A 61,349-nucleotide genomic window follows, 5' to 3' on the forward strand; every position below is an offset into this window, starting at 1 on the left:
GAAACTGTACTGGTTAAGAACATTGTCAACACTGATTTAAACACGCATGGAAATAGTTCTATCTCTTCGGAAACAAATGCAACTCGGAGTTTCCAAGCCATCACTCCAATGACAAAAGACAATACTGAAATTGAAAATGATGATATCTCAATAACATTACCGGAAGACTCAATTTACCATGGTTATGAAGAAAAAGTTTCAAGTTCATTTGATTCTTTTGCCAGAGATACTTCTTCAGAAACACCGGTGACTAAGTCATTAAATTTAGTTAGTGAAATGCCAGAAGAAAATGTTGAATTTTTGACTACAGGGAATATTGATTCTCAGAATTACACTGAACTTGAAGAAACTTCTTTTAAAGGCGTCTTTCCAAAGGTCCCTTTCACTTCAACAATTACTGAAGACACATTAAATGGAAACAATTTTGGGAAAGAAATTTCCGCCGAAAAAATAGAATTAGTTGAGTTAAATATAACTGAAATATATGAAAATGAAACCTCAAAGTATTTTGATACTTCCATTTCGAATATCTTCGAAACATTTTCAACTATACCAGATAAAAATATTGCAACAGCTACGGAAACTGCTGCTCTTGCAACAAAACCAACTACTGAAGATGAAAATAAAGACTTCTCAACAGCAGTCACAAAAGCAGCGGATTATCTTCAGATGGGAGAAACAGGATCATCTTTGTTTGATTCTTTTACTGAGGAAACCGAAGTAGAGTTATCAGGGACTGAGTTGCTCGATACAGTAAATAAAGTAGAAGACCACAATATCGAACCTCAGAGTACAAGCGATATTTATTACCAAGCTTTCACCGAAATGATGGAACCTTATTTTGAATCTTCTTACAAAGAAACCTTTCCAGATCTCTCTTTGTCTTCCAGAACTAATGAAAGTTTCTTTAATACTAACATTGATGCCGAAACCACAGTAGAAACAACGGACATATTCGATTTAAATGCCACTGAAATGTATACGAGTGATAGCCCAAAGCACAATTATAACTCAGAACCACCCATTTTTTCTTATAAAACCTTTTCAGATATTTTAGAAACAAATCCTATGACAGTAACTCAAAGCTTCTCCCCAATGATAAAAATAGTAGATGACAAAAAAAGAGCAGACTTTTCTTGGGCAACTACACTAAATGCAGATTACCATGAATCAAAAGAAACAGACAAACAATTATTGGATTCTTTCACGGAAGACACTTCGACTGAAATGTCAATCACATCCTCTCTCAATTTTCTGACTGAAATAATAGAAAAAAATGATAATCTTCGCACTACAAACGATAATAGAATCCTAGAATCTTCTAGAAAAACTGGAAATTCTTACCTTTCTTCCAACGAAACGTCGTCGGAGTTTCCTTTGCCCGAGAAAAATACTGATATGGAGTTTAAAAAGTTCACTTTTATAAATTCAGGACCTACTAATTTTGATGAATCTATAGAAACTACCGCAGTTCCTCCGGAGCTTTTCACGATTACAGTGAATGAAAAAGATGAAATTTTTAAAGCCATGAAAACAGAATCCCCTTACATTTCTACAACAGAGCAATCCGTCTTGGAAGAATCGATTGAAGAAAAGTCTTTTGAGACTCCTGTGTCTGTTCCAAAAACTTTTATTAACCAAACTGATGGTTTCAGCCTAAAAGTACTGACGGAGACAACACAAACGGCAGATCATCATGCTGCAATAGGAACACAAATCAACTTTTCGGGAACCACTGCAGCAGAAAATGTTTCAACTACTGTGTCTGATCAACCTCTATTAATTACAAAAGATGGAGAAGAGGACTATTCTGAAACCATGGGAGGTGCAGATCATACTGAAAATAAAGCATATATTAACCTTGAAACGAGTTTCAATGAAACTGCTTCTGATATGCCTCCTATTTCAGCTTTACATACAAGTGCAGAATTTGGGGTTGAAGAACAGAAAACTGATTCCTCAGAAACTGTAAATTATCCTGATTTTTCGAAAACCGAAACAGAGCCCATTACGAATATTACGGCGGAAACCTTTGCTGATGTTATCGATACTACACTATTGGAATCAGCAACTGAAATTTCGGAAAAAGAATCGGAAAACGCTGTTGCTAGTATGTCTAAAACAACATCAATTTATTCAGATAAAGAACATTCAAAATCATTTTCAGAAAATCCTATCAGTTTGACTTCCGATTTGATTGACGAAGCAATAAATGAAAAATTACAAGAGATGCCTTTAGACTATCGCTACACTACGGAAAGTATAACAGTTTCTCCAGACATTACTGCTAAAGACATTTCTGTAATTAGTATCGAGAAATCACATTCACAGAAATATACTGATATGAAAGTGGAAAATTTTGAAAGAGTGACTTCCAAACCGGATCTAGATTATGAGGAGAACTTTAAAAGTACTTCTGAAAATCATGATTCTGAATCAGAATTTTTAGATTATCATACACACCTCGTCCAAACAGTAACCGAGGAAAATGGCAATAAGACATCGAAGGTTATAATAGAGTACGAAACATTTTCAGAAACAGCAGAGACTACCGATGAATCTTTTCTCCCAGAAACTACTTCTGAAATCTTAACACCATCACATCCCGAAATTACTACTGAAATTAAAAATGAAAAACTATCATATTTTACTTCAGATATTATTTATTCAAATGACTCCGCAAAAAGAGTATCGCCTCTTCCTAAACATTTCACTAGTGAAATAAATTCAGACATTTTGATGGCAACTTCAACAGAGCTCATTAGTGAAACGAAACATACAAATTTCGAACCTATGACAGCTACTGATTACAGTGATACTAATGAAGCGAAAGCGCTATTCTTTGTAACTGCTTCTGATGAGTTCTCTTCAGGAGTTCATACGATTCAGCCAATCAAAGTAATTGATGAAGTCGATAGAGCTGAAAAGAAAGTAAGTTTGGTTCAAAATGTAGAAAATCGCGATTCTGGGCAATCTGCAACTGTATCTACCACATTTATCAATGAAGAAACTTCTGAAATTCATGCAACAGATGTAACAGAAAGAACTTCACAAATTAAAGATAAACAGTTTGAAATCTTGACTGAAGGTAGCCACCATGAATCTACTGAATTAACAACAGAGCGATTTGATGTATTCGCCGAACAAACTGTTTCTGACGTTCCGCCAACACTTTTAGAAATAGCTACCGAAATTGAAACCGGAAAACTGGAAATTAACGCTGCACAAATTACAGACCATCAAGGTTTTATTCAGTCTGCAACAATTCCTTCAACGGTAATCAATGCAGAAAATTCCAAGAGCATCATAACTAGTGTCAAACTTCCTTTGGAATCTGAAACCACAGAAACTACTTTAAATATTTCTGCGACTACAATACCAGAAGTAATAACTGAATCAAGAGATGGAAACATGAGAATAAAAACGAGCATATATGACCAGGAATCTTTAAAAACGTTCACATTTCCAATTGCAGCTGAAGAAAAATCTTCGGAAACGCCAATAAGTACATTTGCAACAATCAGTGCTGCACAAGCTATCACAGCTTTTGATGAAGAAACTTTTTCTGAGATTCCTACCACAAAACTAACTTTTCCTTCTGAATCCCGAAAGGTGGGTACGACTTCAAATTCTATTTTGACTACCCTACCGGAAGAAATAACTCAAACGATAGGTATACCTTTTGAAACCACCACGACTACCGACTCCAGCGAGGCTGTAGAAGTTCAAACAGCAGCATTTCAACCTGTGTATGAGGAAACATCTTCAACTGCTTCGAAAACTTCATCATTAGATGCATATTCCGCGGCAGATATAGAGCTTGAAGTTGGTACAACACAGTTGATAGATGAGCATGTTTTTTCACAGCATACAATAGTTCCTCCTATAGTTATAGACACAGCATCTACATTTGAGGAAATCTATGAGGAAAATTCTTCAGTTACTATAGTAGGAAATATTAATAACGAAACAAAACAGGAAAAAGCTGATCTTTCATTTGACCAGGTTGCAAACAACACGGACATTTTTGCAGTATTAACAAATGCTTATGATTCTTTAGAAACTGTAACAGTTCCATTCGAAATAATTAATAGTGACATTTCATCAGAAATGTTTCCAACTTCAGTGCCTAGTTTAAGTACTAAAATCGAGCGAGAAGAATTAGGTCAAATAAACTCGGAATCAGCGAGCTATGTAGGTACTACAGATCAACTTCCTTTTCAAAATTCTAATCAAATAACTGATATAGATTACCAAACGGAAACTGATTTTACGGAGGTATCTACACCAACTTCAAACATTGCACAGAGAACTCAAATCAATATGACTGAAGAATATGACGTTACAGATCAAATTGTTCCCACAATTACTTCAACATTACTTTCATTCACTTGGGAACAATTGCAAGAAACTACCACAGTGACGCCTGAGACATCTTCACACTCATCTGATTCATCTGCAACTGCAAATCATTTCAGAAAATCACATCCAAACAAAGACGAACAAACGCCGAAATCTTTATGTAGTGTTATGAATGGAGTTTATAAAGAAGTAAGTCTTTGAATACATTTTTATAAATATTTCTATAACTTTTAGCCTATTAAAATATTTGCAACTAAATTTGCACTAAAACTTTACTTCTGGCTTTCATTTTTATCATCTTTATCATTTTAATTATTTCTCGGTAAATTTAAGCTAGAAGCAAGTATGCAACAGAGTTATCTTAAAATATATTTATGTTATTTTTGTCAAATTTTTGTCGAGATAAATATGGCAATAAATTTTGTTTAGTAACGTAATTCAAAACAAAACAAAAAATGGAAATTAGGTGTTTGTTTTGGAGAAAACTGAAAAGAAAAAAACACCAACAACCATAAATAAAATGTACGGATGACCTTTATGCACCTCAACAGTAAAACTTAATTTTTAAAGCATAGTTCACTTCTAAAGCGCGGCTGTGAAATGAAATTCCCGACTCAAAAAATAATTGGGTTTTTCATTGATATGATTTTGATTAATGATTCTGATCATTAATGATTCTGAGCTATTTCTTGCAATTAAGTGAATATTTTTATTTTGCAATCCACATCATACTTTGTTTGAACACTCTTTTAAGAACATTTTTTGATGTAAAAGGATTGTATTCAATATGTTTATGTTAGCTTGATCAGAAAACGGAATACATTTGTATTGTCATACATCTTCTATAAAAATGTTCTCAGAGTTTTTACATTTTGTTATTAAACTTAATATTATTAAGTCATTTGAAGCAAGAAAGACGAACGTGGAATGTAAATAAAAACTTTGTTACTTAAGGTAAACATGTTCACGTTAGTATTGTAGACATTTCCATTTTTCAAACGTATACATCTAATTTTAAACAGTGTTAAAATTGCAATTTTAAAACAGTTTGTTTCATTTTGTAAATGTTTTAGGAATGAAAAATAAACCTCGAATGAAACGCATGAACTATTGAGCTGATCTAGTTCTGTTTAAGTATCAGTACTTTCCAAAGAAAAATATTGATGCAAATGGTTGAATATTCCAGTTAATAGTTTTGTATTTATTATTTGAGATACATTAATTGATTTGAAAAAGTAACTAAAACTTAACTTTGTATAAAAACTGATTTTTCTATACCAATTCAGTATTTCATTCAGTTTCTGATCCGCTATTTTCCACGCATGCTGACTTTGAGTAAATATAATTTAAATTTATTTCTTTTTGGTACATTAATTTGACGATTAAGTACCGCGACGAGTGATGCTCAGCCTTCTCGGTTGTTACGGCAGTAACCCGAGAAGCGAACCGCGACTTCCACAATGTGTACCTTATCGGAAAGTTGACGCCAGATCGCAATTGAATGTTATTTATGTTTGCCAAAATACAGCGACGGTTCATTAAAAAAAAAAAAAAGTAACCTTGTTTCACCAACGCTTGAACCATATGCTTCTCTTGCTTCCAACTGATTTTGAAGTGAGCTCGTACGAGAACAAGTGCCAACAATCATGAGGCGCACTGTATATGTTTTTGTACTCTTTATTATTGCTGTTTCTTTCCATATCCTAAATACATCACTGAATCCCATTACACCGCTTTTTTTTTTTTTGTAGAGATTATGCTTCTACGTCTGTAAAACTGACGGAAATAGAAGGACAGCTTTCTATGGATTCAAACAAGACGGAGAGCCTTGTGTGTATCCTGATAGCAAGACTGGGGTATGTATTTTTTTTTCTAACTTTAGGGCAGTTCCCTTATCGGCCTACCAACCCGTCCATCCCGTTTTTTGACGTGACGGACTGCCGACGAAAACAGAGTAGCATTCACATACGGTCGCCGCACATCAATCACGTGGTTGAAATCACCCACCAGACAGAGGAGCGCGCTGCTTGGCGGAAACCAATGAAATGCTGGCATACTTTTGACGGCCGTCAGATATCAAGGTTCTTCTGATCGAAACCGGTCCCGTCCAAGATGTCTTGCTGCCATGGCAACCTGCAAAGAAAACCTGTTTCGGGTGGAAAAAATCGGGATGGAAGGGACGAACGGCCGTTAAGTGAACAGTCCTTTAAGCAGTACAAACAGTACTATCATTACTGATATTTTGTTGGAAAATAAGGGTTACAAGTTCTCTCGAGGATTGAAAACTTTTTCCACGAGCAAAATAAAATTTTACAATAATATCGCAGGATAAAATGACTGACTTGAGCTTCGCTTATGCTGTGGTAAAGAAGACGGTGTTGCATGTTACTATCCTTTGAAATTTCAATCAAGTAAAGGATATATTCCATAGAGGTTACCTCCGTACCCCGTGGGCAATTTCAAATTTCAGTGTTTAAAATTCACAGGTAGCACAAATTAAAATTTGTTATTTCTTTGTAAATAGTTTATTATTTTTGAATAAATATCCGTTTAATCCAGTTTTCCCACACATGCCGCATATAATCAGGTTCCTTTCTTCAGTGAGCACTAAAAAACAGGACTCGAGACAAACTATGAAGGTTACAAATGTAATACTTTGGATTTTTTAAGTACAGTCGAACTCGCTTATAACGAGCCCTGATTTAACGAGAACTCAGATTTAGTGAGAAAATCAAATAGATTTGGTTGGTACAATGTTAAGTCTATGGGAACATAACTCGCTTTAAACGAGCAAACCCCGCTTAAAGCGAGGAAAGTTTTTACATTTCATAACATTTCTGCTGATTTCCACCTCCGAAAATATAATCCTATTTCTAGAAAATTTTATGAACATTTTGAATTCGGCCAAAAGTTATAAATAAGACATAATTCCTGAGAATAGCAATCCTCGACATACTCAATGTCTTCTAAAGTGCAGAAAAACTTCAAACTATTTTGAAGTCACAGACGCAAATTACAATGTTTTTCGGGCTACACGTTCCTCGAAAACAACAAAAAAAATAAGACGGTTCAAAGCAAATAACCAACTTCTTCGGTACTGTACAGAAATATAAAAATGACTATGATTTTTTTTTCACGAACCCGTTTTTTACGGGCACTCGTTAATAACGAACAAATATCGTGGTCCGTTCGCGCTCGTTTTAAGCGAGTTCGACCGTGGCCACGGTTCGACTGATTCGAAAAGTTACCAAAACGTAAGTTAGATGTGTGTCGAGTTACAAAAGGCACCCACATCGAACATTTGAGAGTGAAATAAACTTGGACAGTTTATTTTATTTGAATGTATCATTTATAGTGCTAAGTGTAATAGTTTATGAAATATAAATTTTTATGCTAAATATGTACATATCCGTTCTTTCAAATTGGAAAAAAAGCGAATTAACAAGCGCCATAAATTTTTCTATTTCGTGCACATACCCGAAAGATTTATCCTTCACAAAGAGTGAAATTCTCCTTTTTTTTCTGCTGTAGGTGTGTCAATATAGTGGATGCTACGTGGAAAGTAACTGATGTTTATTTAGATGTTAAGTATGTTTATTTATTTTGTAATATTTTCTATTTATATTGTTTATAAAATTAAAACATTAAAAAGTTGTAATTATTTTTTGACAAACTATTACTAACGCCATGAAATTCCAAACTTGATTTTTGATTTGCGGCTTTCTTTATGAATATAAAATTTCCATTGAAACATTTGCATAAACAAACTGTTAAACATTTTAATATGAGAGCGTTAACATTCATTTTTTTTAATGATTATTTAATTAGTGACGTTTCAAAACTAGTCTTATCCATTTTAACGAATTTTACAGCAATAAAAAAAAAAAAAAAACACGGATTTTTTACTTTTTTGTTAATATACAAGGTCTATTCCGAAAATAATGCCATTGAACTTCCCGGGCCGCTTGCGCTTTTATTGGTCGGAGTGCAATCTAACTACTTGGGTTAGGTAGGAGGGAACTTAAGTTTTTCCGGAAAACCGATTTCAGTGTTTTCCGAGCTGTGGAAGTAGCAGGACGTCAGTTAATGTTAACCTCGCGCGCCGACCGTGTCACGGAAGAAATGCAACGCGATTGAGTTTTGTTGCTAAACCAACAAAATCTCTTGAGGAGACTAACAAATCGATTGGTGAGGCTTACGGGGACTCTTCTCTGTTCTACTGACAAGTTTTGAGGTGGTTGAAGACCTGTAAAGAGGGTCGGGAAAAGGTTCAAGACGAACAACGCTCTGGGCGGCCGTCAACCAGCAAAACCGATAACAATGTGGCTTGTGTTCGTCAATTGTTGGACTTTGACCGTTGATTGACCACCATGAGAGTTGCCTATGAACTGAACATGTCGTCTACTGCTGTGTTTCGCACTGTTACTCAAGATTTAGCGATGAGGAAGGTTCGTGCCAAAGCGCCTTGCCACAACGCGCTGCGAGTCCGCGAGTTCCTGGCTAAACATCAGGTGAAAACGCTGTCTTGACCCTCCTATAGTCCTGACGTCGCCCCGGCAGACTTCTTTTTGTTCCCTCGGATTAAGGCAAACCTGAAGGAACCCGTATTTCATCCATAGAAGAGATCCAATCACCCGTGACGAAGACCTTGGGAGAGGTTCCCAAAAACGCCTTTCAGGGCGCTTATCAGTTACGGTAGAGACACTGCAAAAAATGTGTAGAGACCCAAGGACATAACTTTGAAGAATTTTAAGTGTTTGTGCAAATCTGTTCAATAAATTACTTAAAAAAATAATTGCATTACTTTTGGAATGGACCTTGTAATTTTATAAAATAATTGTTATTTCAAATTAAATTTAAGCTAAAAATTATTTAATAAATAGATTAATAAATTTGCAACATATATTTTATCAGAAAAGGCAGTTTAAGTTTGAAAATAGCAAGTTTTGTTACGGCACCTTAGATTAGACGAGTTTCGTTTCTGTTAAAATGGTAAAATAACCGAAACAAACTCGTCTGGTTATTTGCCAAAAGTTGATACGTCAAATTTTGACCATTTTATACTTTACCGATCACGACATGCGCTGAGATGGGTATTTTGCTATGCTAGAGTTCGATAGGTCTGAATATAAAGTTAAGCGGAAAAAATATGAACTACCAAACATAATAAAAACTTTCATATAATTCTTCACCAAAATTGATAACTATTTATCATAGCAGTAAGACATAAACCTATTGATCAGGTATTTAATTCTACATATTTTAATGAAGCACATAATTATTTTTAAGCAATTTAAAAAATAAAAAAATAAAAACATGAACGAAAATTAGTTTTTAAATGAAATTAGTAAAATTATGGTTAAGTTTATACCATTAAACTGAAAGTTTATAAAAGTACTTATAAAGTTTATACTGGAATAAAAAGATTGGTGATTTGCAGGACACGATGGACACTTTACAATGTCTCACCAACTTTTTTGACAGTTCCAAAATCTCCAATGAAGTCCAAATTGGTTTCTGTTTTATTTGTCTCTTAATATTTCCGAAAATTCTATCAGTAGGTAAAAACGAGTGTTTATCAGGAATAATAAAATACGTCTTTTTAACGTCTAGTGCTCTAGGTCACGTGCGTTTAAAAAAGTAATTTTATATTGGTTGATTAGGGTTGACAAGTTTCGTTTCGGCGTCTGAATCTCTGAATAGACAGTTTTACTCTGGAAATCGGTTTTCAATGACTTATAATTTGTTTTGAAGTGAATGGGTGCTCTCTTTTAAGAACTTGTCAAAAACTTTCAAGAGCCTTGCTTAAGTTAAATTTAGTAAAATATGGATAAGACGAGTTTTGAAACGTCACTAACTCATTTTTACGGATACAATAAGTATTTGGGTAGTTTGTCACTTCATATACGAATGCACATACTCATTCGTTCTGATTTGAATGCAGAGGCTACCGGAAAATTTTCGAAGTTATAGCTCCAAAAACTCATTGTTAGACTATTTTAAAATGATCTTCTACGATATTTGCGGGAGGGGTATTGATGAATTCCCCATAAAATTTTCAGAACTAGAGTCGTAAATGCGCATGTGTAAGCTAAATTTAGAAACACTGCGAGAAGGGGTGGTAAAGTGTTAGAGAGAGAAGAGGTTCGGGGGCTCTCCCGGAGAAGTTTTGCAAAGTTGTAGGACCAAAACTGCAGCTTTAAACGGTTTTTGGTGGTGGTCAGGGAAGGAGAGATTCGGAGTCTTTACACAAATTAAAGGTGAATGGAGGGGGGGGGGGGGCGCTTTCCCTGCCATTTTTCGAAATAGATACTTTAGAAGTGCTATTTTTAGATCACTAACCTCTTAAAACGCAGTTTTAGTCTATTTTCGACAATAATAATGAGAGCAAAAACCCGATGCCCCCCCCTTGGGAAGTTTTTAATTTGGAGCCTTAAAAATGCATTCTAGATGACCTTCGGTAATGTTAGAGAGTGAAAACGTTCAGGGGTACTCCCCAGGACATTTTTCGAAATTGAAATCTAAAAATAGGATTGTCTTTCTTGATAACGTCAAGAAGACCGACAATTTTTCAAAACTGAAGTTTAAAAAACTTTATTTTAGTCGACTTTCAATGACGTGAAGGGGAGGAGTTTCCGGGAGATCTCCTCAAAAAAATTTCCGAAATTGAAGCCCATAAAACAAAATTTAAAACAACCTTTAATGATGCTGGCGAGCATGTTGAGGACGCTCCAATGAAAATTCTTCAGATTTAACTTTTAAAATGCAGTTTTCAAGCAATCTTTGGTAATGTTAAATAGTTGTTTGGATTTTCCATAGTGGAATTTTCAATTTCCAGCCTAATGTTTGTTCTTGTTTGAATTTAAAGCGTTTGGGATTCATTAAAATAATCTTTTAACGTTTTGGACTGATGTGGTACTTTTCAGTGACAACGTAGGTCTTCTTTTCCCAACTTTGTTTTACTTTAAATATCATTCCTCCAGAATCTCTGGATAAAGTTTTGGTTTATTTTCGTTTTGTACACTCAAAAACATAGAACTACTGGTGTAATACAAACTACATGCAATAGTATAGCAGGCAGCCTGGTGATCACGTCCAGAGACTGCATTTTCGTTCTTGTTAGAACTCATCAGCCTGGAATAGTGAATACCTGAGTAGAAGGCCGACGTCATTTCATTAAAGCAGAGAGCGCCAACTAACTGGTAGATAAAGTAAATTTATCTCACCAGCGAGTGTCCGCAGCATGGTGTGGTACAACTCGCTAATTGAAGCCAAAGCTTGTAAATGAAGGTTAGTTCGGTTATTCGCTATTCCAGACCAGGGCCCGACTAACTAAAAGTGAGGCCTAAGGCCCACAATAATTTGGAGGCTCCCTGAAGGCTATTATTTTAAAAATGTGTGTATTTTTTGTATAGTTGTAATGCTATGCATAATTCCTTTAAGTAATTTGGGGTCCCTTAGGAAGAGGGGGCCCCAGGCCCAGGCCTAGTAGGCCTATGCGGTAATCAGGACCTGTTCCAGACTGATGTGTTCTAACGAGAGCAAACAGCAGTCTCTGGATGTGTTAACTAGGCTGTCTGGTAATTGCATGTTGTTCTGGCCTTAGAACTGGTTTAAGGTCGGTAATTTACTGCTAAACTCTGGTGTTACTATTCCTTACAATATTTTAAATCTCCCTTACTGCATTTAAACTTTTTTCTATTTAAAACATTCTTCAACGGCCCCTACGAAACTGATTATTATCTACGATAATTTATCTATTCATTTCTTATTGTATTCAGCTGAAGTTTGTCATGTGTTTTTACTATGTACTGAATACTTTTTTTCGTTAAAAAAATGTTCAAATATGCATTTCAACGGCCTTCAGTTAAGTAAATTATAATGAAGGATCGTAGATGTTCCTAATTGATATATTCAAAGGTTTAATTGCTTAACTTTCAACCGTCGCATTTTCTTCTAAAATAAAAAAAATACATTTGTCGCTGGAACTCCAAGAGTTATTTTTTAATATTTCAATTTTTTACCACTGAGAACGTTTTTCCCCCTTTGTTTATCACTAAATTAAAATTGGCAACCTCGGTTCTTCAGCCTCCCAGGCGACGACCCTACTTTGACGTGTTCATTGTCCCCTACGCACGAGAGGCAGCTGTTCCTTTGAAGGTCCTGGGCAGTTATGCAACAAAATTATCTTATGGGCCGATGAATTTACCGACATGCAGAAAAATATCTTATTACTCACAATATGAGTCTAGCGTTTTTTTTTTCCAATTTGTAGCCATTAGTTTTCTTGCAGCGATTTTCTTGTAAGTCGTTGAGAAATGTACCGGAATATTATGATATTGTCATAGATATATAAATATTTAAAAAAAAAAAAAAGAAAGAAAGAAAAGAAAAAAATATTTTTTTTTGTGCCATTCAGTTGTAAAATTCAATGCGGCTCAAACAGAGGCGGCCCACTGGGCAAATGCCCGGCCGGTCCCATCCGCCTCTGGTCAGCACGAAACAGGTTTTGTAATCACGTGACCGATAAGCTCCGCGGAGGAGAATAGGATGTATTTCTACGAAGGAGAACTATCGTTTTAAGATAAAATAGTCTCTTATTGCAGTGCAGTTGGATGTAAGAAAAAATCGGTCAGAGGATTAATAAACAATAGATATTAACAGGAGGCTAATTGGCTACTCCAATAAACTATAGGAGGCGCTGCAGCCACTGTCTAATGGCGGATGAAAAAGGTAAAACAAACACATGCCGTAATTTATAACTTGCTTGGACGCTTTGTGAATGACAGTAATTTTTCATCGTGTTTTTGGGAAGCTTTCTTTTCTATTCTTCTAAAATTACATTACAACACAAACTGTCTGAAGCTTGTACACTGCTCGACATTGAAATCGCAACACCAAGAAAGAGTGTTCAGAAATTTATGCAAATTTTAGAGTAGACGTACATGACTGAGTTATGTAAATGATGTGAAATACCAACGATACTTGGATAGTGTGCTGCGGCCGGTGGTAATCCCTTACCTTCAAGGGCTACCTAATGCAATTTTTCAGCAGGATAACGCCCGACCACAGTGCTTGCATCTGCCAACATGCTCTCCAAGGCACACAGATGCTTCTCTGGCCACGATACTCTCCTGACCGGTCACCAATCGAACATGTGTGGGATGTGATTGGACGCCGTTTGCAGACTCTGTCCCAGCCTTGTTCAGAAGACAAACTGTGGCAAATGGCTGAAAGGGAATGGAGAGTCATCCCTCTGGGCACCATCCGCACCCTTATTGACTCTATGCCTAGACGTGTTTCTTCGTGTATCACTGTTCGCGGTGGTCCTACATCCTACTGAGCCGACGCCGTTCTTGCTCTGTATTCTGCCTATCATTTTGAAATTAAGATCATTTATTATTCCTTGCTGTCTCTGTCTTTTTTTCCGAATTTCATCACTTTCTGACCACTCCTTCTTGGTGTTGTATTTTTAATGCCGAGCAGTGTAATTTACCCCGAAGAAAACACGCGGAATGGTATGTTTTACCTTTTCCTTTAGTATTGTTAATCACCGTAAGGTAGCGTATTCGAGCTCTGGAGTTGCGAATAACATTCTAAGTATATACATACTTTAATAATATCTCTTATTTCCAAATTTATTGATTTTATAGCTAAAACTAGAGACAGAAAGAAATTTATCGCTGTTTTGGTTAAAAACATTTCATGTTACCAAAATAAACAATTTTAACTGAGCGTTTGCATTATCTTTAATTTCATAAAAATATTCAGCAAATAAATTCATATCTTCAACAGTGCAAACCTGTGTCCTCAATAAGTTCTTTTCCATTTCCTTTCTTTCAAGACATTTTTCGTTGTTATTAAATAAAATGTACCAATCATGTAAATTTTGAAAGTTTAAACAGGTATCTTGCTGATGTTATGTCCTATATAGCCGGTTTTGTTGCTAGAAAGTTGAAAAAAAATCTGAAATGTTTAGAAAGAGAGAGAGAGTGAAATAACTAAAAACTCTTACATTTAATTTTAAGAATAAATAGCAAGGGGGGAGAGACTTCTAGTGCCAGGTAAGAACGTAGTTATCTTGGGCAGAGTAGCCAAAAAAAGCTTAGGACAAGCACAAGCTGAAAGAAAACTGCGCAAATAAAATACTATGTCATCCCTTTTGTCATACTCTTTCCTGGAAATCTATACTAATATTTTTTCTCAACTTTTGAAACATACAGTAAATTAAGCCCTACTTGAATATTATCAAATATTTTTCGAATCTATCTTATTGGAATATTTAAAAATTAGGTTACATCATTGCGGGAAACAAATAACTGAAAACTCTAGGATAGGAGAATTATAAGTAAAAACACAAAAGAAATACCATTTAAGGGTCAGTAAAACTTCCAAGATAAAACTTTATGAATTATCATTATGTGATTCGAGGTGCTCATGGGGGAGGGGGAGGGGATGTTTTGTGAGTGCATGTTCGTTTTTTATAATTAAACACATCTTATTATTTTATTGTACTATTTGCATAAGACATTATGAATGCTTTAAGGTAAATTCATATGCATGCGATGCTACATTTTTCTTCTCAAACTTTTAGAAACTAATGTGGAACAAGTTGATATTGTCATTTATCATTCATGGATTATGCCTGTAGCAGACTATATACATTGCTAGTAATCCTAAAAAAGATTCACAGACAAAGATTTCGAGCAGCGAAAAGAATCAAATTGCTTACCTACCGTTTGAAAACGCTCGCCAATAAATTTAGAGCGCCAAGGAGTAATTCTTGCTGATCTCATGACTTGTTAATGCGAAATTTTCCTCCCAGTTTCAAAGCTTAGAGCAGGAATTTGAAAAGAGATTAAATTATATTTACTATATTTCAAAGTGGAATACTATCTCTATCCATTTGTACTCTTAGGTTAGAAGTGATAATATGGACTAAAGCTAAGGATTACCCTCCACCCGCTGAGCCCCTGACTTATTTATTATAAATTGACTGTTCTAATAAAAAATATGAAACTCAAAATCAAATTAGGAATCGCTCGTACAACACATTTTGCATAGAAACTGATGTGAACAAGTTGCTTTCAGAAACTAAAAGATTAAATACATTGTTTACTAAAATATATATTTTTTAAATTTAACTTAATCCTTTTGAGATGCAGAACTTAAAAGATTTGAACGGAAAGTAGTTGGCTGGAATTTTTTTAAAAAAAAGGCTAGGAGGACTCAAAAGTCCTGTTGCTTCAAAGGCTAACACATTTTAAAAATGTTAAAATATTTTTTCTCATCTCAAACTTAGGTGCAATTTGTTTTAAAAGCAAAAATCAGGTTTTAGAAAAATGAACAAGGACACATATTCTCTTTCGTTGTAAACAGAAAAAGTGGTTCACATGTAAAAATAATAGTAAAAGATTAATAACAACGACACATGAAAAAAAAAAAAAAATAGCAATCAGTGAAATTTTTTCATCAAACCAAAAAGATGTTTCTTAAAGGTACTTACCAATAAATTGGTCGAAACTACAATAACTTTCAATATTTTGAAATACATTACTCAAAATGGAATTGAATGTCATGTTTTTAAAACAAACTAAAACTGAAAAGTTGCATAACTTTATTAAAATTTTTGCCAGATCAAAAAGAAACAGTAAAGCAAATTTAAAAATTTTAATATTACATATATACACATCTATATCTTCAAAATTACATAGGATCAACAGCGATATAAACTATAAGTAACATTTATCAGAACTTGCAACAAAATTCAATGACCCATTCATCTAAAATTGCTCCAATATCGAAGTTATATACAAAGCATTGTATAACATTATTTTATGAAGTGAAAGATTTCAAATTTTATGGTTTTAATGTTTTGTTTGAATTGTGAAAATGTAATTTAATGTCAACAATTTTTCTAAAAATAAGTTTTAACAAAAAGTGAAAAATAATTGTTTTATTTATAAAGCTCTTTTTATATATTATTAAAGCATGCTTTCAAGATGATAAATGGATCTTAATATATATGGCCATTTCAAATCCATGCATGGAGATATTAAAATTAAAAGCATGTATTATCTAGTGGTTGTTAAAAATAAAACTTAATAAGACAAAACACTTCTGATGATAAAATGAAGAATTATAATTTTGCATACCCTGAGTAAAGTTACAACTTTCAAATGTTAACACTATATGAGACTCTGTCCTTAAAAAGACCCTGACATGATATCACTTTTGGTGTGCCACATAAAATATGCAAATTCGATGAATAATTGATTATGAATTTTGAAAAAGTTCTTTCATCATCTAAAAAACTATTGAATGCATACTTTAAATTTTAAAAATTCAATGTATATTTTTATATAACTTACAAGAAACTAGCCTTCACAATCAACTGAAAATGCATTTCAAAATGAGTACATGCAATAGTGCATACCTCACAAGTTTTATCTCAGAACAGTAAAATATAACATGAAAAAAGATATGTATATCAAATACATAAAGAAGTAAAACCCGATTTTAAATTATTCTTAGCAAGGAGTTTAAATATATTGATGTCGCAATGGTTTCTCTAAAAGCAATTATGCTGGTTAAGATATTCACTAATGTCATAATGCTTAGTTAAACTTACAAAAAGTAAGATTTGAGAGTTATGAATATGGTAGTTAACTTACTTTAGTTAACATGACAAAGAGTGTTGACACCCAGTTCATATTTTTAGGAGCTCATTTTTTTTCAATAAAGGAAATTTAACACTCCATAGTAAACATAAGATGAAGCTCAATAGTTTTCCACTGAAGTCAGTTTATGTAAAATAGCAATAGCAGACTGTCAGTTATGCAGTTTGAATTTATATAATTACTGAAATTAAAAAAGAATGTAATTTTAAAAAATCTATCATTTGGAGATAATACTTTGATTACTATTTTATATTCATGAAATATATATATGTAATCTAATATTAAATATATAACATAATTATTTATATTTATACTGCATGGTTGTTTGACAATTAATTTATTAAAGAACAAAAATGGAAAATCTCAGAATAACAAGCTTGGCATGGAATAAGTATTGTTCTAAATACTCTTCACAATTAAAATTGAGATAGGGAGTTTCTATAAACATGAAAGCAATATAGAAAGTAAAAAAAAAAAAAAATATTTACATTTTTAAAAAGCTTAAACTTTTAAAATGAAGAGTATTCAAAGATGTCAACATATTTCAACAGAACTATGATTGTTTTTGTTACATAATTGTTCATGCAAGATTTTGCAGATTTAAAAAGCTGAATACCAAATCATGAGTAGGAATGATCAAAAAAAAAATCTGTTATATGAAAACCATATATGTTAAAATTAATAAAAACCTCCCCAGAACTCATTTGCATTGGTTACAATTTTATATTTCTTAGTTTTGTTAAGGCGAAATACACACACATATATATAAAATAAATATATATAAATGTGAAATATACCAAATTACAGCACTTTACCAACTGTACTGTAATTTGGTGCAAAGTCAGAGGTAACCATTCACAACACAACACCTTCACACAAAGAAAGCACAAGGACAGGAGAGAGAAAGTACGTCCATGGCCAACCTGGGATTTGAACCCGGACTTTCCTGCTGCAGTCAGACTTCTCTGGCCACAAGACAAGGCAGGGGGCAGGTCCTGTAATGTTTGCTTTTATTGAATATGCAAATCCCTTTTTTTAATAAGCTGTATATTCCTCTCTCCAATTCTTCATTATTTTATTCCTAATAAACTTTCAATATTCATTCCAGAAATTAACTTCTTAATAATTTAAGTATCAAGTTAAGAATATATTTTTTATTTAGCAGTAGGTATTCTTCAAGTTCATTTGCAGCCATTCTTTTTGATGCTTTTTTCACAATTTATTGCTACCCCTCCCCCCAAATAGTATTCTACTCGAAGCTTTCTAAAATAGTGTATCAAGTTGTACCGAATCAGAAAACGACATCTCACATGGCTCTTAGATGTCTTGGATAAGAATATTATCAAATCAGCTATGAAAAGACTGTGCTAAGATTTGTCATTGCAAGGTAACAGGAGTTTTCCTATCTTTTAAATATGAATATAAAGGCTAACCACATACTTTCCTTTAAATTGCCACTATGAAACTATTCATTTCTTTACAGCTGAAGTAATCTCAAGCTGGACCCCAATGTTTTCATTCTTAAACTGTAATGCAGCATTAAAATTGACAGAATGTTCCAGTAACATGTATCTAAAGCTCCATTGAGTCAGTCAAGGCTTCAAGTAAAAATGAGTTAAATAACCTGCCATTTGCAATCATGGAGATGAGGTACAGACAAACAAGGGTAAATGATAATGAAGAATAAATTGGAGTAAATGAATCAGAAAATGGATTTGGTAGCTTAAAACTACCAAAATTTGATAAAAGTTAATTTATGAATTAATTTTCTTCATTAAGATGGTCGAATACAGAATGGAAGCAGAGTCCAAAATTAGAAAAGGTTTGCTCTCATATAGTTACCCACAGTTTTTGAACTGTGCTTCAGTACACACTAACTAAGAAAAGAATTATAAAGCTATTAAGCAGTATTTGCTCGATTTTGTTCAAATTAAATTTGAGTATGAGTATCTTTCGCAAAGTTTTTTTTCCTGTGGGAAGAAGTTAAAAGTTAAATTACGAAATAATAGTTGATGAACTAACAGATAGGATGTCAAATTTGTTTTTTGTACTATTTGAATATACAGACTTTTAAAGTACATCTGTTTGGATTTGTGCAGCCAGATAGTAGCGAGTTTGAGAGGTTAGGGAATAATGAAACATAGCAGAAGCAGTAAGATTTCAGACAGAGAACACAGAAGAATATATCATCGCCTCACAGCAACAGTAAGATGTCTAAGTCTGGAAACAACAGTAAGATATCCTACTGTTGCTTTGAGGCGACAATATTCCATTGCACGACATGCCAGTTGAATAAAAAGAACAATGTCAATATATTTAGTTTGATGGAAGCAGTGCTATTCACTTCAGAAACAATTACATATAGAAGTTAGCAATGTAAATAAATATTATTGGCATTTAACACTGAAGCTCTAATTCAATAGTGGGAAAAGACTAGATTATAACTCCTTCTTTAAAAATAATTTTGCATAAGTTAAGGCATAAAATTCCCACAATCAATTTTGATAAAAAACAAAGTACTTTTAAAATTATAACTGTTTACAATCACAGCTTGGAGAAATATGCTTGACATAAATGTGCCCATAACATGCATATGAAAAATTGGATTTTCTCTCTCTTAGTTAAAAAATGCAGAAATGACATAAAACACACATACACAAAATAATTAAATCAGAAAAGAAAATTAGGAGCATGCTCCAATAAATTAATTTACAAAATATATACAAAAAATAAGAGAGAGAAAGTTTCATAGCCAGTCCATATGTTAATTCACTTTAATACCTTTAAATGACAAACATAGCTGTAGTGCAACTCAAAAAACATGAAATAAGAATTGAAAATTGTATAAAAAATGAAAGTTTTATAATGAAATGATGATAGAGGAACCTCTTCAATATGGCCCTATTTTTCTTTCCTAATTTTAAATAAGGTATGAGTCACAACATGAATCAGAGTATTTGTGGAGTAACAAGGAGTAAAGAACATTTCAACAAAATAAAAATCCTGAGCAGTACCATTCTTTTTAAATGAGTGTGCCTAAATTCCTCCATTCATGATGGTACATTTCAGAATCAGAGAGGCATATGATATTTGTTTTTAAATACAGCACTTAATGCAATAACAAAAAATAGCATTCCTTTTTTTCAGTCATAAATGCAGTAAACTCTAAGACTTAATCAATTGGAATCAATAATAATAGTTTTAAAAAAAAGTTACAATCATGCTTTGTAATGAACCGAACATTAAAGGTTTCCACTTTTTGCCTGATACAACATCCAACCCTAACAGAATTTACTGGCATTGATTAGTTAGTAATTCGGCTTTGACAAAAACTTAGATAACGATAAATTCAAATTTTTATTTTTTACAATTGCTTGAAATTCGACAACTGAATCAAAACCAGATAGTAAGTGTTTACCTTTAAAAGCAAATGTCTGATCAGTACGTATAATCTACTTGAAATTCTAGAATGTCACAAGCAAATCTTTTCCAACGTGCACTGTTCCTGAAAAAAAAAACTTGAAATTTCAAATGCAGTAGCTCTATAACTTAGAATTCACCATCATACAAATTTTTGAACAGATTTTAATGAAATAGGATTGAAAAATTTTGTAAATAAGTTTTTTTAAGAAGAAAACTGTCAATACAAACTGCCGCCATTAACTATTTTTCCTTTTATAGACTTGGTTTCAAAAGTATGAGTCTAATGTACATTATTAGGGAAAATACAGAAATTTGTTTAGTTACTTAGTTTTTGCGCAAAGAGCTAAATCATTATGCTTACATTGGAATGATTAAACTTTAGATCAAAATTTACAATTTTCTAATATTTTTATCTTTAAATGCATTAAAATTTTGATCACAGAAAGTTATTAATAACATGTAAATAAGATCATGACACTTAAAAATGCTTTTGGCACATCAAAGAATTTTAAACACTTTCTCATAGCTTAATAATACAAATAATTACAAAGAATTAAATATATATCTAGTACTTCAAACAAACATCATATGCCTTGCATGAAACATGTCGTTCAAAATTATTGTATGTCATACCCATGGGGCATTACTGCATCATACATAGAAACAAATGTTCTATGCTCTTTTTTGCTTTAAAATACTTCAACTCAAACATATAAAAATCATGACACTATACACTACAATTGCAAAGGTTAACTTCTATAAGCCTCAGCCTACTACATAACAAAATAGCAAAGTGCGCAGACAATTTTTCTTAAAATAAATATGGAAAGCTATAGCAACCTTCCCCCCCTCTCAAACAGTTTAACATAGTGAGAGAGAGACCAATATGTTTTCAATATGAAATAAACTTAATTTTAATATACAAACTATTAAGAGCTAACCTTTGCACATTTGATTTGACATTTATTCATCACATTAAAACAAGTAATATTTATTTACAGAAATAGTAACATAAAACATTTGTGTTTTATAACCTTTTTTGTTTAGGATATAGCACACAAAATTTAGTAACATTAAAAACAAAAATGGCACAAATGTTTAAAATGCTAAAAATGCTTCTTCATCCAACATTTTAACAAAGCAAAATGCATGACATATTGAATGAGATATTATGAAGATCTGAATATCAAGATGAGTACTGGCAGAAACTAAAAATTAATGCCATTATTAATGTAACAGTCCATATGTTTAAGACAGTATCGTATTAAACTGTACTTCAAAACAGTATTACAAATGAAATGCAGAAAATGTCAGTTGAATTTTTCAGGCATGATACTTGTCAGTCATAAAAAAGGGAGAACAGATCCAGCTGTACATAACTAAAACATTGACACAACATGCTACAGGAACTCCAACAGCAACAGGACAGATATGAAAGACACCATCAAACAATGAAAGTCATTTGGGGATGCATAGTGGCCCAAAAACCATTAGTGCCTAATATGATCACAATCAGGAATGATGTTTGGCAATTAGTTTTGTGCTAGAATTTTGACCCTTCAGCTAGCAGGGGAAGACAGTTCTTGACCTGTTGAATTCAAACCACTGGAAGCTCCACATGGAGGTAACAAAAGCACAGATGAACTAGGTTCCTCAGATAAAGACAAATGAGCATGGCTATTTGATGTTTTTACTTTGTTAGGAATTTTCCTGTGGAAGAATTAATAATATTGTAATCAAAGCAATTAAGAACACTTCCATCAAGAATTTAATTTGAATACTAGAAGCTTTTGCATATATGGGCAATGCAATGCATGCAAGCTACTGCTTTGCAAAAAAAATACAATTTCATTACATCTTTTTTGAATAAATTTAAAAAATATATATGATAAACATGCAGAAATATTCAATTCAATTGCTAAAAATAAAGGCTGAATGAGAAAAATTAAATTTATGATATGTTTTGTATACAACCTCTAACCTTTAAATTAAGTTTGAAAAATCCTAACAACTTTCCTCCTGTTGCAAAAATTCTCAAAACAGAATTCTTTTTACATAAAAAAGGAGGAGTGAGGGTGGCAAATCTAGTTTTTAAGCAGACAAAAGGATAGAGAAAATGTTAAAAATATTCTTGTGGAATCTAACAGTTCCTCAATAAAATGAATCAACAGAATAGTTATAAGTTAGTCGGTTTGATGTTCAATTTTTATTTATTTATTGAAATTGAATTATTTATTATAAGTCGTATTGAAATACTTAGAGTAAGTTATTTGTTTTTCTTTCAGAGGAAGCAAAACTTAAGACAAAAAAGACAAACATAGTATCCTAACATGCAACATTTACTAACTTTGCACAGTGGCTGTGTACTACTTCTAAGTGTTCTATCTCATTATCTTTCAATAGAATATCGACAGATTCTATGTTGCCCATTTTTTTCTAGATACAGAGCATGATGGGTTGATTTAGCTAATGAGTACTAATCTACAACAAAATCAGAATGTCTAGTCCATGTCTGTTAAGGTGCAAGACAGGATCTGATCATGACATGGGGCCCAAGCAGACATTTCAGTGCCTTTATACATCAACAGAAAAAAGTGAAAGAAATGCACAAAACAAACTTATTAAAATGTTACGCCTATATTTAGACTAAAGTATGAAAACATTACAGCATTTAAGTAATGACTAGAAAATAAACTTATTTTTTTCAGAATCAATTAGTAAACTATTTTCTAAAGTGTTAAATTAGAAAAATAACCTAATTGTGATCAGTGCATCTTACTAGATTTTAGATTCTTACTTTTTTTTAAACACAAAAGAAGTTATTAAGCAGAATTTAAAATTGGGGCCCCTTCCAGCTGAGATCCCTGGGCAAGTTCCCCGCATTGCCATAGTTATCAGGCACTGCTACTGAGATGTTACCAATCATTAGTTAAAAGGAAGGACAAATCCCAGCGAATAGAGATGAAGGCACACAATGTAAATTAGGTTAGGATATCTTTGGCACACGGGCCACATTCGGCCTGCCGACAGATTTTGGTCTGCCTGCAAGAGGCTTACCTAACTAAAAAAACATTTTTCTTTTTCATAATATACCTTGAGTAAAAAAGGTTGGAGACCCCTGCTATAAATAAATCAATCTCTGTTTCAACAAAATGCTCAGTTGAATAACAACTATTTATGTAGCTAAAGATAACTATTTTAGCCAGACAAATTTCTTCTTGTATATTATACTATTAAGACCTACTAATAAATCAAATATCTCCCCTTCCAATATTCTGTATGTGTAAATTTAATATAATTCAGACAATTGCTTTCTGCTGAAATAGAAATTTTAAGGGTTCTTAAAGAGGATCCTTCTTTAAAAAAAATAATAAAATTAACATGGGAAATTAGAATCTGTAGTTAACTATTTAAACAATACATCAGCTGAAGGAAGATTATAGCCATTTCAGCTGTAATCATTTTTGCAAATCTGATAAGGTAGGCCACCTAGTGAATGAACACTTCCAGCACTATATTCAGTAAATTACCGCCCATTAGCCAGGGCTAAAGCAGAAATACATGAAATACGGTGTATTTCATGTACTTCCAGCTCTATTTCCTTTTTAAAAATTCATAACTTGAAAAGTTAGCATGTGGCACATGACAGTGAAAACATTTTAATTGATCTATTTATTTAATTTTTAAAAATCATAAAACAGTTCTGAGCCTCTTTTTTCAGGGGTGAATTAGAAAAAGGGCAGCAATTCAGAAAATGAACACCCTCAAGCAGTGGACAAACACAGTATTTTTTAGTTTTCTTTTTGAAATGTATAGAAAGAACTTACTACTGCTAATTCAACTAATAAAATTTTTTTTGAAAAACCTTTAAAAAAAATAAATAAAATAAAATAAAGAAGTTTAAAAAAAAATGTTACTTCCACAGGTTTTTTTTTTGTTATAAATTATATCTACTGCTAAAGAAAATCATAATGTGAGAGCAGTTTCTATATATTTTTTTCCTATAAATACTGCTGAGTTTATCATGCATTCTTCTCAAACTATAGCACCGAAAATTGACCTGAAATTTCTGAATGGAATTCTATTCTGAATGGAATTTTTAATATTTATGGCATTAAAAGAGTTTCAGTCTTTTTCTACACTTAACTACTACTCTCTCCATTACTTAAAAAGCATTTCTTGGCATTTAGGAACTTGCACAGAAGAAACTTTTGTACTTATACAAAATGAGAAAAACTTTTTTGTGTAGCTTTTTTCCCTTGGAACTGCACTTTAAACAACCATGCCTTCCTCCGAGGAAGTATACTTTGCATAGGTCTTTGCAAGGCAAAAATAAGATCATTTCTCTGGAATTAGAATACAAAATTTTAGGGTTCGTTTTTTTTTTTTTTTTTTTAGGTCTGAGGAAACACTGTTAAAGGAATGAATAGAAAGAATATCAAGAATCTTATCTAGAATAATGAATAGAGGAAGAAATAGTACTCTCTAGAACTGAAACTTCAAGAAAGAAAATTGATAAGAGGAATGATATGAATTTCAGTTAGAATGTCTATCGAACAAATCTTTGGAATTTAATCAAGACTAGTTATGTTCCTAATTTCAATAAATTAACAAATTTTTATCATTTGTCTAAATAGGTATCTAAAAAAGGTAAATAACTTATCACACCAGAAGAAGCTTAACAAAACTTCAAGTTGCTTAAGTATCAGGCTGAATGTAAAATATTGTATTCATTGCTGAGCTGAAAATCTAATTAGCACTTTGAATTAATAAATTTTTTTAATTCCATTTATAAAATATAAAATATTAAGGAGAAACATGTATAACTAGAATCATTGCTCGTAGTTTTGGTTGTGGTCCGTTGCAGAAAACTGAAAATAATTAATAAATAGCAAGGTTGAGAAAAGTTGCTGAGCATGGGTTCAGATGATGATTTAAAAAAAAAAAAAGCATGCAATGCTTAGGAAAAAGAACTGCTCTGGAGAACCGCTTAGGAAACTTATAACTTCTCTCAACTCATGGAAAAATGTTTTTTTTTTCTTTGAAGCTAATCTTTAAACCAAAATTCATCTACACCATATACAATGAGCTCAAAAATTAAAGTAACCAATCAAAATTATTTTTTTTAAAACAATATAACATGCATTAGTGCAACTTCTTATTCATACAAAACAAACTATGCTCTTTTATTAATCATGCTCCTTACTACATTTTAAAAGAAGTAGGTTTAATTTATGCACATTGAAAAAGTATTCTAATTTTTTAAGTGCAGTAGTATAAAAGTTAAGATTAATATGCAGAAACAAAACATAACATTTTGTTTGTTTGAATTAAAAAGGAAGATGAATTTGTACATAAAATGATTTGATTTGACAACCTATAGCACAAGAAAACAAAATTTGATGAAGCTGAACACTTAAAGTTTAAAATGTAATCACAAAAGAAATTATAATATTAAAATGGAAAAAATGAGCACTAAGTGTATTTACCAAAAAATATACAATTAAAAAATCATAAAATGCTTTGAAAAATAAGGCTCTATGGAAAAGCAATTATTCTAGGAAGAATGAAGAGCTCATTTAATTTTGAGACAATGCTTAAAAAAGGGCTGCATGTAGTAATGATCTTTGAAGCTTACATAGGAGGTTAGAGGGCCATCTTGATTGGACATGGAGCCTCCTTTCCAATGGAAAAAATTTCAACAACAAAAATTCCTGGAAAAAAAGATAAGCATAATAACTTCTTGAAAAATCTGTCTAATTTCCACATGTAAGATATTCCACAGAGCCATATTTTTCCTTTAAAACAGTCAAAGAAATATTATCTGATTTAATTAAGCATGTTTAATACAAAAATAATGTTTTGTAGTTCAAAACAAAACTAGCTGCATTAAAACAAAAATAAGCATTAGAAATTACAGTGCAATAATAATAATAATATAATCAAATGAGTGCATTTAATGACATAAAACATGTATGAATTCTACTTTAGATGTAGGCCTCATATATCACCAATACAAATTCTGTAGCTAAATAACATCAGTTAGAAAATACTGAAGATAGCTTTATCAATTATTCCTATTTTGAGAAAACCTGTAAGTTGGGTTCAATGGGTAAGATTAAGCAGACTTTATTTCCTTGTTCCCATACACTTGTCCCATGATTTAGAAGGAACTTGTTTTACCCAATTTGTGAGCATGAATTTGACAGATCAAAAAAAAAAAAAAAAAAAAAACTGGCTGGTAAAAAAAATGCTGCATACAGATGTATGAATATATCAAAAGCCATTTTTAAATCTCACTCCTGTGTATTATTTTCTCTTACAACACATCCATTTAGAAAAAGAGTTAAAATAAGATTTTAAAAGTTTAAGAATAAAAATGTGAGTAAATAGGCTGTTGAAATGTTTCTTGTTAAAAGAAGCCCCCACATGAAATCATACTTTTGTAGCTTTTCCAGCAGAAAGTGCTTGGCAACCATTTCGTGCCAAGCACTTTCGTATGGAAACATTTGAGCAGAATTTCAGAAATTCGAACTAATATAATCTCCCAAGTGCAAAAATTAAAGCTCTTCTGATATTTGTTGTTGAATAATTTAATGGGAGTATGGTTACTTTTTGAATTGTTTTCACTTTGTTTGCGTAGTCATTTATGTTAAGTCTTTAAAGGAGCAAAAAATGTGAGTGGAGGGGGGGGGAGGGGTGTCACACAAATTTAGATTATAGAAATTTACGCTAGTTTAAACTAGTATTTTTTTATATTAATAATAAACTACAATAAAGACTGTGCAAAAGACAAGAAAACAGCACCAACAGCACATAATTTCCAAGTCTTCCTTTTAAAGTGAATCTACACCATTGCTTGTTTAGAGACTCAGAAGATAAGTACATAAGGTAGCTCAGAGTTTCCCAAATTGTGGTCCGCGGTCTCGTAAGTAAACACACTACACATTAATAAATTTTGTGTACATGACGAAGTTCATATTGTAACAAAATCATATTAAGTAAAATGCAAACATTGAGGCACATTTTTACAGCTGGGATATTATACTTAAAAATAAAATTTTTGTTCCAAAATTTTCAAGGCTAAATTTTGTAGTCAACATTTAAAATTTCAAGCAAAAGCTGAGCTGAAATAGATCAAATGCTATAGTTTGCAGTCGATTTTAATAATTATGGAGTACCACTATTCGTCAAGGCCTAAAATATTTGGTGCTCAGAATATACTGATTTTATTAGCATACTTCATACTATATTAGACCCACACCTGCTGGACTCTGTTGATGTAGTTAATATGTGGTGAACAGATAAACAAGAGAGGTGAGCAAGGTTGTATCACTGGTGCAAGTGGAATTAGTTGATGTTTTTTTCTGTATCAACAGTAAGCATACTTTTTTATTATCAATTAAGCGTTAATAATGCATTAATTGATGAAATTGCTTGAAGTTTTTTGGGACTTGTGACCAATAACGAGCAGAGAGCGGTGGCTCCCTATAATTGAGTCAAACTTAAGCAGGCAGCATTGTAAAGGCTACAAAAATCCTAATCACAGCATTACAAAGCTGCCAGGGTTGGTTTCCCTGAACCACATTAAAATCCTAATATGCCATAAAAATACAACTCATATGAAAAATTAACACACTTAAACTAGGCTAACAGTATTTTGTTCATCAACTTCCAAAGTTCATTTTTATCAGTGCGAAATTTGTTGCAGAAATTTGGTGACAATATTTTTATCCCTAATTGAATTTCAAACAAAATTTCACTTCCAGAACTCAAAATAATAATGCGAGAAATGAAAACCAGACAAAAGCTCTGAAAAATATACAGAACAATGAAGAAATAAATTTGAACGAAAAAAAGCATAAAAATATATTAGGAAAAAATAGATTTAACTGTGTCAAACCATTTTTTTTCGCATGCGCTCAGGAGGGGGGGGGGGGGCGTAATTTTTCTGGAGGAGGTCCGTGGAGGTTTGAAGCTTGGGAACTTCTGAGGTAGCTTATAGCAGAATTTTTCATCCTGATTAAGCACTGCAATAAACATTATCCTTTATATGAACTGACACGTGCATTTGATTCAAAATGACTTGTGGAGTTTAATATTCAGCAGATGTAGCTCTCACACCAAGACATTTTTTCAGAAATTAATAACCAAAAGCATGAATTTATAACTAAATTAAGTTTTCAAAAAAAATAAATATATAAAACATACCAATTTTTTGTTTTTTTCCGGAAAGGAAAACAACCAGAAGGCTCAACTGGAGGGGGTTGATCAATCATTAAATCTGGACTTGGAGTTCCATCTGGACCATAAACATTCAATTCAGAGAAACATTCTGTTTCAATCATCTTCAAGAGTAGCGTTAAATGGGAAAAAATAATAAATTAAAAAATTATATTAATTGCTAGAAATATCAACATACATGTTAATCCAAAATGTACAATACTAAAAACACACATAACCAATTATGAATGAATTTTTCTTCCTACATGGTGCAGCAAAAAGTGATTACCATCACTTTTAATCACACGTTAAATTTTACCATGATTTATTTGAAGTCAAAATACTATACACAAAAAGTCGCATAGCATTTTTTCCCCTTCCGGTCTGAAAGTTCATAATATGCTATCTCAGAGATAAGGTACTTGGTCTGCCTTACAAATAATGGCAGTTAAATAAGTAACAATGATATTCAAGCAGCAAAGATGAAGGTATTCATGAAAGTTTCCCATCACTCCGTATAAGTAACTGATACAAGACTGTGGCAGTGATTGAACGTGGATTGATATTGTGCAGATGTGAAAATAGCAGAAATTCAAAAGACTGCATTTCTTAAAATAGAAAGGGGGGGGGGTCTCAAAATTAGTTTTCAAGTAAGTAAAAGAACTGAGTTTCCTCACTTAATGCTTAAAAACTAAAACCTGTTTCCTAGGAAACACATTCAAAAACAGAAAATATTAACAAACACACTGAAGAATTATCATGACATTTTAAGAAATAAAATTATACCAATTTACTTTTCATCATTAGATAACAAGTAACAATTTCTCTTGAATATGATCAAAAAATACAAATTAAATTTAAAAAAAAAGAATCTCAACTTGAGATTTAACTCATTCACTGATTATGTACTACTTTTCAAAAATTTCATGTTGTTTCGTCTCACTCCTCTTCAAAGTTTAAAAAAAGATGGAAATCCGTCAAAAGACTGACAACTTTTGCCACTGATATTGTGAAATATTGAGAACCTATTTAAAACTCAAACTGGAATAAATGGGCAATATGAACAACAAGCTGTACGTAACCACTTCAAGTCGACCTAACTTTAACGAGAGGACATCTGCCTCCTGCTCATTTCATGTCTATTCCCAACTGATGATCCCCATTGAGGGTGAAGGTGCATCTTCTAGTATCATAATAGCAGTGTTAATATATGCCTGAAATATGGACAAAGTTTGATTTCAACAGGACAGGATGGAGCAAGAGCTCACACTGCCTACAGCGACTTTTTGAAGGATGTTCCCCTCAGACACTTAAATTCAAATGAGATAACTAGCAATTGTAACTAAAATAAGCATTTTATGAAGTTAAAAAAAATGTATATTCAAGAGAACCTCAATTCATTGTTCTTCATTGGCTGTATGGAAAAAACGTGTTCAAGAAAAAACATACAAAAAGGGAAGTTTATGAAGTATTACACACAGGTTATACAACATATATACTAAAACTAGTCACCAGGGTGGCTAGATTAGCCGCCTTGGATGGCCGCCTCAACCTATTTGCAACTGCAGAGAAGTATACCACTACCTACGTGACAGTGAACACAGAACAATATGTAGTATTTTACCAAAAAGCAATTAGAGAACTTCAAAGGACAAGAAAATAATAGCCAAATAATTTTTAACTAGGGCTATATTAAAATGTTATATCAGTTGGAAAAATTATACTTAGTGTGATAGGCACATTTTAACAGACAAGACACTCCTGTGCTGGTTCAACATAAAAACTGACCATATTTATCACCTGTCAACTGCTAGGATAGGGATGATGCAAATACTGTTTTCTTCAAGCACTAAAAAGGGAAAACCACCACAACAATATATTGAAAAGACTGGTGGAAGGGGCACAATAATTAATACCAACCATATGGCACATAGCGACTGATTCAGAGACTTAACACAATATTTGTTTCTAAGTTATCATGTAGTGCAACATTATCTTGCAGCAAAATGAGATGGGTATCTTTCTTTAAACTAACACCTGACACTTGTACAGCACAATACTATAAACAATTTCTGATCCTATATTTCAAAAAAGACCAACAAATTGTAGTTGATGATGGCACAAAAATGTTTCTATGTTTTGAAGATTCGAAATAACAAACTCGATCTTTTAAGTTCCCACAAAGGACCTATAGCCATGCATAGAGGCCTATAAATAATTTTCTTTATATTTAGCATTTTTAGTACCTATATAATGTGAAATTCTGGATTTTTAAGTTGCAAATCCCAATAACATACTCCACAACCGCATTATATGTTTTGCATGTTAAATGCTCTGTTAGCAAGGTTTGACTTACTGAGCTTTTCTGGTTTGACCGAATAATGCTTTCTATTATTTTATGGTTCACAAGTAACATATCTCAACACTGTTTTCCAAATTTGAGATGTTGAGCCAGCAAAGTACTCTTCAGAAAGTGTGATGTAGAAATATATGTAACCAGCAGCGCGTGTATGTGTGTGTGCATCAAAGCTCTCATATATTCTAACATAATGAGCATTTATTCTTGATAATGCTGCTAAGTTCAATAACAACACTTTTAATGAATATTTAGGAAAAAGCAAACATTTCAAGCAAACAGGAAATGCAAAAACATGCCTTCTGATTTACTCATTATACACTCTGAGTAAAAACTCTAAGGTCAGTAAATTTTTTTGTGAAAACAGGGAAATGAAATTAAAGGGATTTCAATAGCATTGTATTATTAATTATTAATGTTCATTGGCAAGAAATAACGGAACAGACAGGATTTGTTAAGTATGCAATTGCCAGAAAAACGGCAGGATATTAAAAGTTAGTATTTCAGACTAAGTAAAAGTTTTAAGACCATTAGCATCCCACTTGGAGGGAAAAATAACATCCTGTAATAAAGTAAAAATGGTCAAATTATGTTCGCAAATTTTTGGTAGCCTATTTTAAGAGTTGTTTAATGAAATTGGTTTTCAGACTGTAGACTTGGCTGCTCAAGATAACTGATTTAAATGTTTATTGCCAAACTTTGCCAAACAAAAAAATTTTAAATTCTGAAACATTCAAGTATTTTAAAAAATCCTCATCCATAGAAAATGTTTTATACTTGTTGCTTATCTGTTTTGCATTGTTATTTAATATTGAGTATTTGCATTGTTATATTATGTTTACCATTTTGAACTTCATTTGTAGTACAGTAATTTTGCAGTTAAGTGTTTTATCAATGAGAAAGTGTAAGTAATTTTTTGGTACGAAAATATTTAGAGTTTATTGTAAAGCGGACCAATGTTGTTGTTTGAGGACAAGTACATATTCACGTTGACTGGTCCGAAGGACCAGTAGGATTTCTTACTGATTTCTAACGCTGCGCTCTAACAGTGCAAAAAATTGGTTCCAAGTCAACAATGTTGAAACTTTGAAATGACAGAGTCTCCAGATCTTAATCCAATAAAAAAACTTATGGGGTGACGTAGCAAGAGGAGTTAATGTAAATGGGAGACATTTTACTTCATCAATAGAGCTGCAATCTATTATCAAAGATGAATGGTAAAATAGATCCCGAACTTTGTCAAAAACTAGTTTCATATGTGAAAACAAGAATATTTGAAGTAATTTGAAGAAATTGCTCCCACAATAAGCTTATTATTGTTTGTATTTATGTGTCCATATGCTTTTTTTCTATGTTCTCTTTAAAGATTTTACTGAGGTTCAAATATTGATCTGTAATATTTTCCAACAATGAAATACTTACAAATGAATTTTTTCATCTTTTTTACTTGTATTTAAGGTTAATAACTATAACTCGAATGATTTTTTGATCCTAAGTTTAAGATGTGTCCAATTTCCTAAAAACTTACTAAAATAATCGATAAATCCAACAAGGTACTATTAATTTATTTTTTAAAAGCTTATAACTTTTAACCCTTGTGACTGAGTTAATATATAAAAAAAGCATTTAATGGATATAAAATGCCACTGGAAATCATGAGGAGGAAAAAATCAAACTCTATTTTTTTCCCTTTTTATGAGCCTAATATGAAGATCAATATACAACAGTACACTATGGGCTAGTGGGCTTTTGGCTTTTGTCAAGAGGACCTAGTCTCAACTCTTGGCACTAGATCATTGAAACAAACCCAACACCTTGCCCGTGCTGTATGGCCATAATAAAGCTTCATGCTAAAAGGTAGGGAGATGGTAAAGAAATGACTTGATAGATCATTTTTCAATATTTATGGACATTGTTCCTATAAATATGGAAAAATGAAATGTTCAATTGCTTTAAATAAATCTAATTCATTAAGCAGTTCATTTAATGAGCTAATATTTCTGCTCAAACAAATAGTGCCAATTGGTTAACAATAAGATATTGGCATCTGTGGCAACATTTAAGCATGATTTTTGTTGTCAATTCAAGGCCTCATTAGTGTTTCAGATATTGTTTCATTTAAATTTTCATATGAAGGTCAGACTGATGAGCTGGCTGAAAACTTCACTGAGAAGATGCACAAACACCTGATGCAGTGCTTACAATAGATAGTGAGTTTTGTTTCATTTCTATTAAGAAATAATGGGAGTAAATCCAGAGACTTTAAATGCAACACAGAACGATGAGTGTAATGCTGTCAAATTTTAATGACTTACTTTTGCCTTTAAAAGATACACCCCTCATGGTTACATGTACTAAAACTATGTCTTAGTAAATCAGAAACCAATATTTATAGTAAAAATTATCAAAACATTTAACACAACAACACATTAAACTTAACAATTTTCAACTCTGAAATACAATAGTTATGAGCAGCCTCTTTATCTATCAAAACAGATTAAAATACTCATGTTATTGTGCATCTTTGAATTAGTGTTTGCATGACAGCATTTTTCCATTTTTTCTAGGAATAATGCACAAGAAAATCAGTTGTTAGTTAACTCAGTTTATAGCAATGACTATACTATGCTGGTAATACACACTGAGAATTTAACCACTTACATTTTATGTATAATTACACTTCTTAAGCATACCATAACTGCAAAACTATAAAAAGTTAACAAAAATGGTAAAAATTATTTAAATTTACATGCAAGGTCTACTTTGGATTTAGAAAATATATAAGGGACTAATAGACTCATCCAGGCAATTCATTCATTCTAGAAATCGGTTGTCTCCTACACAACCAAAGCACCAAACTTAAATAACAATACTAAAGTTTGGATATGCAACTTTGGCCCATGGGTGCAAGACCTTCCGTCTCAGGACGGATTTCCGTCTTGGACAAAATTTTCGAGATGAAGGTCGGGACGGAAAGAAACTCGATGACTTTCTTTCAGTTTTTACTTAAAAAAGAAAAATAGAGTGTTTGAAAAATATGCTTTAATATTACTGGACCGTTCCATAACCACGAATTTACATCGACATTCCATCGGTTTTCCGCCATGGGCTTGTTTTGTTTGCAACGTGCTTTTGGAGGAGTGCCTTTTACACTCGCGCCATAGCTGTTATTTCCAACTCACTGCATTGCAGACCGAGGAGTTGCTCGCTATTCTCAACTTTTCAAAATAATCGGCTTGAGTTGAAAATTTAGCCTTTTCTCATGCTATTTGTGATCATCCTTTCATTTTTTTCATTTGCGGGTTTTTTTTTGTTGCAAACTTTACATGCATAAATGAAAATTATGTACGCTGTTAAAATATCTTAAGAGTTGAATCTGAATCACAGATTGAGAGTCATTGCTGACAAGATAAAATGTTTTCGCCACAGCAAAGGGCGTCCACATACCAAGTAAACAGGAAACTATCAGGAATTTTGATGATTTTAATGAAATTGGGAATTTTGGAAATAATCGGGGGAAAATTTCAAGCTGGTTGGAAACACCGATGAGCAATCGTTCCTGCATTTTTGACAAAGACTTGAGGAATCACTAAATTCCAATGTCATTGAATCTAACACTCGCTAGAATGGAAATATGGGGAGGGGGGAGAGATAAAGGAAAGGAGAAAAATAACGGCAGCACGAGTTTGTGACAAAAAACGCTGCTCTTGCAAAGAGGGTAAATTAAGTCCGCAAATTAACCCACGATACTGAGGGCTTAAAACGTTTATATATTGGACAATCTAAGATGTTGGGGGGGGGGGGGGGGGGAACCACTCAAGGGCTTCAGTATAAAATATCAAAAGACTGAATTGAAAGTTATTTTTGAAGCTAGGAGTGGTTCGATTTTTCTCCTGTGCAAATTCTTAAAAATTTAAAAGTCAAAAAAAATTTAGGCTGTGTTTAATGATCTAAAAGAGGGAAGGGGGAGGATTTAAAAAAAAATCGAGAACTGGAGTCTTAAAAACACTAATTTAGGCAATCTTTGGTGAATTTATGAGAGATGGTTTTGGTGTTCTAACATGAAAATGTTTTGTAGCTGATGTATTAAAAACTATTTGAGGCTATACTTAAATGACTTAACTGAAAGGGCATTTGGGACCCTCTCCCGAAAAGTCTTTGTAATTGAAATCTTAGAACTTTTAGGCTATCTTTAGCAATGTCAAGATGGAGGGAGGGGGCCCTATTTAGGCGAAATTCCGAAACTGGAGTCTTAAAAGCGCAACTTTTGACCGTCTTGGGGTTCGGGGTTCCCCTTCCCCAAAAATATTCAAAGCTGAAGTATTCAGAACTCAGCTTTAGGTAATCTTTGGAAGACTTAAGAAGAGGGAACTCGTAGGCTTCCTCTCAATAAGTTTTAGAATTTAAATTCTTAAATCTTCGGAAAAGGGGAAACCGCAAATTTAAGTCAACTTTAGTGAACTTCTGAGAAGGAGTTTGGGGGTGTGGGGGGTGGCTCTTTCTCCGAAAATTTCTCTGTGCTGAAGTATTGAAATGCTATTTTGTCTATTTTTGAGTGAGTTAAGAGCTAGGCAATTCAGGGGTCTTTCTCGAAACATTTTCAAAATGGAATTCTTAAAACTTTAAGTTGTCTTTGGTGATGTGTGGAGGGGAGTTGCTTTCTCAATAGAAAAATAAATCTTAAACAAAAACTTACACTGCGTTTAGTAAACACAATAAAAGGGGGGGGGGACGGTATTCCGCACCCCAGCCCGAAATATTTCCGTTTCTGAAATTTTAAGAGCTTTGTTTTGGGCTATCTTTGGATGACTTAAGGGGGAAGGGTGTACGAAGATTCTTTCAAAAAGTTTGTAAAATCAAAGTATTAAACTTTTTAGGCGGTAATAAGTCATGTTTATAGGTAAGGGGGGGTACTATTCCTACAAAAAATTTTGATGTTGAAATATTTAAAGCGCTGCTTTAGGCTGCATTTGAGTGCCTTATGAGGGATGTGATTCGGGGACCCTGCCTAGGGTTAGGATTCAGTTCCCCTATTTCTTTTTTAAATTAATGAATATTGGAAAGGATATCTTGTTTAAAATATATATCTACTTCACTGAAGCGAATTTTTATTCCTAATTTCACCACCTGCTATCTTATAAAAGAATTCTTTTTCAAATAAAGACTGTGGGGGGGGAATGGTGCCAGTTCATTATCATTAGTCGGCCATACCCTTCCCCCACCTTTTCCTTCTTTTGTGGTTTGTTGGCACTACCTTGGGTGGGTAGACTTTCCAATCAGAACTGATTTATGTTGCAAAAGTGAAAATCTTATGTCCTAAGCGATTTATTGCTACAATAAAAATGTTTACGATCGGCAAAAAACCAATGGTGGGGAGCTGCGAACGCTTTTACCCCTAACATTATCCAACATCGTCTAAAATTGCATTTTTGGAACTTCAATCCCGAAATATTGCCGGAAGAGGGTTCCTGAACTCCATCTCTTCAATAGTGCATTCAAAAGGGAGCATAAACGTTATGAAAGATGGAGTACAATTTCGTTTTTAAAGCTTCAATTTCGGGGAGAGCCCAGAGCGCCCCCCCCCCCCTTCTCTTATATTTTTGAAGGAAGGTCGCCCAATATTGTGATTTTGGGACTATCAGTTTGAAATAATTGATGTAAGAGTCCCTGAACCCCTCCTTTTTTGAACTTTAATTTGAAAAAAAATCCTGGGGGAGAGCGCCCAGCCCCCCCCCCTTATTGCCAGATTTTAGCTTTTTTGGAATAATGATGTCAAAATGTTTAAATATTACAATTTAAAGGCTTAAATTTTAAATCAAACACAGATTTCAAAACTGGCATTGTTAAAATCTACAACATTTATACACATAAATTTTTCCTTAACCCCGCATGCGGGAGGGGAGGGGGAGGGCTGAAAATATTTCCTGTCTTGAACACATCACCAAACTTGCACCCATGCTTTAGCCCTTGAATAATTAAATAAATAAACTAATTGAAACCATTAAAATAATAAGATTTCCAAATTTAACTCTGAAAATTAAAGGATTGAAAAAAAAAGTAATGTTCCAAACAAGCATACCTCAGTTTGCCATGGTATAGAAATGCTACCCATATTAAATTTGCTATAAAAAGTATCATCACTTGCATCTAAATTGACTCCTTTCACAGTTGAGAATTGCTCAATATCAAGAACATCTTTGGCATAAACAGCATGTGGCTATCAAGAATTGAAAAACAAATTAGAAATACTCAAAGAGGGACTAAATAAATTTTACAAACCTGAAATGAACAAAAAAAAAAAAAAAAAAGTTTCATAGCACAACAAAAGATTTCAATAATCTTTCAAACCAATAACATTTAAAATATGGTTATGGGAAGGGAGAGATAATGGAAACTCAATCATGAAATATTACAACAAAATGAGTCAAACACAGCATGGGTTAGAATTCAATGTCATTAATGACCATGATTAAGCATTATAATACATTTTCAGAATAGTTAAAGCAAATGATGATATCTATCTAATACAGAAGTAGTCTGTACAGGCAGGGTCCTGTTTTTGCAAAGTTGCAAAACAACTACTTACCTGGTAGTACAAACAACATGACACTGCCACTTACCTTACATATTATCGAGAAAATCTGCAATTATTTCTCAGCTGGGGTCGAAAAAAGTACAAAAATTTTTAAAGAAAAAAATCCTACATTCCAGAGAGCAAAGATTTATAACAAATTTTCTGGGATATAACCCACAGGAAGCATTTATTTGCAGTTTTGAATTTAAGTACTTCATTTTGATGCATTTCTTGATGCTGATTTAGATTTTCTCACAAACTGTCACTTCATCTTGAAGACTATTTTTGGGTTCTTTAATGTGTGCCGTAGACTGCCAAAAGAAATTCTGCTTTTGGGCTTCCTTACAATTTTGTGAATCTGAAATTAGTGTTATAAGCTCTTTTAAACTAGGGTTATTTTTTAATGAATCAATAGAAATGGGGACCCATTCAAGTGAATTTGTGAAAGTTAGGTTCTGTTGCTGTGAAATTGAAAACATACAATTTAACAAATTTGCACATAGCATTTTTGTTAATCAATGTGGGGACTTTAAAGAAAAGGCAATTTAACAAATTGCATCCAAATTTGGAAGGAACAGTTTCTGAGTATACTGCTTTCAAATAAAAGAAACAATAAAAGTGAAACGTTGAATGTGAAAGGTAAAATTTTGAAGACTGGACTTCAAAACCCTGGACCCAGAAAGAAAGAATTCAATTGGACAAAGATTAAGCCGAAGCTTAAACAAAAAGAAAAGAAATTGTCAGTAACCGTGAACAGCAAGAAAGGAAAAGCTGAATGGAAAACCATGAAATAAAATAAACAGAAACAAAAAATACTCGGAAGTATTTCCGAGGATTTCCGAGTATTTTTTGTTTCTGTTTATTTTATTTCATGGTTTTCCATTCAGCTTTTCCTTTCTTGCTGTTCATGGTTACTGACAATCTCTTTTCTTTTTGTTTAAGCTTCGGCTTAATCTTTGTCCAATTGAATTCTTTCTTTCTGGGTTCGTACCCAAGAGAAAGCTCTTGGCCTTTGCTTGCATTCCTATTGGTTCCTGATCGGTTTATAACGTTGTCATTGGTGTTTGGCTAATCCGCTGTTTTTATCTTTTAAGCTGCATGCTTATCTGCTCTTGGCTTTTGTCGGATGTCTTTTCATCCATAAGCTCATTATTTTTTGCATTGAAAAAGGCGTTCCCTGTAATGCCGAAACACGTGTCTGCTGTAATTTACGAATTTGTGCTTCTACTTACGTTGTTTTTTCTTACTTTAAAGCCTAATATTATTCCTTATAGGGACCAAAAATCTGGTTCATCGAACCAAGGAACATGGAAACAAAGTAGAAAAGAATCTAGAAATCACCTGCTTGAAGCAAGTTTCAAGTGGGTCAACCAATTTAATAGTTAGTGCAATTAAAATTAGGTGACATAGGTTATTGGTTTCTTGTAACTAGCAACATCAACAGGAAAAAAATTGGCAATGAAACTCCCATTGTATGGCGGTACTGTTCTAGCAGAGATTTAAAAAAATCTGTAATTTCAAATTTCTTCAATTTAGTTAGCATGTGCAAAAATACGCAATTTTTTCAAAAAAAAAAAAAAAAATGTAAAATACATAATTTTTGTATTTATTTACCAATACGTAATTTTCATTAGAATTTTTATTGGCTGATTATTATTTTAACACTTATTTTTTCAGTCTCCCCTTTTTAGTTACTTCTGGTTGTAGAACTGAATCTTACTGACTGGTAGGAATGTAACTAACTACTCTATCGGTTTAAGAACAGTGTTGAATGAGTAAAAAGATTCTTTGCATTATTTTAATTTATTTTTAACTGAAAAAGATTTGTAAACAGCAATTTTTCTTCTTTGCATGCACATCATACATGTGGGTTTGCAATAATCACAATGGCTTTTAAACGTTCCGTGCATAGTATAATCGGTCAAGCTACACAGGTCCTGTTCGCCTAATTGGACCAGCCGGTTATTAGGACCAAAATGGTCCTGTCCCAATGTGGTCCTATTAACCGGAATCAACTGAATTTATTTAGTTACTTTTCCATGCAAAACATTGATTATTTTGCTTAATCAAATTAAAAAGAAATATTACAAAAACATTTTTTAAATTGAAGTCAATTCTTTCATGTATAACTTTTAAGATAATATTCACCCAAAAGCGATGCATGTTCCAGAACTCCATTAAAATTTTCAATGAAATGTCAATAGTGTCCGGCTTTACCAATACCAAAATCTGGTCACCTTAAGTATGTTGTACAATGCATAATAAAAAAGTACAGCATATTATACATGGAAGATACTCTACTGCAGATGTGCTGAAGAAAAGTGCTAAGAGCCAATATTGTGATGAGGACTATAAGGCATATGCAGATCATAGGCAAAAAAAAACAACACTGCTTTGGGAACTAACAATTTAATTATTTTTAATTTAAGGAATGTAATTATTTTCAATTTAAGAAATGTAATTATTTTTAATTTAAGGAATGTAATTATTTTTAATTTAAGGAATGTAATTATTTTTAATTTAAGGAACGTAATTTTGACCTTCAAAAAATAAAATACAAACTTTTTAAATGAAAGCAACAAAACTCACATCAGGCACAAAAGGAGGTGTAAGAATTCCAGCTTCTAGCCTTTTCCAATTGATACTTTTGAAAAATGGATGAGCTTTGACTTCAAGAGATCCATACCTCCCATTATTGCAACCCAATCGCTCTTTAACTGTTTTTTTAAGCAGCTAGAAAGATATATACTATGTTTCAAAATAAAATATTAAGGTATCTGAGAATGAATATTTGTAATATTCTACATGGCAAATACAATATCTAAGGTTTCTATTTCAAATAAATTGAGAAAGAAATAGTTTTGAAAAAAGTATACTTTAGCAACTGAGAAAAGAAAAAGAAGCTCACTGAAATGCTCAAAATGATATTTTTATAATATTTTGTAAAACCATAATTGATGAAAAAAGAACTTTCGTTGGGAAAGAAAAAATATTTTAAAGTGTAACGTTGAAAAAATCTGTTTGGTACTAAAAGCAGGACATAAGGCATAATTTCACCAAAAGTGAACAGCAGTACAATGGTGTTCTAATATGAGATAGCTGAATATCACACTGACAAAAAAAAAAATACATAAATAAAAAGTACTGAACTGATAAATTTTCATCTATGATAATTTTCTCATCAACTAGAGGAAGAAGGGTGTTTAAAAGTGTCTAAAATAGTTGTTTATGTTTACCAAAACGTCTCTACAATGCAAAACTTCAATTTACGCAAAGGTTGTTGGAATGCATCCCTTGCGTAAGTTGAGGCTCAACTGTAGTTAGTAAGAGGATTTTAGATTTAAATTATGATTCCAGATTAAATCTTTGTTGGAGATTGATAAATTGAAAAGCTGATCTTAGCTGAGCACGGTGTATGTTGCTGGTTGTTACATTTGTATTTCTATTTTCATCCCTTACTCTAGAGCAGCGGTTCCCAACCAGGGGTTCACGAAAAAAATATTTTAACGGCAGAATTTTTGCATGCCTGTTTCCAATGAAGTCTAATGTTCAAGTGGTTTCAAGCAAATTTTGTTCCTTTTTTATTCATTTATCACACATTTATCGCATTCTATACTCTTAGCATGAAAGCATTACATGGAGCATATGCGAGCGTCTCAAATATTTTGATGCTTAGTTCGTTTACCATTTGAGTCCGACGATGAGCGATCGCACTTATCTTGTGTTGAGTCAAAAATGCGTAAAAGTGAGATCACGCTGTTGTTTGTTGCTTTGCTATAATTTTCACACTACAGACTACAATTTACTTTGAGCTTCATTGTTGAAAAAGAGAAAGAATGGCTAGCAACCCAAAAATAACACAGAAAGTATTAAAAATTAATTTAAAACATTTTCGTGAGTGAAAGTTTGGCAGTTTGAGGTTTAAGCAGTAAAGAAATAATCAATGGAATTTAACCATGTAAATTAATTTGTGCTATATGTAAATAAGGAATTTATGAAATTTGTGTAGAAAATGTCTTTTATAGTGTGAGCTTAAAAATATTTGTTTCACAAAAAATTACCTTTTGTGTTAAAATCTAGAGTAAATACTGAAATTGAAAAATAGACGCTTCTATTATTTTTTAATATACACATTTTACTCCTCACTTGTAGCATAATTACAAGAAAATTCTTCAGCAATCAATCTATTAATGTGCACAGCATATCCTTATCAAACAACTAACCTTTTCAAGAAGACTTAAACCTAGAGATCTTTCTTTTACTGGAAGAAAAAAGTTCATTTAGTTAATCTGAGACAGTTCCTTAAAAGGTATTTTAAAGATCATTCTTTAATTGACTTCTGATTTAGTGATAGAGATAAATGTATCCTTGTGTCAGAAAAATTTCAGCCAAGTTTTGAGCCTCTTTGTTCACAAATATCCCATTTTCAAAATTTTTTCAGTGTTGATTGAAGCTCAAGTGTTTATTTTTTGTGAATTTGTTTTGCATTCATTTTTTAGTGATCATTTTAGTTCGTAGCAATATTTATAATTCTATGTTTCGCAATTATGTTTTCATTCTTGTTATAAACTATGGAGCAGCATCAAACTAGAAAAAATCTCCCACATATTATTTTCTATTTGTGTGTGTGTGTGTGTGTGCGCACGTTTTTTTGCTTGTTACTTATTTCCTAGTACTCGAGAGGTTCGCCAACTTCTTTTGGAGTTAGGAAGAGGTTCGCAAGGGGGAAAAGATTAGAAATCGCTGCTGCTATAGAGAGCCGAAAAAAAAAAAAAAGAAAATACAGAAAACTGAAAAAAAAAAATAGTGCTGTAATGCACACTGATAAATATTTCGTTAAGCAGATGTATGAGTGAACTAAATCATAAACAGCATCATAAAACATACTTCAGAACATAAACCTTTTGCATCTTCATTAAATTTAGAGGAATATCTCTCTTTGTCTTCTTTAACTCTTCTTTCAACTTCTTCCCTTTTGACCTTTTCTTTTCTAGCACGGAATGGAGCCTGAAAAAATATCAATTTTTCACAGCCAAAAAGATAATCCTGAACCTCAAAAATTTGAATTGCTTCAATAAAAATCTTTTACCTGGCCTTCAATCATTTCATATATAAAGCAACCTAGACTAAACCAATCTGGACTGAATGTGTATTTTTCATTGTCTATAACTTCAGGTGCTGCAAAATAAATAAATAAAATAAAAATAATATATGAAAATCAATTACAACTATGCACAGGCACAGCATGCATAATACACACAGCACTATACTACATTTATGTAACTTGATGGGGGAAGGGGGAGGAAACACTGCTATCTGTTGTGGAATATATTGTGCAGAACCTGCATAACTGTATCAAAATCTAATTTTTCCAAACATAGCATGATATTTTAAATAATAATTCTAATGATGATACAACAAAGACAAGAAAAAAAAATATTAATTTGAATTTTTGGCATCTTGAATTCAAATTATGCTTTTCGCAATCACGAACGTGTGTGTGTATAAATGCGTGTATGTGTTTGTGTAGGCGCATGTGTGTGGGTGCATGTGTATGTGTGTGCGTGTTGTATATGCAGTGCTGTGTGTGTATGCACGCGTGTGTGCGTGTGTATGTAAGCATATGTTTTTGTGTCTGTGTGCAGGCATGAGTGTATGTATGTGTAGGAGTGCCTGTTTGTGTCTGTGCACAGGCATGAGTGTGTGTATGTGTGTGTAGGATATGGACGCAACCTGGAGACGGTTTTCGCAAGAGGAGCAGCGACGGTGGTGCTGACAGAGGGTGCTGGCGGGAAAATAAAATGATAGGAATTCAAAACAGTCAAATGAGAACAATAAGCAATTGTGATTGCTCAAAAAAAAGGAAAGCAAAATTAAGTATGAAAATACGTGGATCTAAATTAAAATAATTTCACTTATTTTCAAACACTTGTGATTATAGTGATTAGTACAAGGAATTTTCAAATGAACAGAAATTTGGGAAAGGTAATATATGAAAGGGTCCCTCTTATAAATGTTTATTACCCACAATTAAATGTTGTAGTTTGAGCTTATAAGAACTTTACCCAACATCTACTACTAAGAAATCTACTGCGAAGGAAAATTGGGCATCATTGAAAACAATTTCAAAATTGAAAATAAGAATGTTAAAGTTGCAATACTGTCTCCTTAATTTGTCAAAACTACTAGTCAAATATTCCCCCCAAAATTTTTTTGGGAAGTCACAGTGACCTACAATGTCTTCCCATCGGGACGTCGCTGGGGTGAGGGGGAGCACAATTTTTGAAGTTCACCAGAGGTGCCAGACCCTCTAAGTACGCTACTGCTTGTTTGTAGTTAGTCCTTCAAAACAAATTTAATTTTATTTAAAAGAAATAATAATATTCTTTTTTAAAATTAAAAAATAATCAAATTAATATAATTTTTTCTTGTTTTTTATCAAAAGCTGGGGGGTGCAAGCGCCCCCCTTACATATCCTGCTTTTGCCCATGATATTAAAAATGAGTGACTTATCGAAAATATACTCTTTCAGAAAAGATGCAATAGGAAAAAATAATAGAAAATACTTGGAAATGTCTATGGTTATAAAGAAAATTTAGTAGTATCTTACCCATATAGCCCACTGTTCCAACACGACCTCGAACCATCTCACCTTCCGCAATTTCTGTTGCAAGACCCAAGTCAGATATCCTAACGTGCCCTATAATATTTCACAAGAGAACATTATTAAAGCGATGCATGAAAATAGCTCCCATAAGTTTCTTTTCTTTTTGATAAAACACTATGCCAAAATGTTGCATTTTAAAACATAAAGAGACCTTTCAAAAATTAGGCTCCTACTTGGGAAAGCATTTTCAATTTTTATACTCATACAACAATATCTCACTTATACATCACCTCTTTTATGAGCTCGTTATATTTTGATCTACAAAAATCCAATTGTCAAATACAAAAATTACTGTTATTTAACATTCATTTATGCATTACCTTTGGGGTTTTTATCACTTATGTTCTGGTGTAACTTTTGCCATTCCTTTCTTTTATTCTTTTATAAACTTCAATTTCTTAAAGTGCCTTCATACAAAGTTCTGATGTTCCTCTCTTAATTATGAACATTTAATTGAATTGAAAAAAAGTTGTTTAAAATAATGTGAAAAAACAAAAACAATCTTCAAGCATGAAACACTTCTGTAAAATATGTACATTTCACTTAAACTTTAATTCCATTAATATCATATAATGAGAAGAAATTTCAACATAAAAATTACTGATAAGTAGGAATGAGAAATATTTAGTTACTTTATTCAGCCCACATTTTAAAGCTCTGTCATTTGAAAGAATTTATTGGCAAAACATTACAGAAAAAGAGAATTTAACTTTAAAATATTTTAAAATTTAAGAATGAAAAGTTATTGAAAATAAAAAAAATTTTGAAAAAAAATAAAATAAAACCGACTTTAAAATTGCTCTAAAAAGTGAAAAATAATTTTATTCTTTAAACACGATCGATAATGCTTTTAAACATAATTTTTGAAGTTGGCGCAAAAACAAAACTTAAAATCCAGTGTAACCATGCTTCGTTCATATTTTTTTTCAGAAAAGCATCCAAAGTTACGAACGAAACATTTATATCGCTATTCAAATTTGCTGTCATCAATGCATAATGTATGTGATAGTGAAGAAACTGGTCCTGGTTAAATTTATAATTGTATTTGAGTTATGGCTGTGAATGATTCTATCTGTCGTTTTTGCGCCAACTTCAAAAATTATGTTTAAAAGCATTATCGATGGTGTTTAAAGAATAAAATTATTTTTCACTTTTTAGAGCAATTTTGAAGTTGGTTCTATTTTTTTTTTAAATTTTTTTTAAATTCTTTTTAGTGTAAATGTAAGTATTTCAGAAATAATAAGAAGTTACCATCACGAAACTTCACATCTTTTTCTTAAAAATGCTCCATACTAAAAAAAAAAAAACTATTGACACGCGTTAAACTTGGCACTAAAAACTTATCTTTGTTCCTCTCTGGAAATCATGCGTAGTTAATTTAATTATAACCATTTAAGTATTACGTTTTTCCTAACTAATTTACATTCCACAGGATCTAAGTTGCTCGTGATGCAATCCTGTATTTTCTTACTTAGCCCCGATCATCTGTTATCGGCATTGATAATAACGATAAAAATACTACAGAGTAGTTGAGTCAAACCTAATGGTAGCATTGTGAAGGCTAAGCAGATCCTAATCACTGCATCACCTCGCTTCCAGGTTAGGTTTACCCCTACTATCGAGCAATAGCACTGAAGAAAGGAAGATTTTGATAATTCACATAGGGTTACTATAAATCAGCAGGGTTACTAAAATAAAATTATTTACGCCAAAAATGAGACGACAGCGCCAGATTCCCCATTATCGAAATATCCCTTGAAGAAATTTGATGCTTGCTTCAGAGAAGCCTTCATTCAAAATTATCATTACAATTACTATTAATGTTACTGTTATAGGGCACCAAAGTTTTATAACAATGAGTTTCCTATTGTCGCGTAGATGAAGGTAGCGAAGACAATGTGAAAGCCAAATGAAGCTAATACTCGTTAGTCTCAACTCGAGATCTTTATTCAGAACCACGAATGAACGTTACATCTCCTTATATACAACTTGAGAAAGTGCTGGAACTTTCCAGACTTGGAAAGATACAGAAATTAATAGAAGATTCGAGAAAATACGGGAAACAGTAGAAACGAAATTTTAGTAAAATTCACTTTGTCCTAGTCGGGATTTGAACCCGGGTCGCTCGTGTGGGAGGCGCGAATTCTACCACTGAGCCACCGTTATCCACGAATGAAAAGTGCGAACTTCGCTACAAAATCATTTAATGGGGAAATTGCATAAAATTTACTGTTTTTTGCCCATAACTTTTTTTCTAAAGAACAAATATGGTCAAACAAAGTAATGGGACCTAAGTTGAGCAATCCCCTATCCATTAAAAAAAGAATCATCAAAATCGATTCACTAGGTGAGACGCTATGAGTGGACAAACAAAAAAAAAAAAACATACATTTAAACATTTTTTTTTCTGATGATCAATCAAGTCCCAGATCCGTGCCATTGTATTATTGCGCTGTTTCTGCAATCCAGAACATGACAGAATATCTTGCGGTAGATATACATAAAACAGCACATTGTTCAAATCATATAACTTTATGTCTTTATTAGTACTAGAAATGTTAGAAGATGTTTTTATGATTTTATTTAAGATAGAGTAGAGTCTAGAAAATCCGAGGCAATTGGGGCTCACCTCACCTTGGATTACTGATAACTCGAATAATCCGGAAAATACTTCCAGATGAACATTTACAGCATTCGGATGACATTAGAAGGAGCACCTTTTATTTCCTTGTATAAAGAAAGGAAACCATTATCTTCATGGAATTATGACTAAAATTTCAACATAAATTAACCTTGCGTCTAAACGAGTTTTGACTTCAATTTTTCTTGATATCTGTATGTATTTATGTGTACAAGCCAACCCAAACATGCATTTCGACTGTGTCCGAATCCATTACCTCTGTATCAGTGTGCATGTGAGTATGCATGTAACTTGGATTACACAAAAAGGTTAACTGTAGGGAGGTTTAAATTTCGTCTATGCAACTCATGTGACTTCAAGTTTTTCATCTACTTTTTTTATTACAATCAGGTATTCTAAAAGGGATGTTAACACCTTCTTTGTGATAAATCAATGTCAATTTTACTTATCAAGTCAAGGCTTCTCTTAATCCATATCTCGATGTCATTGCAGTCCATGCATATTTCTTGTCACTAAGGGAGTGTTCTTGAAACCATCTCAATGCATTTTTATTATTTACTGCACGTTGTTAATAAGTTCCACAGTAGCAAAAGTTTTTTATTTTCAGATTTTAATGAAAATCTTTTTTTTTTTTTTTTTTTTTTTTGCGACAAAAAATTTTTTAACTTAAAATATAAATTAAGCACCTTGGAATAAGCGAAACCTTGAACTTTCGAGACTGGGATTTTCAAGGCTGTCCTGTAGTATAACTGACTGAATAAATTCAGTAAAACTGAAGGAAATACTTAAAATGTCATGTAAACGAAAAGCCTCATGATTGTCTCTCAAGACAATTCAACATTCACGTAAAAAAACATGTGCATACTTTGTGTGCGAATATATACAGTAAAATCCCTCTAATGCGGACACTAACGGGACAAATATTTTTGTCCGCAATAGAGAGGTGTCCGCAAGACAGGGGTTTAATAATGTTATTTGCATTGGAACAGGGAAATTAAAAATTGTCCGCATAAGAGGGATGTCCGCCTATGAGGGGTGTCCGTTAGGAGGGGTTTTACTGTATATATGTATATAAATACATACAGTATTGTGGCAATTAATTGAGAAATGTAATTTTTTTTTCGTTTTGGCAGTTATCTAAGTAGTAGGCATTCCTATGCACCAAGTGGCAGTCCTTCAAGTTTCTCTGTCAAGTGCTAGGTGTTCCACAGTTTCTTGCTCTTTGAAGGGGTCATAATTTGCGTCATGTATAACAACTCAGAAACATGCGCTAAAGTAATTGTGCGTAGAAAACAATTCTAAGATGTTTGAGGAAAGGGGTCAAATATGTGAATGAGCATAGGAAGTGACGGGCATCATATTGACTCAAAAATTAGTTCTAATCATGTGTAAACTGTGGCTGAACAGAAATTGTGCTTTCCAACAAGACAACGCCCAATGTCATTTTGAAGCGAATTAAAAAATTCTGCTCAGAAAATAAAATTTATGTACTGGATTGTCCCGGGAATTCATGTTACTTAAATCTGGAAGAAAATGCGTTGGCTATTGTCAAAAGATATTTTTCACAAGTTTGACTCAATGATGGTGAACAAGCCAATTTAGGCTTTTATTGAAATATGGTTCAGATATGTTAAAAGTAAAACTATGAGTGTCAGTCTAGTACATTTCATGCTAAAATATGTTTGTGATGTTATAAAGTCTCATGGAAGTCACATAAATTATTACTTTAAATAGATTCAGAAAGAATTTGAGAACAGAAAAATTGAATTTTAAGCAACAAAATGCATTTCTCAATTAATTTCCATAATACAGTATTGTCACCTTAGACTTTAAGATACATAATAATAGGGGGAAAAATATTACATACCACTGTCATCTAGAAGAATATTTTCAGGTTTAAGGTCCCTAAAAATAATACACACCTGTTATTCAGTTGCATCTCAGATATTATTTTCATATTAAAAGCTTTGTAAAATAAATAAGTATTTTGTGGCACCAAGTATTACTGCAAGAAAATACCTGTATATCATTTTTTACACAAGTTGGAAAAATATTGAAAGCTTCAAGAAATAAATAAATCGTGAAATAAGTAGTATATCTCGCAAATTTGTGCATTAATAACTAATGTGTCATTTACTTTTAATTTTTTATTAAGAGACAAATTCAGAGCTGTTACAGAATCAAAGCACAAAGTACAAGAAGCTTTTACTGTCAATTAAATTGGACATTTGGAGGGAAAAAATAGGAGAAAAAATGCTTGAATAAGACAGGTATCACAGTATTTATTTCAAAACACATGAGTAAAGAGAAGCAATTATGTTTTAAATTCTTAAATGTTTCACGAATTCCATGAGTATAATAAGATAATAATACTAAACATAAATATAACAATGATTTTGAAAAAAAAATTGAAAATACTTGCTGCTTAGGAGCATTAGACATAATTTTCATTCTTCAGTGGGACATTCTCATTGTGTTTTCCCGACAAATGTGAAAGACTTGCACAAATTAGATTCAAAACATTTCTTGAGTTTGAACCTTATTTCTCACCAAACTAACATTTTAAAAAGTTATGAGAAATTGCTGCACACCAGTGCTTTTTTTTAAGCACACTAATCACTAAATTTTTTTGTAAAGTGCATTACATTGCAAAATATGAAAAAAAAAGTAGTAACTATAGTAGTGTACATTACTTCTTATCGCCATGCAAAACATGTCAAGTCTAATTTGTAAATGAAAATTTTGCTATCAAAAAACCTATCTCCCATTAATATGATAAACATTTTTAAAATAAAAGAATTTAAAAAAAAAAAAAAAAAGAAAACCTAATTTTACTTCTACATATTATTCTAAATGTCAATTATACTAGTACATTATTCATTTTATTATTACTTATCTTTGCAGAATAAGTTTCAGCGAAAAAAATGGAATGCTTTCTTGATATTATGAAGTGAAAAGCAATTCCAGCATTTTAAATGTCAGTTTCAGTATTAATTAAAATAAATACTTAGTTTTGAAGCAAATATGCCTAACAGGCATAGGAGAAAGTAAGGGGTTTGTAACTCTTTGGATTGTTTTTTAGAAACCTTAGAAACTTAATGCTATTTCACACAGAGAGCATATTCTAGGAGAGGTAGATGACAGTTTTGTAAAACCAAGTATACAATTGACTACAAGAAAAGTAACTTAGAGCAGGAACACTTATTGAGAACCCATTGCAGCTCAATAGGAAGTTAGGATCCTTGTTACAATAATCGAATTTATCCTTAGTAAAAGAGCTGTGAAATCTTTTAGATTCTTTCAACATAGTACACAATATAAATAAAAGTTTTTCTTTTTTTTTTATCTTTTAGATTCTTTCAACATAGTACACAATATATAAATAAAAGTTTTTCTTTTTTTTTCTCACTTGCCATCATAATCTATATAGCATGAAAAGGAAATAAAATAATAATTTATGCACCTATATACAATTCCTTGGGCATGAAGATGTTCTAAACCTTGAGAAACTTCAGCGGCATAAAACTTTGCACGTTCTAAATCAAAACCTGGTTCGCCTCCCATGTTATAGATATGAAACTTTAAATCTCCTCCATTCATTATAGTTAACACAAGACAAAGAGCATCTTTAGTTTCATAAGCATATGCAAGGCTTACCTAATTGGAACAAAAAAAAAAAAAAAACAAATATATATATATATATAAGAACAATCATAACAAATGACATACAATAATATTAGTAGCAATAATAGAAAAATTTAAAAATCACATTTTTTAGTTTATCTTATTAGGAACTTCTTGGCAAAATTATAAAATTACCTAAAGGTACTTACAACAAATCTTGAATTTATTTTCTGCAGAATATTTTTTTCTATTAGAACCATCGATTCTCCTTTCCTCTTCTTTATTCGTTTTTTCTCCAGTTTCTTGCAAGCATACATTTTGCCTGTAGCTCTAACTTGACAAGCACAAACTTCGCCAAATCCACCTTTTCCTAATACTCGGTACATACGGAATGTTTTTGCTGTGACAGGCTGGCTAAAAGAAAAAGTACAAAATGAAAATTTTCTACCAGCAACGCATTTTCACATATAATCATTTACATTAAAAAGAACTAACATTTCTACATGGATTAACATGCGTTCAACATTTTTTAAATCTTATAATAACATGTCATACAAACTTTCTTAGACAAACTTTGTGTTTTAAGGTAACTTCATATCTGAGCTTTTCCCTCAACAGTTATGATGGTTATAATTGCCTCAGGTACAATCGTGGATCCAATGTGAGGAGGGGCATGACCTCTTCCCCTTAACCAGATCAAACATTACCCAATAGAACCTATAGTCCTTCAGTTTCAGAACTTTTCGACGGAGAAATTGAGGTCCACCCAATTTGTGTACAAATTTAAATTATATCCAGGGTTGTAACAAACTTAAAAATAATAAGAGGGGGGTCATGTGTTCTACCCCCCTTCTGCGTAGTAAGCAAGGATGCAAGATAGTGTTTTTGTATTTAAAATAGAAATATTTTCTCACTGAGAGCTCTGGCTTCAAGCAGTTTGAAGCCGCTTATTTCAATCATATCCAGACTGCAATGCAGTCTTAAGACTGTTCTGGGGGTTGACTTCCGAATCTCTCATACCCTTCACATCACCAAAATTGTCTGAAACAGTTTTTTGAGTAACAATATTGAAATCTTTCCGGCGGGAGGGTGTCCGAACCTAACCCCCCCCCCCCCATTCCCTATCAATATTGGAGATACCCATTGCGTTCCCCAAGCTTCAAATTTGAAAAATAGACGGGAGAGCGCTCTAGAGCCTCTTCTCTCTATAATATTACCAAAGATCAACTAACATGCATTTTTAAGAAGACAAATTCAAAAAATATCCACGGGAGAAACCCTCACATCCCTTATTCCTGTGTGAATATTACACTTACATTTAGACTCATGTTGTCAGTATTAAGATTTATTAATAACTTCCTTTTATACAAGAAACTGAAACCATAAATTCTCTAGGTACTTAATAAATGTTTGAAATAATTAAGGGGCTGCTAATTTAATAAACCCCCTCCCTCACACTTTTTTGACCTTGCGACGGCTCTGCCTTCATTAAGTTAAAAACTATAACATTTAGAATACATCTAGCTTTCTCAGAGGCATACTGTATTTTTTGTTTTACATACTAATAAAGCAGCAACATTTTATAGGTAAGTAAAAAACAAGCACAAGCCCTCAATGGCATTGTTTTTAGATTCTTCATATTCAAAGGTAGTAAAACGAATATTTATTCCAAAATATAGACACCGGAACCCCTCCTTTTTTTCGAACATGGCGTACCCCCCCCCCCCCAAACTAGAGCCTGAATCCACCCTTGGGTCCAGATGATGATCTAGTGCTGATCATACTATTCTAATTTATTGCTTGAACATTTGTTAATGCATTATAACACAACGTTCTATTTTCCCATTAGTGAAAATGGGAAAAAGTCATCCACATTTTTCAAAAGAAAAAAAAAAGTTATAGTTTAAAAACTAACATCACACCAAAAATGTAAAATATACAAAACTGCAAGCCTTGCTTCCACCATAAAAAGTTGTGCGATCTCATATAAAATCAAGTTGTTTTAGTTAGTACAGTCGACTCTCGCTACAATGCCATCCGACTTACGTGAAATTGTTATACAGCAATTTTTTCAACAGTAAAGAATTATTGAGCTAGCGCAAATTCCTCGCCCGCAACATGAAAATTTTCGAAAGGGAACCGCGGTGTGTAAGTTTTTTTTGTGAATGGACCTTCATCCCTTTAGCATCACTGAGAGCAGAAGTACTGTACTAGTCTTTTATCGCTTATACTAATAACTACTTCTCATTTTCCATTAATTTTTTTTCATTCTAAATGTGAAAGTTAACGAAATATAACGACACCTAAGAGCGCTGTTTCATTTAAAGTTGGTGAAGATAGAAAGAAAAAGAGAACGTTTCTGACAATTAAAGAAAAGGTAAAGCTTCTCAAAAAGCTGAAGTTGAACCAAAAAATGCTTCGAAGGGAAGCACAACAATTAGGTAATACGGTATGAGTGAATCTTCCATACGTACAATTAAAAGTCAAGAAAAGGAAATCCATAAAAGTTCACTGAGTAATAGTATCCAAGCAAAAGTGCAAAAATTATGAAAATGGAAGCTGCTCTTTATTGTAAATTAAAGAAACCAGGAAAGAGGGGTAATGCCATAGACGGAAACTTTATAAAAGAACTAATGAAGCAACTGTATTTAAAAATATATTAGAATAACGGTTTGATCACACAGCATAAATCATCATCATTTTCCCTTTTTTTAAGTTACAAATATCATTACTGAATCAACTGTACAGAACTATGGGGCATTTGTTTTCCTTACTACATGCTGTACATACAGTACTGGTTTATTTTATGTATTTCTTTCCCATTGATCATTGTTTTTGTGCATCATAGCAATATTTTATGTTGAATAAAACGGTTTAAAAAAATAAATAAAAATAAAAACTCAGTTCTTTATGTAAGAAACAGCAATGTATAGTTACGAAAAGGTTTTCTACTGTTTAAGGTGGTGTTTACAAGTGTCTAAAATGATTGGTTATGTTTATAAAAGTTTTTACACATACCCTTTTCCACAATGGGAAATTTCAACTTACGCGAGGGGTCTTGGAACGCATCCCTCGCGTAAGTCGGGACTCGACTGCACCTTGGAAAGTACCTATTTAACAACTGTGCCATAAATTGTTTCCTGTTAAGTTAACTTGCAATGTTTATAGTAACCATATTAAAGCTAGAATTCTAGAAAATTCTAGTGATAGTGCACCTACTATATGAACAAGATAACGTTACTGAGTTTTGTAACTTTTGGTTAAAATCATGTGCATAATCATAGGGGACTTTCTTTTGTTTATTATTACTTATTTGTATGTGTTGCCAAATACTAACATACCAAATTTGAAATTGTACTTAAATTTTGTAGATGAAATATTTGTGTTAGAATTTAAGTTAAGTTCAGAAGAGCATTAGTAACTGTAACTAAGAGTAAATTCACATGTGTTGTATCACATGTGTTGTATTTTATGTTTTCCTGTCTGAGTTCCAGAAAATATGCATCATTGGGGAGAGGGGGGGGGGGGGAGAGATTTCAAACATATCAAAGTATCTTAGAAATACATTATTTTTCAGGTAGTTTGCAGTACATCTCATATAATGAAATAAATCATACCTTTCTAACCATTTCCATTGCAAATAACGATGAAAATACATGCTATTTTCAAATTCTTTGAATGGTTCTCTGGACAGAAAATCTTTGACTGATCTATAATTAAGAGCAATGTAATTAAACAAGAAATATACTTATGAATAACAATGTATGACAATATATAGTTTCTAAAATAAAAAAAAACTGCTTTTAAGTAATTTATAAGGGCATTCCAGTAAGTTATAAATACTACACACAATTAAAAAAACCACACAATTTATTGCTTGAACCCAGTAGATAGCAACTGAGTAGCAGTCTGTCTGTGCAGAATACAAAAGTGCTAGTAAATTCATGGAGCTCCTTGTCAGCTTCTAATCAGTTTCAAGAGGATAATTACATGCTGAATGATATTGATTGAATTGAAATATGGTACAATGATTCAATAGAATCTAAGCACCAAAGGATACGTGAAGTTATTTGTCTAAGATATCTTACTTTCTAAAACTTTAACAAACCAGCATGCATTATGATGCAGCAACATTGTTCACAGATGCTACAACTAGGTGTAATTCAATTTCACAGAGATACAAAATTTTAAAATTCACTCACTCACTTGGAGCAAATTACAGCAATTACTTCACCTAGTAAATGACAAGCACCTAAAACATACTTTTCTGATGAAAATATGTGAATCACAACTGTCAATACGGATGAAGAGGCCATACATTTCATTGATTTATTTCTGATCTAAGAATAAAATACATAAACTCACAGTTGCACTAGTCCGCTTGATTTTAATGCCTCTAAAACAATCTTAAATCAGTGAATGTAACTCAAATAAATATCCAATGCTGAGAAAGTTCTCAATAGAAGATGTCAAAAGAAATGTGGGAAAAAACATTCTCGAAAGAAAATAGTGCAACCTATTTGATTGTTCTGGGAATTTAACTCCAATAGTATTATTTTGCAAACAAAAACTATCGCGAAAAATTTGAAATTTCAATTACAGTAAAAGCTGAACTATTCAAAAAGAGTGGGAAATACCATGCGCCGGACACGAGAATTTTCGGAATAGTCAAATGAAAATTAAATTAAAAATGAGTCTAATAAACTCAGGAGCACATACAGTGCACTCCAATGTTAAAGAAATAATTATTTTTCATGAACTTGGATACATTGCAATTTTTGGTGCATCGCACTTTTTTGTTCTCTTGAGAAGCACAATCTAACTTTCAGCTACACTTGAGGATTTTCATTTATGCATTCATCTTTGAAAGGTAATACTAAGCAACGGTAAATATCAACATAGTATGAAACATAGCTGCTAACCTCAAGATTTAAAAATTATGATCATCATATGAAGAAGAAGGCGTGTGCGTGAGGAAGGGGAGCAAGAAAATTTAGAACTTAAATACAACTCTGATACCCCAGTAAAACAATTAAGAGCTCATTCCCTAAAAATTTAGTATGTTCCCCACAAAAAAAAAAAAAAAAAAGTAACTACAACAACTAAGAATTAAAGTCAAGTTAAAAAATACATATTTAAGCTGTTAAAATAAAACATAAAATAATAGATAATATATAATATTTAAGGCAGCATACATTAAAATAGTTTTCAACTTTTAAAACAATTGATAAATTTACAAGATGCAAAAGGATTGAAATTTGGCGAAGCAAGTGCTCGGTGTAGACACGCTTCCAAAAATTGATTTCTACTAAATTGTTACAATTCAATTGAAGTAGTCAAGTCAGTTAGTTCCCTTAATCCACTAAATTTTACGTCGATTTTTCAAAAAAAAGGGGGGAGAATTTTCAAAAACAATTAGATTTTTTTGTGGGAAGGGGGGAGAGGAATCAGAAGAAAATCTGGGAGAAGCGAAATACTTGCAGTTATGAATGGTATAAAGTGATTGATTTAAGATGGAGCATACAGTTATTGCTAATAAATATGCATTGATAAATATACTAGATAAAACTTAAAAAAGAAAAGTATAGCTTTAGCCTCATTCAATATGTGGAAATATGGGAGTAAATGCAGGTAATGTATAAAAATAAGTGTAACTTGATTTTTCATTTTTCCACAGAAAAATATTCAGGTTACCAATTATGTTACAATTGACCATAACAACTGAACCATGACTTTGTCATTAAAATATTTTCTTCAGAAAGTTTTAAAACAGTTTCACAAGGGAGACAAAATTTTTAACACAAACTTATATACAGGGTGCTCCATTTTAACCTGCAAGACCTTTATTTTCGCAACTGCTAGGCCTAGATGTATACTTCTAATAGCAAAAATGTTCAAAATCAGATGCAGATTTAAGATATTGAAAGTTTGAAGCAAAAATGAAAAATGAGTCAAAAAATGCAAAATTCAACATTTTATACAGGCCCTAGGTCCCCTAACTAATATTTAGAGAAATAATCTCCATTGAAAACTATTACTAACACAAAAAAACTTGACATTCGTGCGACCAAAACTCAAGGAGATATCCCAGTTTCAAGTTTTGAGGGACCATACAGAAGATGAGATTGGAACTTATCGCTCTTTCAGAAGAATGACAGGTCGTCAAAGTAAGAAAAACAAGGTATTTATATTTTTCATTGCTATTTAAAAATAAACGCAAATGTTATGTCATGATACACAAAAACATTCGACAAAACCTCGAATAATTTGAAAATAACACTATGCACACAGGTATTTTACACTTGTTAACCACTATATTTCCCCCCTAAAGGTGTTGAGGGCGAGTGAAAAGTGGTGTAAAGTACAAAATGCTGCATTTTAAATCTCCGTGAATATTGGTCGCACTAATTTCAAACGTTTTGTGTTAGAATTGTTTTTCAATGGAGATTATTTCCCTAAATATAAGTTAGTGGACCTGGGGCCCAGTACAAAAAGTTAAATTTTGTATTTTTTGACTCATTTTTATTTTGACTTCAAATTTTCAATATCTTAACCCTGCATCTAATTTTGAACATTTTTGCAATTGGAAGTATACATCTAGGACTAATGGTTGCGAAAATAAAGGTCTTGCAGGTTAAAACAGAACACCCTGTATATCTCAACCAGCATACTTTTGCAAACTATGTGGGGCATGATAATGCAGTGAAATTCATTCACAAACAAGGAGATTTTTTAGTAATAATATGTTTCATAAATAATGAACAATGTAAAGTTTATCTTACCTGGCACATTCTGAAAACAAGTCTCTACTGGCAGTTTGAAGATTTGACCGACAGCGTTCTATCAAATCTTCATTGACAACATCAACAAACTCACTTGACTAAAACAGGAATAATCATTTTGTTTTAACATACTGTTTTTTAAAAATATACATGCAAAAAAGTAATAATAATTAGTTACTTACATCTTTGCATAGGTATTTGCTGAAAACTTCCTGAGCAGCACTTAGTCTGTCTTCATCTAATTGAACTTCATATATATCCTTTAAATCAAGAAATAAGTTACAATAAAATCTACATGCTCTGATTTAAAATACAATAAAGATTCCTTAAAACCAAGAAGCATGTGGTTAAATGAGTAATCATTTTTCAGATACATGTAATGCTGCATTTCCAGCATACAGGGTCTATTCCAAAAGTAATGCAATTATTTTTGATTAAAGTAATTTATTGAACGGATTTGCACAAACACTTAAAATTCTTCAAAGTTATGTCCTTGGGTCTCTACAAATTTTTTCCAGTGTCTCTACCATGACTGGTAAGCGCCCTGAAAGGCGTTTCGGGGAACCTCTCCCACGGTCTTCGACACGGCTAATTGGATCCTTTCTACGGATGAAAAACGGGTTCCTTTCAGGTCTGCCTTAATCCAAGGGAACAAAAAGAAGTCTGCCAAGGCAACGCCAGGACTATATAGGGGTTGGCACAGCGTTTTAATCCAGTATTTAGCCAGGAAGTCGCCGACTCGCATTGCATTGTGGCAATTCGCTTCAGTACGAACTTGGTGCAGTTTCCTTATCACTAAATCTTCAGTAACAATGCGAAACGCAGCAGCAGTTGTTCAGTTCATTAACAACCATCTTGATAGTCAATAGATGGTCAAAGTCCAACAATTGATGAACACGAGCTACATTGTTGTCGGTTTTGCTGGTTGACCGCCGCCCAGAGCGTTGTTCGTCTTGAACCTCAACCTGAACCTCTCTAAAGGTCTTTATCCACCTCAAAACTTGTGAGTAGGACAGAGAAGAGTCCCCGTAAGCCTCACGAATCAGTTTGTTAGTCTTCAAAAGAGATTTTATTGGTTTAGCAACAAAATTTAATCGCATACTATTTTTTTCGTGACACGTTTGGTGCGCAGAGCTTAACATTAGCTGAGGTCCGGCCACTTCCACAGCTCGGAGAACACTGAGACCGGTTTTCCAGAAAACTTTAGGGTCCCCCCCCCCCACCGAACCCAAGTAGTTCGATTCCACCCCAACCAATAAAAGCGGCCCAGGAAATTCAATTGCATTACTTTCGGAATACACCTTGTATATTCAAACAAGCACAATTCTTTCAGAATGAACATTATACCGGAGAAAACTTAGAAATCATGTATGCAATGACTGTAAATTATGATACTGCTGACATTTTCATAATGAAAATGTTTCAATTATTTATACTGTTTACCTCTGAGAAGTTGAGCTACGGCCCTGAACAAGTCCATTTCTATCAAGGGAGAGCAATCAGTAAGAAAAGGAATCGTTAGGCGCAGAGTTAGGCTACCATTGCAACCCTTTTATTTGGCGAGAAAATCCTGTATCGCTTGTTACTTCTTTCCTGAATTATATTGTTTGCCAAACGGGCAATAACACTGCAAACTAAATCCGCAAGTTCTTAAGCCATTTTTCCTCACTCCTATTTCATCAAATGGAATCGTTTAATCGGTCGGGAAGCGGAGCTCTACTTGCTAGAGGTGGACAGTATGTAGAACTATTAAAAAGCATGAGCTTTGCGCAAGAAATAGATAAAAGTCAGAAATAATGTTTTAATAGCACAAACAAAAAGATTTAAAAGTTTAAAATGCAAGCATTTTTCAGAGGCAATAGCCTCCTTCCTCAGTGCAAAGCAAGCAAATGGGATGGAACATGGTCATGGGAGAAGGGGGGGGGGACCAATCAGATTGCAGCAAGTGCTGAGGCATGATTTGACAAATCAGAATATGTAAATTTGAACCCATGGATTAAGATTAGAGATTTGAGAACTGCAAAAGACTCATTGCAAAGATTATTTAAATTTTTGTGAACATAAAAGGCTTCCAGAAAATCCGATTCCCAACATTTGTAGGTCTGCAAATAATCTTGACCACTGAAAAAACAAAATGATGCCCAGTGTCCCAACAATGTTTGATAATTGATGATTTGTTCAGTTCTTGTTTTTTAACGTGGTTTTCATGTTCCTTTAAACGAAACTTAAGTGATCACCTTGTCTGTCCCACATAACCAATTTTACATTGGCAATTAATATGATAGATGCCCTACTGATTGAGTGGTTTGATTGGGTCCTTCAGTTTGGTAAAAGAAAGTTTATTTATAGGTCTGTAAAATACGCAAAAATCAAACTTGCTAAGAATTCTAGAAATGCGAAAGGAAATCTTTGAATAAAATGGTAAAATCACAAAATTAGTAGAAGAAAACCTTAGTTTGTTGGGGGGTTTTATTTTGAGTTGAGAGTTTGTAAAAAGCCTCGTCAACAATTTGAAGAGGATTCTTCAAATTCAAAAACCTTTCGCATTTCTAGCATTCTTAGCAAGTTTGATTTTCACATAATTTACAGACCTTCTTTTACAAAACTGAAGGACCCAATCCAAACACTCGATCAGTGGGGCATCTATCATATTAATTGCTGATGTAAAATTAGATATGTGGGCCAGACAAGGTGATCACTTAAGTTTCGTTTAAAGGAACATGAAAACCACATTAAAAAACAAGAACTGAACAAATCTTTGATTGCCAAACATTGTTGGGACACAGGGCATCATTTTGTTTTTCCAGAGGCCAAGATTATTTGCAGACCTACAAATGTAGGGGAATTAGATTTTCTGGAAGCCTTTTATGCCCACAAAAATTTAAATAATTGTTGCAATGAGTCTTTTGCGGTTCCACATATCTCTCCAACCTTAATCGATGTGTTCAAATTTACATATTCTGATACGTCAAATCATGCCTCAGCACTCCCTGAGATCTGATTGGTGACCCCCCCCCCCTTTGCTTGCTCTGCACTGAGGAAGGAGGCTATTGCCTCTGAAACATGTTTGCATTTTAAACTTTTAAATCTTTTATTTGTGCTTTTAAAACTTTGTTTCTGACTTTTATAGAACTATTATCATAAAATTTTATGTAAATGTTCCTATTCATTATCTTTACATTTGCATCAAGTTTAGTTTGTGTTGCATCATAAAAGAATATTTCATTAACATTTTTCAGAATGTAGTTCAAAAGTCTTTCAAAGGCAATGAAAAAAAAATCAGCTATAGCTCTGTTTGGATTGTGGCATACCCTTAGCTTTTAAAGAAAAGAGAGAGAGGGGGGTGAGCTTACGGATTCTTAATAAATCTCTTTCATAAAAAAGAAAAATATAGAATTTGTTTTTGATTTAACATATTGCAATGAAGGATTATTAGCTACAATTAAATGCTTTCTTTTTCTTCTTTATTAGCAGCATCATGTCTGTAAACTGATTCTATACTTGAAGACTTAAAACTTATCAAAATGGGCAAATTCACCAATTTTGAAACAACTTATTTGCTGCAGTTCGCAAAAACTCAGAACACCTAACCAATTAATTGAAAACAATAAGAAAAAGTTGATTACATATGTGGACATTAAGATGAGCTTGATTTCAGTTCTGCTCTTGATTTTTGCTCAAGTAGGAGGGAGGCTTGAACACTCAACTCAACTTACATATACAATGACAAAAAGTGACATTTTTCTAAAGACTGCTAAAATGTATGGTGCAAAATCAAATTCCTTACCATCCCACACCAAATTTTATACACTCTTCTTATTTTTCACTATTACAGAGAATAATTCGGGACGGTTGGATACAGTTAAAACAATAATTATGACGAAAGAAACCATTTAATAAAGATCTTTCATACAGAGAAAATAACAGAGTTGAGAATTACAATGACCATAAACATATGGGAATATGCTGTCTAAAATGAGAGATTTCAATTCAGAGTGGACTTTTTGCACCAACAGT

General features: G+C 32.7%; 1 protein-coding gene across 1 annotated transcript; it reads right to left on the minus strand.

The window, feature by feature from the left end:
- Window positions 1–22,024: 22,024 nt before the first annotated feature.
- LOC129231316 (G protein-coupled receptor kinase 2-like) lies at window positions 22,025–57,607 on the minus strand. The gene is made up of 13 exons (XM_054865605.1): window positions 57,515–57,607; window positions 57,333–57,430; window positions 54,168–54,260; window positions 50,760–50,964; window positions 50,390–50,583; window positions 48,794–48,831; window positions 44,229–44,318; window positions 42,708–42,796; window positions 42,506–42,625; window positions 40,208–40,351; window positions 37,124–37,261; window positions 28,677–28,813; window positions 22,025–22,175 (listed from the first exon to the last, which is right to left on the minus strand). The coding sequence occupies exons 3-13, from the start codon at window positions 54,206–54,208 to the stop codon at window positions 22,025–22,027; spliced, it is 1,347 nt and encodes a 448-aa protein (XP_054721580.1). The 5' UTR covers window positions 54,209–54,260; window positions 57,333–57,430; window positions 57,515–57,607.
- Between the last annotated feature and the right edge of the window lie 3,742 nt (window positions 57,608–61,349).

Source organism: Uloborus diversus, chromosome 10, assembly GCF_026930045.1.
Source record: "Uloborus diversus isolate 005 chromosome 10, Udiv.v.3.1, whole genome shotgun sequence".
Taxonomy (NCBI): Eukaryota; Metazoa; Arthropoda; class Arachnida; order Araneae; family Uloboridae; genus Uloborus; species Uloborus diversus.

Excerpts from the sequence above, each read along its gene's own strand:
- LOC129231316 (XM_054865605.1), bottom strand. The coding sequence starts at position 54,208 with ATGTATTTTCATCGTTATTTGCAATGGAAATGGTTAGAAAG. Across the intron at positions 50,584-50,759 it reads AAATAAATTCAAGATTTGTT|GTAAGCCTTGCATATGCTTA; the intron begins GTAAGTACCTTT and ends TGTTCCAATTAG. Across the intron at positions 28,814-37,123 it reads CTATACCATGGCAAACTGAG|ATGATTGAAACAGAATGTTT; the intron begins GTATGCTTGTTT and ends CTACTCTTGAAG.